The sequence below is a fragment of the Amblyraja radiata genome, chromosome 5 (genome assembly GCF_010909765.2).
Source record: "Amblyraja radiata isolate CabotCenter1 chromosome 5, sAmbRad1.1.pri, whole genome shotgun sequence".
NCBI classification, from domain to species: Eukaryota; Metazoa; Chordata; class Chondrichthyes; order Rajiformes; family Rajidae; genus Amblyraja; species Amblyraja radiata.
Window position 1 is genome coordinate 75,750,066 of NC_045960.1, and position 72,089 is coordinate 75,822,154.

Genomic DNA, 72,089 nt, shown 5'->3' on the forward strand with positions numbered 1-72,089 from the left:
TATATACAATTACGGGAGGCATATTTACGGTAGACTCTCAGAACCTTTTTCCCAGGGTGGAAATATACAACATTGCAGGGCATAGCTATAAGGTGAGAGGGGAAACATTTAATGGAGATGTGCAGGGCAAGTTTTTTTTGGAACCTGGAAAGCACTGCCAGGGGTGGTGGTGGAAGCAGATATGATGGTGGCTTTTAGGAGGCTTTTGGATAGGCACATGGACGTGCAGGGAATAGAGGGATATGGATCATATACAGGCAAATGAGATCAGTTTAACATGGCATCCTGTTTGGCACAAACATTGTGTGTCGAAGGGCCCACTCCTATGCTGTATTATGATACGATGCGATATAACTTAATTTATCCCAGGGGGGAAATTGGTCTGCCAACAGTCATAAAACACAACAAGATACATGAAGCATGAAATTGAAATGACGAGTGGAAAGACCAGGATTTGGGATGAGCAAAGTTTGGGGATGTGGATATTGTTCTATATGTTTAAGAAAAAACTGCAGATGCTGGAAAAATCAAAGGTAGACAAAAATGCTGGAGAAACTCAGCGGGTGAAGCAGCATCTATGGAGAGAGGGAATAGGTGACGTTTCAGGTCGAGACCCTTCTTCAGACTGATGTGGGGGTGGGGGGGGGGGGGCGGAAAGAAGAAAGGAAGAGGCGGAGACAATGGGAGAGCTGGGAAGGGGAGGGGAAGGAGGGAGAAAGCAAGGATTACCTAAAATTGGAGAAGTCAATGTTCATACCGCTGGGGTGTAAATTACCCAAGCGAAATATGAGGTGCTGCTCCTTTAATTTGTGGTGGGACATAGAGGAGGCCCAGGACAGAAAGGTCGGATTCGGAATGGGAGGGGGAGTTGAAGTGCTGAGCCACCGGGAGATCAGGTTGGTGAATGCGAATTGTGCGGAGGTGTTGGGAGAAGCGATCGCCAAGCCTGCGCTTGTTCTCACCGACGTAGAGCAATTGACACCTAGAACAGCGGATGCAATAGATGAGGTTGGAGGAGGTGCAGGTGAACCTCTGTCTCACCTGGAAAGATTGCTCAGGTCCTTGGATGTAGTCAAGGGGGGAGGTAAAGCGACAAGTGTAGCATTTCCTGCGGTTGCAAGGGGAAGTACCAGGGGAGGGGGGTGGCTTTAGGTTGTTTTATTGTACAGTACTTCAAATGTTAACAATTCCTAGATATTTATTATAGGCTGACATTGATCTGATATACAATCAGACTTCAGACATTGGACACAAGATCGATACTCTAGATCGATCTGCCATGTCATTCACTACAATGAAGAAAGGATGTGTGTTGAAGCAAAAGTATTTCAAGTCCATCCTTCCCACCACTAAAACTACAGCTAAAACTTTCAAGAAAAAAATATGCTATATCTTATGTTGGAATGGAAGCATACAGTTTAAGATAATCAGCATATTGAGAATTCACATTAGTGGAGTTATTAAAAAGGCCGATAAAGCAGTTCTTGAATTCAAAATTGACAATTAGTTCTTGCTTTCTTCCATAAATGTAATTTAGACATTTTAATCAATCATTTTACACTTGAAACTGGTGAATAATTTCATGCATTCTTGAATCGTTTGTTATTGAAAGCAATTAACATATTAAACTTCTTTTTTTTTTTAAACCAGTTATATGAAGCAATCTAAGGTTTATGAGAATTAAAGAAGTACAGAACCCAAAGAGATGAATGAATGAAGCAAGTGAGAGGGGAGTTTTGTTTTTGGAGACATAGAAATTTGGCAATTGTGTCAGAGGTGAGTTGAAGGGAATGGGTAGTGCAGCTAAAAGAAATGGTTTACATTAGAGAAAAGAGAGTCAGTTTTATATTAATATGCAGTATGGATAGGGGGCAGATGCTCTCACTGCTGTTTGTATTGGAGTGATACTTCAGGCATTTGGAGACTCAATTGTCAGTAGCACTTGGTCCTGGTACCTATTTGCAGCTTAACTGTTCAGCGAAACAGCACTTTAGACAACTCCCATGCAGGACTTTTTTTTGAAGGGCTGCCAAGGATTCTTTTAAAGGCTGCTGACAAGAGTACTAAATGCCTGCTGCAAAATGATTGGATAAGAAGGGTCTCGACCCGAAACGCTGCCCATTCCTTTTCTCCAGAGATGCTGCCTCACCCGTTGAGTTACTTCAGCATTTTGTGTCTACCTGCAAAATGATTGGAGACTGCACTGCTCAATTGCATCTGTTAAATAGCAATCAGAGTCCTAAATCAGCATGGGATTATTATTTGTATTTGTAAGTAGTTTTCTACCTGGTTCTGGGCATCCGATTAGTATATATATGATGCAGAGTTTAAAAGCAATAAGCTAAAAATAATGAGTTTAAATGCTGGAAAAAATTTGTGATATAACTGAAAGTGATCATTGTACCTTGCGATTTGACGTTTCGTGGCCTGCCTCTTTTATCCTCCTTCATCTTTTGGAATGATGTTATTCTTTATATTAATCAAATTTCTGTAAAAGACCCAAGGATGTTTTGTTTTATGCTCATATTATATGCAAATGGAATTTGTAGTTAAAAAAGTAGAGTAGCTGTGGAAAAAAAATAGATTGTGGACATTTCAGAGCAAGAGTTCAGGTGAAGAGTCTTGACCTGCCACATCCACTGTCCATTTCCCTCCACAGTTGCTGTCTGACACGCTGAGTTCCTCCACTTTTTGGCTACAGATTCCAGCATCTGCAATCTCATGTACCTCCATTGTGAAGTCACTTCAAGTTTCATCTTCAAATAAGCTCTTCTTCTCTTTTCAATGGGAGTTCAACAAAGCTCTGATTTCCACTGCTCTCCAACCCTTTGACCATGTTCTCACCCAGCCTTTGCAATTTAGATAAAGGATTTTGACTCAAAACATTAACTATCCATTTCCCTCATTGGATGTTGTCTGACCTACTGAGTTCTTCCAACTGCTCTCCATTGTTTTTGTTCCTGATTCCAGCATCTGCAGTCTCTTGTGCCTCCTGGAATTTTTAAATTCTTGTTTATGAGTGAACAGTTAATAAATACCCAAACGGTTCACCAACAATCTATTCGGGAGGAAATCTGTCATCATTGTGGCTCTAATCCCACACAAACTTGTTTAACTCTTAACTGCTCACAGTTGCTACTGTTGATGACCTGCTATCCAAATGTGGTAAATGTAGGGAATAATTTGCACATCCTGGGAATGAATGCAATATTATTTAAATAAAACAATTGCAGAGGTATTCTATTAATGTGCATATTCCATATCTCCCTGTAAAATTATAAGCAAGATCTTAAAACTACCACAGGAGAAACATTTGCACATTTAATCAGTCTTTCATCAACTCTGTCATTGACTTCAATGAAAATTAAAAAAAGTGAGAGATGTACAAATGTGCTGCCAATATACCTTTACCCAATCTGCACTATCTCACAAATATCAAACATGCTTGCTCTGTGACAACTAATTAGTAAATTCCCTTGCCGTTTTTCATTTGCAGCTGATGTATTTATGTGGAACATTTTGCTGCAAATAAATATTTAACCAAATGTTCAAATTACTTTCCTGTTACCCATTTGTTTCAGTTTGGAAAGAGCATGTACCAAATGGTCTACTGTAATAAAAACTAATTCCAGATCCACAAAGTCCATCATAGTCATAGCCTTCCCCACCATTGGAAGCACCCATATGAGGCACTACTTCAAGAAGGAGGCATCTGACATCAAGTATCCTCACCATCAAGGCCATGTTCTCATCTCATTGCTACTGTTGGGCAGAAGCATTTATTTCAAGGGGGCTTGTATACAAAAACAGGGATAGAATGTTGAGGCTCTATAAGGCGCTGGTAAGGCTGCATTTGGAATATTGTGAGCAATTATGGGCACAATATCTGAGGAAGGATGTGTTGGCACTGGAGAGGGTCCAGAGGAGGTTACTGGAAGATCCCAGGAATGAGTAGGTTAACCTATGATGAGCATTTGTCAGCACTGGGCCTGTACTCACTGGAGTTTAGAAGAATGAGGGATGACCTCATTGAAACATACAGAATAGTGAAAGGCTTGGATTGAATAGATATGGAGAGGTTGTTTCCACTAGTGGGAGAGTCTAGGTCGTAGGTTCAGAATTGGAGGACGTTCTTTTAGGAAGGACATGAGGAGAAATTTCTTTAGGTACACAAAAATGCTGGAGAAACTCAGCGGGTGCAGCAGCATCTATGGAGCGAAGGAATTTCTTTAGTCAGACGGTGGTAAATCTGTGGAATTCTTTGCCACAGAAGGCTGTGGAGGCCTTCAGTGGATATTTTTAAGACAGAGAAAGATTGGTTTTTGATTAGTACAGTTGTCAGAGGTAATGTGAAGGCAGGAGAATGGGGTTAGGAGGGAGCGATAAATCAGCCATGATTGAATGGCAGAGTAGACATGATGATCCGAATGGCCTCATTCTACTATTCCTTATGCGTGAACAGTTAACAAATGGTTCAATTAGACTGAAGAGTCTGAAGAAGGGTCTTGACTCGAAATGTAACCGTTTCCTTATGTCCAGAGATACTGCCTGTCCCGCTGCGTTACTCTAGCATTCTATCTTTGGTATTGGTATTGGGTACATATCTTGCTGGAGTACGCAAGGCTTGGTGCTGGGACCGCAGCTATTTATAATATACATCAATGATTTAGAAGAAAGGATTTAAAGTAACATTAGCAAATTTGCAGATGACAAAAAGCTGGGTGGCAGTGTGAACTGTGAGGAGGATGCTCTGAGAATGCAAGGTGACTTGGACAGGTTGGGTGAGTGGGCAGATGCATGGCAGATGGAGTTTAATGTGGATAAATGTGAGATTATCTACTTTGATAGCAAAAACAGGAAGGGAGATTATTATCCAAATGGTGTCAAGTTGGGAAAAGGAGAAGTACAACGGGATCTGGGGGTCCTTGTTCATCAGTCAATGAAAGTAAGCATGCAGGTACAACAGACAGTGAAGAAAGCAAATTACATGCTGGTCTTCATAACAAGAGGAGTTGAGTATAGGGGCAAAGAGGTCCTTCTGCAGTTGTATAGGGCCCTAATGAGACCACACCTGGAGTATTGTGTGCAGTTTTGGTCCCCTAATTTGAGGAAGGACATTCTTGCTATTGAGGGAGTGCAGCATAGTCTTACAAGGTTAAGCGGCCTTTTCACGGGGCGACTTGACGCAAGAGTTAACCGGAGTTTAACATCGTGGGAACCTCGTGCGATAACAGTACGGCATTCGTGGACCACCGTGGACCACCGTAGCGCTAACGGCAGGTCATCGTGTAACTTGGTCACTCGGGAGAAAATTCAAGAAAGTTTGAATTTCTCCAAGATTGACTTGTACACTTGTGGTTGAGTATTGCAACATTATATAGACGTAGTGGCCAGTGCGATATCCGTAATAACTCTTGCGGGTACCGTGGGAACTCCTGCGAACGGTGAACCCGGAAGCTGGACAGAGGGAACGGTGAGTAAAAATTATCTTATGTGGGATTGAATTTAAAAAATAAATAAAAATAAAGATTTGCATCCGCATATGGACATCAACTTATTCATGAGTTATGTTAATGAGATTCAAGAAAATAACTATAATCTTTAAAAGGGACTTTAAAAGGGACTTTACTGAAAGGTTACGCATTTTTATGGTCCGTGAGAAATTTTTCACATGTACTTCTTTGAGAGATACAGGTCGGAGTCCTCGGGTCCAGGGGTCCGGAACGCTACCAATCAATGTTGTACAGAGACCCGTGTAAGGAGTGAACTGCACATGCTGGTTTAAACCGAAGACAGACACAAAAAGCTGGAGTAACTCAGCGAGTCAAGCAGCATCTCTGGAGAAAAAAAGCTGATGTTTCGGGACGAGACACATCTTCAGACTCAATTCCGATTAGGCTGTCTGAAGAAGGGTTCCGGTGTTGGGGGAGTCCAGAACCAGGGTCCCAGTTTTACAGTCTACCGTGGGAACTCTTTAACTCAGTAAAGTAAAGTAGCCTTTATTGTCATATCAGCGCACAGGCAGCAGTTGACTGTTGCTCTATTCAGTTTTCCAGGGGGTCGGGACGGGACTGGAGTTGGGAGAGAAAGGTGGGGGAGTCGAGGGAGAGGAGGGGGAGACAGATGGGGGTGTCTTCATTTACTGACGGCGGGTGTCTGTCACTGAAACAGGCAGGTGAGATTTCACATCCACCTTGTGTGTGCCTCTCTCTCTCTCTCCCTCCCTCTTACACAGGCTGAGAGACTCTGCCTCTGTGAGTGTACGTCTCTTTCTCCCCCTCTCCCACACACAGTAAGACCGAGGTACTGTGCTCAGTCCATCTGTGTCTCCCACATACACAGTAAAATATGTCTCCAAATGAGCCAATTCAACCAAGGGAGGATATATATAGTGTGTGAAAAAAAAAGTTACATCATTTGTGTCACGTGTAGTTCACGATGTTCATTCAAGATTTAACGGGAAAGCTCGGGAAACGGACAAGTTCACTCGCACAAATAGCAGAAATGCCGAGTACCGTGGGAACTCTTTATCTACACCCGTTATATCATGCGAGACTCGTGCTGGACCACGACCTCTTCACTCTGGTGACATCTTGCGTCAACTCGCCCCGTGAAAAAGCCCCTTTAATTCCTGGGATGGCGGGACTGGCATATGCTGAGAGAATGGAGTGGCTGGGCTTGTATACTCTGGAGTTTAGAAGGATGAGAGGGACCCTTATTGAAACATATAAGATTATTAAGGGTTTGGACATGCTAGAGGCAGGAAAGATGTTCCCAATGTTGGGGGAGTCCAGAACTAAGAGCCACAGTTTAAGAATAAGGGGTAAGCCATTTAGAACGGAGATGAGGAAACGCTTTTTCACACAGTTATGAGTCTGTGAAATTCGCTGCCTCAGAGGGTGGTGGAGGCCGGTTCTCTGAATACTTTCAAGATAGCTAGATAGGGCTCTTAAAGATAGCGGAGTCGGGGGATATGGGGGGAAGGCAGGAACGGGGTACTGATTGGGGATGATCAGGCATGATCACATTGAATGGCGGTGCTGGCTCGAAGGGCCGAATGGCCTACTCCTGCACCTATTGTCTATTGTCTAAATTGTCATTGAATTTACTCTGACTCTGAAGAAGGTTACCAAGCAGAAGCATTACCTATCCATGTTCTCCAGGGATGTTGCCCGACCCACTGAGTTACTCCGGCATTTTGTTTTGTACTCTGATCTTCCCATGTTCCATGTCACCTCCTTAATGTAAGGTGTCACTACACAAAGTGCATTGCCAACGCTGGGCCCTTTTCATTCAAGAACCTTAAGCATCAGCCCAGGGAAATCACAGGTGAGCTTTGCATGAGTTTTAATTTGTGTTGGGGTGAGCAACAACTACTTCCCACTCCCCCAAAACCCCCGGTTCCATAATATAAGATAACTGTATGTAACAGTATTTTAAAAACTGAATTGCAGACCAGTGAGTGCAGCGCCATGTGGAACTTCTGTGTTCCCGATAAAACTCACCTCATGACATCAAGAGTACCCTCTCATTTGGAACCACAACTGAGAAAGGGAAGTTGTGGAAGGAAAGGAGAATCCAGAATCGAGACATTTCTGCAGAAAGCTCTTGAATTTAGGTCAATTTAAAAATGATGCAGTGAAATGTAATAGATGTGTAGCTTATCCATAAGCTATCTGAACGAATGAACAGCCTAAATGGCTGAATAGTTTCTGCCTGCCCCTGTTTTGAAGAGGAGTATGAGAGGCATCTCTTAAACCCTTGTAAGTGAGATTACGATTTAGCAGGGGACACGGACAGTGAATGGATAAGAACATGGCGTGTGCGATATCATGCGGAATAATGTGAAGTTATTCATTGAACAGTGGCACACAGAACAGAAAATCAGCGTGTGTCTTTTTAAAAGAGATTGGGTAAAATTGATGTTCAACTGAAGTCAAGTGCCCCTGCAAACAATTCACTGAAAACCAACATGCAGCTGCAACAAGTAGTTAAGAAGGCTACGTTGACTTTGATTGCTAGAAGATTTAAATCCAGGAGTAAAGATCTCTTATTCCAATTATATTTGGTCTTGGTGGAGGGTATTAACTTATAGACAATAGACAATAGACAATAGGTGCATAAGTAGGCCATTCGGCCCTTCGAGCCAGCCCCGCCATTCAACGTGATCATGGCTGATCATCCCCAATCAGTACCCCGTTCCTGCCTTCTCCCCATATCCCCTGACTCCGCTATTTTTAAGAGCCCTATCTTGCTCTCTAGCACTTCATAATGAGTTGAGAGGATGATAGGGTTATAGTTCTAAAAACCATGGATATGCTGGTGAAATTCACTCCACAGGGAAGTGAAGTGATTTTGATAAGAAAAGCGAGGTTAAGCAATATGAACTAAAGAATATAATTCCAAAGGTTGGCAGGAACAGAGAGACCTGAGGGTGTAGCTGTATACAAACCCATGACGTGGCTGGATATGTTGAGAACACTGCTAAAAAAATATCACAGGATCTTTAGGTTTATAAACAGAGACAAGGTGGCTGATTTTGATTTTGTTTATCAAGAATTGATAGTCTATTTCTTCTTGAGGCTGGAATTTGAGGATATCTTACTTTGAATCCAGTTATGTTGTGTCTGAGGAGTTCTGTGCAGCATCCACAATCTCTGCTACTGGTGCAGCAGCTGGTACTCGATGGGAGGAGTGGGTGGGCTATTTGAAATTTTGCCCAATCGTTCTACTGTTTGTATTTGGCTTCCAAGGGCTCTCATCGAGACTTGAGAAAGCAAGCACCTTCTTGAACCTCCTTCTCTATTTTGAATGGTTATGATCGAGAGATTCCTATTTGCCAGTGAGGATGTTATATTTCTCCAGGAGACTTGATAACATCAAAGATGGGACTCTGAGCAGAGTCCTTGCTTCAGAAATCTGTTATTGAGGATGGGCATAACGTGACTCTTACCGGAGATGGCTGAGATGTAACAGAGTCTTGATGCTGGGGATGGTGGCTTGGAGAGGACAGTGGCATTGGTCCATCTATTTCTACCAATCAATTTGTTGGATTTGGCAGAAACGGTATCGGTGGTAAATTTCCAGTGGGAAGAAGTGCCTGTTCTTGAGAGTCTATATTGGGATAGCTTTGTGTGATGGGAGCATGTTGGTAAAGGACCTTTACCTTTCAACCTTTTGGTGTGAGGTCCATCCTTAGTCATAGAGTCATACAGCATGGAAACAGGCCCATCAGGCCAACTTGCCCACTCTGATCATCACATCCCATCTACACTAGTCCCACTTGCCTACATTTGGTCCATATTCCTCTACATCTATACTATCCATGCACCTGTCTCAATGTTTCTTAAACATTGCGATAGTACTTGCCTCAACTTCCTCTCCTGGCAGTTTGTTCCATACACCTATCACCCTTTGTTTAAAAAAGTTACCTCTCAAGTTCCTATTAAAACTCCCCCCCCCTCACCTTAAACCTATGCCCTCTAGTTCTCGACTCCCCTACTCCGGGCAAGGGACTCTGTACGTTTACCCAATCTATTCCTCTCATGATCTTACGATACTATACGATAGACCTTTATTTATTCCAGGAGGAAAATTGATCTGCCAACAGTCATAGAACACAAGATACATGAAACATGAAGTTAAAGTGACAAATGGAAAGGATTAGGGATGTGCAGAGATTTGGGAAGTGGGGGGAGGAGGGTGGGGGGGAGGAGTCAGTCTAAAGGAGCCAGCTTTATTCCAGATAGAAGCTTGTTGAAAGTGATGTACAAGATTACAATACAGAAGAATGTGAATGGGGATTGATGTCACAAGATATTGGAGTAACCCAGCGAGTCAGGCAGCATCTCTAGAGAAAAGGAATAGGGGATGTATTGGGTCTAGGGGATTGATGTGACAAGCGGATAGCTTTGTCTGTCCTCAGTCTGCACCGCGATTGGTTTACGGATGGACCTCCTGGTTATGATCACGGCTTGTTTCCCATTGCTTATCAAAAGCTGATATTTCAATACAGAAAGCGGACACAGGAGGTTTCAGACAACATTATAGGTCACAGTTTGCTACTTAGTTACACAGGAACAATCACCAGCCCCGTTGCTTCTGCTCGTTTTATCGTGTAACTGACACACTTATACCTCCCGACTAGAATATATTGGTAATTTGATTTGGATGAAACTATCTCTTAATCTTCCCCCAAATAATGGCTGGGAAAACCCCCCCACAGTCTGTGATAGATTGCCAGAAAACCTTATTGACACTTGCTGAACAATGTACACTCATGCACAACCTTGGGCTCTCTTACATATATTGCTTTCTCAATGTTCCTTTCATGGAAACAGCAAATAAGCTAATTTAACAAATGTGCTGATTTTTGTCACATGTGGACATTGAGTACGGGTTGAAACTCTCGCTAATCCGACACACTTGGGGCAGGACTGCAGCAGACAAAAGAAATTGGCCTCTGATCCTCTTCCTCTGAGCAGGAGAACTGCTCTTTATAGGTTTAGGTACTTCCTGGGTCAGGGCTCCATGAACATAATCCATAATCCAAATGTCTCTAAATCGGTAACGGTGTTGTCTGAGATCACAAAGGTAGCACTGGCAGATTAATCACCTGTAGATTAAAATTCATCATTTTTCAATCTTCGGTAGATCTTAGTTAGAATTAATTAATTGATACAAATCTCTACAAAAGATTCTAAACATGGGAGACCACAGGAGTTGCCACAAAATAACAAACAAGAGAGTTTCAAGCTATATGTTTTTTAATCTCAACAATCATCTGAAAGTATTAAAAATCTCAAATCCAATCTCTTTAAACCTGAATAATCCCAGATTTAATTGAGTCAAATAAGGCATTAATTTCTCATTTGAATATCATAATATATCTGCATTAATTAATAATGCAATGATCAATCTGAGAGGACATGTGAGGATAATGTCCTATTAAACTAAAGACTGCAGCAACCTCATATTCAATAAACCTTTCTCTCATAACCCTCCCAATGGAACTCTTCAGGCCTTGGAACATCAGGCAGGTAAGAAAAGATGAGGACTCTGATGAGGAAGAAATGGATGCTTTTACAGCACTGCATGGACCCAAAAGAGCAGGAATATGAATTTCAGAATGACAAGTTGTGGCGTCCATTATTGAGATTGTACCTCTCCCCACAAATTAAAACAAGACCAGGGTCAGAACCACCCTGAGGAACATTGGAAATCCAATCAACATCCCTATCTCCACCCATGACAATTGGGCACCTCCCACTCTAGGATTTGTAATCACTCATTCCCAAGATAAAAACCATTATGCACTATCCCAGTTGCAGGCTCTCTAACTAGTTCCATACTGAAGCCTCTTCACAACATTTCCTCACCAAAAAGGAGGAAAGGCTATCTGGCCTCCTAGTAGAGAACTGACAGGCATACAGCATGGAAACAGCCCGAGTCTGATTTGGCACGCTGTCATCATTGGGAAAGGTATTGAATACAAAGGATAGGATAACGTGATGCAGCTGGAGTCAAAAGTAAGTTGGAGTACTGTGTGCAGTTCTGGTCACCCAGCTATAGGAAGGATGTCATTAAGTTGAAAAGCATGCTGAGAAGATTCACCAGGATCTTAGCTGGACTTGTGGGCTTGAGTTATAGGAAGAGGTTGGATCGGATGGAACTTTCTTTCTTCGGAGCACAGAAAGCTGAAGGACGAACTGATTGAAGTGTACAAGACCACGAGGCGCATAGATAAAGTGAACGCTCACAGTCTTTATCTTAGGGTTGAAGATTCTGAAACTGGAAAGCATGGGCTAATGGTGAGAGGGCAGAGATTTAAGACGGACCTCAGGGACAACTTTTCACTCAGAGGCTAATCTGTATCTGGAACAAGCTGCCAGAGGAAAGAAGAGAAGTGGATACCAATTACGATTTTCAAAAGACATTTGGACAGATCTATGGATAGGATACATTTGTAGTGAAATGGATCAAATCCCGCCAAATGCAACTAGTCTCTAATGCCAACTTGGTCAGCATGGACAGGTAAAAAAAGCTGTATCGTATCGTATCCATATCGTTTGCCTGAAGGCCTGTTTTCAGGTGGTATTGCTCTATGACTTTATCACTCTAGGAGTCCATGTTGACCATCAAGCACCCAACTATATTAATCCTACACTTATCCCATTTCGTTCTCTACACATTTCCTGTCAATTTCCCCCAGATCTTACCACTTATCTGCATAAGAAAAAATTTACAATGGCCAATCAACCTGCTAACCTGCTTGAATTAGATGTGGGAGGAAACTGGAGCATTTGGAGAAAGCTCATGTGGTCACAGGGGGAGCTGACAAATTCCACAGTGACCACATCAAATGTTAGGATGACCTGCGATACTGGAGATGGAAGACTGCCGCTCTACTAGCTGCACCATTGCACTAGCTGACGTGAAAGATAGCATACATCTATATCTATATACTTATAATGCTCTCATCTTGTCCTCTTGTGTTTTTTTTAAATTTGAGCGAAAACAGTACCCGATAGCGCTACGATTTTTTGCCACCTTATTCGCCATTCTCCTATGCTACAATTGCACCAAGTTTTGTTCCGATCGGTGGAATAGTACAAAAGTGATGAAGGTTTAAAAATCAGAAAAACCGCCCCTTCCAGCACCCGCTGTCAATCACCAGCGGCGCGGAGAATAAAGCTGAAAGAGCGGAGTGAGCAGAGTGTGTTGAGCGAGTGTGGGGAGAGAACAGCGTGTGGGAGAGAGCAGCATACGGGGAGAGAGCAGTGTGCAGGCTGCTTCTGCGGAGACCAGTGCGACGAGCCGGGAACCGCTGAGTGGAACCGGGAGCCGTTGAGTGAAGCAGGAGCCAGATGGGGAGCCGCTGAGGAAGAATGAAAGTTGAAGGTGCGGGGTGAGAAGAGTGCGGGGTGAGTAGAGTGCGAGCTGCGTCTGCGGCAACCACCCCTCCCCACAACACCCTCCTCCCCCACACACCCCTTCCCCCACACACCCCTCCCCCACACACCCCCTCCCCCACCCTCCCTCCCCCACACACACCCCTTCCCCATACTCCCCCTCCCCATCCACTTTCCCCACACCCCCCTTCCCCCACAACCCCCTCCCCCACACACACCCTCCCCCACACCCTCCCCCACAACCCCTCCTCCTCCTCCCCCACACCCCCTCCCCCATGGAGAGAGTTTCGGGTGGGGGGAGTATCCTGCAGCTGGGGATGGGACAACTCCGGATGGGGGCCAGTGGGGGAGGAGTGTCCTGCAGCGGGGGAGTCAAAGGCTTCAGGAGGGGGCTGTCAGGGGCCGGGGGGGAGGGTCTTATAGTGGTAGGCCATGGCAGCGCTGTCCCCACCCGCTCCTGACAGGTCCTGCCCGAAACCGTCCCCCTCCCCTGGGTGCAGGATGCTCCTCCCTTCCCAACCGGACCCCGACAGCCCCCGCCTGAAGAACGCAACACATACATACATCCCCCCCCACCTCCACATCCCTGCCCACACGCACCCCCATTACCCTCCATCCCTCCCAACACACATCCGCCTCTCCTCCTCTCCTCCCACACATGAAGAGGAGGGGGGGGGGAGGGGTGGGGGGAGTGCTGGGGGATGAGCGGAAATGAGCTGTGTCTGCGCAGTTTGGGGCAATGGGTGAGTGGTGGAATATTGCTTTGGGGGAACGGGTTGAATTGGGGGAATAGGTGAGTGGTGGAATATTGCGTTGGGGAATGGGTTGCGTGGGGAATGGGTTGCGTTGGGTCCCACTCTAGTAACAAGGTTAAAAGTGTGTGAAGATAGACACAAAATTCTGGAGTAACTCAGCAGGACAGGCAGTATCTCTGGAGAGAAGGAATGGGTGATGTTTTGCATCGAGACCCTTTTTCAGGCTGAAGTTAAGTGTCTGGTTGTACTAACCAAAATCTTAACCAAAACCTCTCCCCTCCCAGTAACTAATGCCAACAAAATCAGTTCCACAAATTATCAGGATCATTTTGTTGGTTTGGCATTTGCTTAAGACAGGCTTCATTTAATTAAAAACTGAATGGAAATTTTAACTTCTCATACTTGACATGATTTTCAGCTAATGTATTTTTAGTGCAAAATAATTTCCATCCCCTTTTCACAGCAAATAAGCAGAGCATCAATTTTCCTTTGCTTTGAAATGCTATTTCATAATCCAGTCTTATGCATGGAGTTTTAATACTTGCATCTTAAGGGAACAGATTATCTTTCACAATTTCACAATGGCAGCCACAAGAAAATCTTATCCCATTGATGAAGAAACATTTTTCTAAAGATAGCACCACATTTGTACAGATAATCATTACAGATAACTACAGACTTCCATAAAACTAACCACATTTGCAATAACCTTGACAGGTTTGGATATCAACACACAAATCATTCATTTTACAAAATAAACAACAGATATATTTGTGAAGACATTTTAATTTAAACAAAGACACTATTAGAAAGACAAAGACATTATTAGATTATTACTGAAGATAAATATTCTTGTAAAGAATTGGAGCTAAACATTAGTGTTGCAAGAAACTTCTTGATAAATATTTGTGAATGACCTTGTCTGTTTGTCTGTTGCTGCAGCAAATTCTTTTAAACTGTTAACCTTCATCCATTTGTCAAAGTTTTTTATTTATTGTGCCCTTCAAATATCAGAATAGCAGCCAAGCTTTGACAAAATTAACATTCCTAATTGTAATAAATAATTCTTAGGCCCCCTTCTGTCATGGCTGACCATGGGTGTCTCCAGGGTTGGAGGACGCCAGTGTGTGACTTTGTTTAACGTGGGGAGACTGGTGCACAGACAGCCACCACACGGTATTTGACAGATCTGGGTCAGGATCCAGTAGCATGGAGTCCAAGACGACCGGAGACCCTTTTCTGCTGCAGCCTTCATCCGCCTTCCCAGCCGTTGTGATGCTCCACTAAGATCAGCCATCATCCATTGGTTGGAATGCTCTTTGTCAGAGTCCTCCCCCTCGACCTGGATGGCCCTACCAGGAGCATAGCTCCAGACGGCATCACTCTCAGGATCTCAGGACCACACAAGCTTCTCCACCACGACAAGGTGACAATCCACGGAGAAGAATAATAACGCTGAATGATTAATCAAAACAATGAAATTATATCCAAGTAGCAATTAATTTTGTCTGATATTATTCTCCAACTATATCAACATTTATTTAAAGATAATGTTCTTCAACATAATCCCCTCTACAAGTTTATACCATAATGTTATCTCCCAATTTAATGTCATTAAGTACTCAAGGCTAGTCCATTTACCAGCTCAGGGGGAAATATTACTGTTTATATTAATGTACCTATTAGCATTTAAAAATAGCTATCTAACAGAGTCACAGGAGGTAATGTCATTACTGTGCATGTATAGAAGTGAATGCCATTTTCCTTCTAATGTACATTCTTTTCAACATTCACTTCAGAAATGTTATTTAAATTAAATTACGTCGGAAATTATTTGATGCGGTTTGGTGACATTGGAGCATGCGGCTAGTAAGAATGGTCACGCATTTATAACATAAAACACAGAATAGTACAGCACTGGAATAGGCTTTGGCCCACAATATTTGTACCGAACATGATGCATAACTGAACTGATCTCATCTGCCTGCAAGTGATTCATATTCCTCCATTCCCAGCAAATCCATGTGCCTATCTAAAAGCTTCTTAAACACCAGTATCATATCTGCCCCCACCACCATAGTGGCGTTTAGGAAGCTTTTATTTGGTTTGAGGGCTCTTTAGCTTTGGGAGAGAGAAGTCAGCCAACATCACACTGGTGCCATAACAATACGATAAAAAAATATAATATATCTGCGGATGAATAGACTCAAGAAAAAAGTAACCCAAGTGTTTATTTACTAGACTTATAGTGCTCTGCTTTGCGTTGACAACATGCTGTAAAAGGAAGATTGAAAACTTTAAACATATTGTCTTGAAGAGAAATTGTGAAGTGGTTGGAATTTCATCAAATAAAAAGTAATGCCATGAAGTGAACCTAGCTTACCAGATAAATAGTACCATAAACCAGACAGTACACCTGAATATAATACTCAGTTAGGTTTAAATACACAAGCCATTTTTCATTCAGCATTTTTCAGCTCTTGCCTGAACGTATCATTTTTCATTAACTGCCCTGTGGATGGGGACTGGAATCTAATGATAGGAGCTTGCAGGAAATGGTTTATCAGAGCCCATTCTGTATTTTCTGCCTGAACGTGGCTTGTTCACTAACTGAAGCGATTCGGTCAATAAAACGACATGTCTGTAATTGAAAGGATAAGCTGCTGCCCTCATTTAACTGCCTCCTCACTCAAATGTGATAGAACCCATTTCTACACTAAATTCCATTTAGGTATGTGAAATCCCATTATTGTCATTTAACCTCTTCAGTAATAATTAAAGTTTCTGTGAAACATTTAAAAATGTGCAATGTTTTGATATATCTTAGTTGTAGGCATTGTCAGTAAGCAACAAGATTTAATTGAAACGTTCTCGATTCCTGATCACCAGCGTGAACTTTAACCATTGTGCCACAAAGACGAGTATCATTGAAGTAGAACAAAATATAAACACCTTCATCATTTCTGATGTGTAACTAAACTGAAAATCTCTACATATAATCCATGGACTCTTATGTATTGTTGTTTCCTGCCAAGTCACAAGAACAGAGACACCAAATAAATATTCTTTATTTAAGGCAGTTAACATCCGACTAACAACAGTGCATTGTACAAATGGATATCAAAAGTCACATTAAATGATACAAATAGCTCTTGAAGGTATGTATAATTCAATATACACTGCACCAATTGTACTTTAAAAAAATGAATAAATCACCAACAACTAGCTTCATATTTCATTTTTTACTGAATATCTACTTACATAGATATGAAATTATAATACAATCCATTAATGACAAAATTCCACGTACATTAATCTAAAATTTAAATAAACATCAATCCACTTGGCTTCTGATCTTTCCAATTACAAACTTAACGCAATAAACTAAAGTCTTTCTGGTGCATCTCCACATATCATTATTCACATATCCGATGGTATTATTCTTATCTCGACTATATATGATCATAAATATTATATAATTTTCTAAATATCAATTTTATACCACATTCCAATGTATCCATTAACTGTTATGTTCATTATGATTACACATTATTTATGATAAATCTCAGGTACCATAAACTCAGTAATTACGAATTAATTACAATTTTGATACTTCTTCAGAGTCTTCCTCTTTGTGCCTTTGTACACATGTTGGCTTGCACCTTGACTTCCATGCTCGCTTTCATGGATGTTGGGCTGTTCGCCCTCTCTCATGTCCCTTTTAATATTGGAAACTTTCCATTTCTGACTTTCCCTCACTGGATTGTCTCCAATGCTTAAACTTTGTGGCCAAAATTATTTTTAGCTTCATTTGGCACACTCCTCCTCCAAGGCTTCCAGAGTAATCTATGATTAAAATCTTAGTAATCAAAGTTTAAACTTTCTGAGCATGTAAGGATTTACTGTTTTTCGATATCTTAGCATAAAAGGAAGTCAGGTTGTAACAGAACCATTTTGAGAGGGGCTTGTTTAAGAGTCAAGAGAGTCAAGAGTGTATTATTGTCATATGTCCATATAGAACAATGAAATTCTTATTTGCTGCAGCACAACAGAATATGTAAACATAGTACACTGTAAACAATGTGATAAACGAGGGAAAAAAAAGTTCAGTATGTATATATACACATATTCACAAGTACACACACACATATATATATATATATGTATATATATATTCGTTTCCATCTCTATAACTAAAAGTCTCATATTGACCACTTCCTGTCTGCGCTGTATATTGATTTTACAAAAAATGCTACCCTATATCGCTATGATTTTTGGCCATCTTACTCTTGGTCCTCCTCCGCTGAGGCAGCCCTGAATATTTTTCTGATTGATGAAAAATAAAAAAGTTATGTGTTTAAAAAAATCTTGAAACTGCTATGGAAATGGAAATTAAACAAAAATGCAATGAGTTGTTTAGCCTGTCCTGTGCTTGAAACTGCAGTAAACAGGAGGCAGAGATGGATATAGACAGCAGTTTCTGGGAGGTGGTCACACCAAAGGTTCAACCAGATAGATGGGTGACCGCGACAGGAGGCAAGCAGTTAGTGCAAGATTTTCCTGAGGCTATCTCCATCTCAAATAAGTATGTCATTTCGGATACATTTGGGGAGATGGCTTCTCAGGGGCAAATGGTAGTAGCAGTCAGGACAATGGCACTATGTCTGCCTCTGTTGAGCTCTGTTGAGCAGCAGGGTTGGGCTAATTCTAGGCTTGCCATAGTGAAAGGGAAATCTGTATTCAAGGGAGGTGTTTCTGTGGCTGCAAGCAAGACTCAAAGACGATCTATTGCCTCCCCAGTGCTATGGTCAAGGTTGGCTCGGAGGGAGGACATGACATTCTGTGAGGGTGAGTGAGCAGTCAGAGATCCTGGTCCAAATTGGTGCCATTGACACACACCTCCACCCCATTGAGGAGACTGGACTTTATCAATGGGAGCGATGTACTACAATGCGCCAAACTATATTCTGCACTCTGTATCTTCCCCTTTGGTCTGCCTTTTGTCTTTGAGTTTGACTCAATTATATTTATGTATAGTATATCTGACTTGTTTGAATAACATGCAAAACAGAGCTTTTCACTGTACCTTTGTACACATGATGATGATAAACCTGAGTCTAAACTCTAAGCTATGAAGGGAAATTAGGTCCTGCAAAGGAAATTAAGGAAATTCGATATTGGTTCAAAAGGTGTTAGATTTAGATTTATTATTGTCATGTGTACCAAGATGCAGTGAAAAAGCTTTGTTTCCATGGTTGTGATCTCAGGGTTATCATTTGTGCCAGATGCCAGTGAGGCAACAAAAATAAAGATAGCACAGTTGAACACGTGGCTAAAGTGCTGGTGCATAAGTGAGGGCTTCAGATACATAGATCATTGGGTTCTCTTCCAGGGCAGAGGTGACCTGTACCAGAGAAACTGGTTGCATTTGGACTGGAGGGTAACCAATACCCTCACATAAAGGTTTGCTAGTGCAAGTCAGGTGGATTTGTCAAGCAGGGGTATGAGAACCAGAGCAATAGGTCAGCAAATGGAAGCACAGATAGAAAGCTGGAGGTTATTACCAGTAAGTCTCAAAGAGAAGATAGACAGGGAGAAGTTAATGAACATGGTGGTCTCCTTCACCACAAAAGGCCAACACAAATGCTTCTCACTGGCTCTCCACTCTCCTCTGGACCATCTGAATAACGGAAACACACTTACCAGGTTTTGTCCTGCCCCCACCTCTATTCCGACATTCTCCCTCCTACTTCTGTTAATCTGAAGAAGGATCCCGACCTGAACATTGTGCCTATCTTTTCCCTACACAGACACTGCCTGACCAGTGGAGTTATTCCAGCACTTTGGTTTTTGCAGCAGTTTAGAAGTTGTATGAAACAAATGTTCCTGCACACCGTGAATTAGTCTAGATTGAAGAATGCAGAGGTTTATTGTAGTTTTTATCAATATTTGTTCCTTCCTCAGGGTTTGTTATAATTGATCATTAGATAAAATATCGGAGGATAATGGTTTATATTGTATAATGGCTGATAATCTGAGAGGGAAATGAATTTACAACTCATTATCGTACATGCTCATTCTCCATTCTGTTGAGTCTCTCTTGTTGGACATGGCAGAGCCTTCAAGTTAAAATGCCGAACCTTTCATCAAATGGTGCATTGTGCTGGGCCAAATCATCACTCTCTGCAGAGCAAATGGCGTGATTAACTAAAGCGGATTTTCCCTTTCCACACTTTGATATGCTCAGCCAATGTTTATTTTTTTGTAAAGCAAGAATTCTTCTTTTGCAGGATTTTGTTTCCAATTTATTTTTAATTGAATTATCCTGGTTCCTTTGCTTTGCAGCATTAAAACTTTGATAAGAGGGTTTTCAGAAAGTATTCTTATTTTGGTTCATGATGTCAAGCTAGAGAGACCTCAATTTCGCAGTGTTAAAGGTCTACACAAAATCAGTGTTTTCTAAGAAATTGCTTGGTACCGTGCGACAGACTTGCCAGTTGAAGTCAGGAGACCAATGCAAATCATAACACAGATGAATTGGATGGAATTCTGCCTGGAATAGCCAGGAGGGAAATAATAGGATGTGCATCGGCCTCACAAAAATATATAAAAATTATATATTTCGGTAAGTTCATGAATGCTGAGGTTTACATTCTTCGAATAGTTCTAGCGAAGGAAATGACTCCATTAAATAGAGCTGAGTTCCTTTCATCTGATCTGTCATGGTGACAGATATAATCCCTCTGTGCCAATAAATTAGCAGATCAGCATGAACAATAGGTTTTACTTCGACTGTAAGTGGAACCTCAAGGCCAAGGGGCTAAAATGTAAACCCGTTTTCTTTCTTTGGAATTTAAAGTTAGACAGGATATTGGTTGAGAATAAGAAATGTGTTGGTTAGGGCGGTATTTATGATGGAACATCCAACCAACCATTTTTCTGCTTTCTATTGATGGGCACATGACCAATGGTAAGCTCATGAAACCTTTCAAATAGAATAATTCAGACCTCAAATGGTGGCATGGTGGCGCAGTGATAGAGTTGCCAGAGACCAGTGTTCGATCCTGACTATGGGTGCTGTATGTACGGAACTTGTACGTTCCCCCTGTGACTCATGTGAGGTTTCTCCGGGAGCTCCGGTTTCCTCCCACACACCAAAGACGTACAGGTTTATAGGTTAATTGGCTTGGTAAAAATATAAATTGTCCCAAGTGTGTGTAGGATAGAGTTAATATGCGGGGATCGCTGGTTGGTGCGGACTTGGTGGGCCGAAGGATGTGCTGTGTCTCAAAACTAAACTAAACTGTGTTGAGAGGAGTTCGCTTATCCTCTTTCCTCAAATCACAATCCCAGCAGCAAATGAGGCTCAGATCAGGCAGAGTCATATGTTGCCTCATTGATGCCTAAATTATCGATAGGAAGATCAAAATTTTGGCAATAGAATCACAAAAATAAATGCCTGCTGCTAAGATTTTTTAATCATTAATGGCCAGTGACGCATCGGCAAGCGCAAAGAAAAAAATCCTTCCATGTGCTGCCAAAAGTATAGGATTCTCAGCCTTGGCAAGATAGTTTTACAAAATGAGTTGGAACTTGCTGTGGAATGTAACCATTGATTGGAATCTGCTGAAAACAGAAATAGTTGTCAAGATAAGTCAATGCAGTTGTCCTGCATAATCAGGCATTATTATCATCTCCATAAACCTAAATAATTTCCTGGTTCTCTCTGACCTCTCAGCTTATTACTTATAGATAATAAGCAGCTTGCTGTGGGTGTAGGATTTCATCACTGTGGCCCAATGACACTCCTGGTGGCTGTTACGCCTTGTTTGAGAAGTAACTTTTGCAAATAGCTCTAAGACTGCATAATCATGTTTATGTTGTGACCTGTGGAGAATAATATATGAAGAACTTTGCTAACTCTAGTTGGAAGAAAAGAGTGAGCATTTTTGCACAGTCAGTCCTATCTGAAGCTTGGTGAAAGACTGCTCTCACATCTACATTTTCCAACTTACTGACATATTTCTGAACCTTCCTCATCGATCCTCTGTGGGATCCAGCCCACAGCTGAATTACAATGTGCCTGTGTGAAAATATACAGGATAGCTTGATTCCTACTGCCTGCCATCAATGTACTTGTACTTCTGGGCTGTATAAAATCATTAACAATTGCCACTGTCTATAGGGGGTGTATTTTCCATTTACAGTAAATTGTTGTCATGTTGATCTACTGCTCAGTTATCTCTCATACACACTGAGGGCCATGTTTTATAATGGAAGCTTTCATTTCCGATACGCCAAATAATCTTCTAGCCAGTCAGCATCAGTGCTCCAATCTCCTTCTCATGTATTGGTCAAGGGCTAACTACTCATCCCGATAATTGCAGCCGTTCGGGGGTGCATTCATAGAAACATAGAAAGTACGTGCAGGAGATGACCATTCGGCCCTTCGAACCAGCACCGCCATTCAATATGATCATGGATGATCATTCAGAATTAGTACTCTGTTCCTGCTTTTTTCCCCCCATATCCCATGATTCCGTTAGCCTGAAGAGCTATCTCTAACTCTCTCTTGAATACATCCAGTGAATTGGTCTCCACTGCCTTCTTTCGCGGAGAATTCCATAAATTCACAACACTGGCTGACATTTATTTCCCTCATCTCAGTCCTAAATGGCCTACCCCTTATTCTTAAACTGTGACCCCTGGTTCTGGACTCCCCCAACATCGGGAACATTTTTCCTGCATTTAGCCTGTCCAATCCCTTAAGAAATTTATATGTTTGCATACGATTTCCTCTCATCCTTCTAAATTCTAGTGAATATAAGGCCAGTCGATCCATCATATGTTAGTTCCGCCATCCCGGGAATTAAACCGGTGAACCTATGCTGCATTCCCTCAATAGCAAGAATGTATTTCCTCAAATTAGGAGACCAAAACTGCACACAATACTCCAGGTGTGGCCTCACTAGGACCCGTACAACTGCACAGTAAATTACAATACATTCCAGCTTCAAGTATAATCTGTGATGAAATATGAATGTCTTTTTGTGTGAGGTGCTGCCAATATATTAAAACATCAATTAAAACAGCCAGGCTTACTTGCTTGATGAACAGAGTGAAGATTCTAGAGACTGCTGCCTCTCAATGACCTTCGGTATAGTATGAATTACCACCTTCAGGAACCTGAAAGAAGCAAATCGTGAATAAAGATTTAAAACTGCACTTTAAAAATAGATAAATCTAGATAACATTATAAGTAAATGATCATAGGACACTAAGTTTTTTTTAATTTCTCCTGATATTTAAAGGAATATATTATAACAGGATGATGTATTCTTTATTTGATGTTACAGATTTGTGAGGGGTAATATATGGATAAATCCTTTCTTGTCAAGGTGACATCAGTTGAGAAATAAGGTGAGGAATATCAATTTTTGTTCCCTAATTGGAACTCAATATGCAATCATCCAAAGAGTTTGTTTTCCAACTAACACTGACAATGTACAAATCAAGGAGACCATCCTTGCCTCAGAGAGCAATTACCATCCTGCGTAAACACCAATAAAGCAACTTGATATTTCCCCTGACTCGGGCCCAGTGGATGGAATACCATATGGTTGTTTTGCTTCCAAGTTACACAGTTTAAGCTAAATCTATCCACAGAATCTGATTAGCATGAATTGTTTTATTCTTTCTGCCTATTTGACATTGGTGGAAGTGTGAGAGACCAATTTATTTGACATTATTTCAGTGTCATTAAATCTAAACAATCTTTCAATTCCCTTTGCAGGGCCAGCTATTAACATGTTGTTAGCTGCTAGCCTTGGTCTACTCCTCTTGCTTAACTGACTTTCAGCTACACAATCCATAACTCAACATCACCTTCTACTCAGGGTTACTCCAGCTTTTTGTGTCTATCTTCAGGTTAAACCAGCATCTGCAGTGCCTTCTTATACATGACCTTCTATTTGTTAGCTAAAGACATGCAGAACAATCTCATTTCCCCTTGTCCCCTACTTTGTCCATAAATTCTATGACCACTTAACCAGTAAAACAGTCCTCTGACTAAACACTGTAGAGGTTAAAACAGTTATTTGGTTCCCAGCACAAACCCGTGTTGTAATTCTTCTTTTAAATCGCACATGAATCCTTTTGCAATCCTTTGAAAAAGGAATTGATTGTCCTTTTCATTCTGTGATCATTTGCTTGCAGCAATGTTGTTTGCATTTATTTATCTTTAGAGTACATTCGTCTTTTATTTTTATTCTCAATTTGCTTCCTTCCTGTTTCTGAAGGTGGTAATTCGTGTAATGGTGCAGGTCATTGTGGAGTGCAGCTGGGACCCTGATGTGGTCACCTCACTCTCAACTGTTTGAAATGTAACGAGATTGTTCATGACTTTGACATCACATCTGATCACAAAATATGCTTTGAATCATGTATTTTACCATCATGCTGACTGCCTATTTTTTACCCCCATTTCATTGCCTAATAGAAACATAGAAACATAGAAATTAGGTGCAGGAGTAGGCCATTCGGCCCTTCGAGCCTGCACCGCCATTCAATATGATCATGGCTGATCATCCAACTCAGTATCCCGTACCTGCCTTCTCTCCATACCCTCTGATCCCCTTAGCCACAAGGGCCACATCTAACTCCCTCTTAAATATAGCCAATGAACTGGCCTCGACTACCCTCTGTGGCAGGGAGTTCCAGAGATTCACCACTCTCTGTGTGAAAAAAGTTCTTCTCATCTCGGTTTTAAAGGATTTCCCCCTTATCCTTAAGCTGTGACCCCTTGTCCTGGACTTCCCCAACACCGGGAGCAATCTTCCTGCATCTAGCCTGTCCAACCCCTTAAGAATGCTGCTCCTGCCTCAAAACATCTTTCCTCTCTCATATTATTCTTATGTTAAAGACTTTGGGGTGGCACGGTGGCGCAGCGGTAGAGTTGCTGCCTTACAACGCCAGAGACCCTGGTTCGATCCTGACTACGGGTGCTATCTGTATGGAGTTCGTACCTTCTCCCCATAACTGCGTGAATTTTCCCCGGGTGATCCGGTTTCCGCCTACATTCCAAAGATGTACAGGTTTATAGGTTATTTGGCTACAGCAAAGGTTGTAAAGTGTCCCTAGTGTGTGTGGGATGTTTCTAGTCTATGGGTATTGCTGGTTGGCACAGTCTCATGGGCTGTGTGTCTCTCAACTAAACTAAACTAAACTAAACTAAACTTAACTATTCAAAGGCATTCCTGGCTAACCTTCTTCATTGTACCAACCGAAAACAGGTTGCCCAATACAATGTTGCCTTTGTCCTAACGAGCTCAAATGGAATGGATGGATCGACTGGGCTTATAATCACTGGAATTTAGAAGGATGAGAGGGTATCGTATACAAACATATAAAATTCTTAAGGGATTGGACAGGCTAGATGCAGGAAAAATGTTCCCGATGTTGGGGGAGTCGAGAACTAGGGGTCACAGTTTAAGAATAAGGGCTAGGCCATTTAGGACTGAGATGAGGAAAACCGTTTTCACCCAGAGTTGTGAATCTGTGGAATTCTCTGCCACAGAAGGCAGTGGAGGCCAATTCACTGGACATATTCAAGAGAGTTAGATATAGCTCCTAGTGCTAACGGAATCAAGGGATATGCGGAGAAAGCAGGAATGGGGTACTGATTTTGGATGATCAACCATAACCATATTGAATGGCGCTGCTGGCTCGAAGGGCCGAATGACCTACTCCTGCACCTATTTTCTATGTTTCTATGTTTCAAGTGCCACTCACCCATCGCCTCTTTGTGTTGTCCCTCCACAAGTTCCTGATTAAACAATAGCCTACTATTAAACAGCATTCTTATTTTAAAGTCACTGAATGAAAACATCCCTCTATAATCTCGTGACTGTCATTTTATCCTCACAGGTTTAAACTATTCTTCATTCCTTGTCACTTAGACATTCCACCAATAAAAGTTCTAGCCTCAGCTGACAAGGTCCTCCCTCTGGAATTCCCTCCTTGAACTTCTCTACATTTTTAACCTTTTTTCCCATCCTTTGAGTACTTCCTAGAAACTACATCACTTATTGAGTTTTTGTTTATCTGCCCAAGTATAAGAACATATCAAACAGGAACAGAAGTAGACCATTTATCCCATCATTCATCCTTTTCCAATCTATGAATTCCTGGCCAATCTTTAACCTCTGTACCATTTTCTAACACTAATCACATACTCCTTTAGGGATAGACACCAAATGCTGGAGTAACTCAGCGGGATATTCAGCATCTCTGGATAGAAGGAATTCCTTCTCTCCAGAAATGCTGCCTGTCTTGCTGACTTACTCCAGCATTTTGTGTCTATCTTCGATTTAAACCTGCATCTACGGTTCTTTTCTTCTCATTTGGAGAGCTGGAATCCAATTTTGACTGACCATGCTGCTGTAAATCTCTTGAAATGTTTTACTCCATTACGTTCCCCAGATAATTAAACGTTCTGTTATTCTTGACTAATTAACCTACTGGCAGAATGATTAGAATGAAAAACAGACAAGAATAATGAAATTCCCATGTTACTATTTTTATTGTGTATCCTTCCCAGACTTTTATATTTTTAGTCTTTTATTGATTGGGGTATTTTTATCAGGCAGTCCACACAAGAAGTTAAATCTTCAGTAAATATTTCCACATCAATCAGTCCATAAGAGGATTAATTATTGGCGAATTTAAATCGCAAGTTTTAAATATCTATTATGTTTATTTTATGCTGGTTTTCCATATGAAAACAGACCTGAATGCCATGGGATGATAAGCCCCGAGGCATAAGGATGTGCTAGAATTAGGTGGAGAAGTAGAGAAAGATGAAGGCTTGTCGACTCAATGTTAATCTGAGAGATTGGAATGGAAGGATCAATGGTTTGGGATACACAGACTAGGACTGGGTTCCATCCTTGAGAGCTGTTCACGATATGAACATTCTGCAAGTCAGAAATGTGGCGGTGAAACCGAATTCCCACAGGGCAGAAGATGCCAACGTTCCGACAGCAGCCGGCGAAACTGTCTCTCCATTCTCCCATATGTATGGGCTGTACAGAAGTCAGGTGTTTTGTAAGCTGGAGAGATCCTGTACTGGGGTGCAAGATGGTGTTCAGAATGGTGATCGTGTATAATTCTGAGCATGGGGGAGGGAGACTTATGGATCACGTAGTCCAAGGATAAGACAAAGCATGGTGAAAGAAACTGAGAAGATCGTTGGGCCTGGAGGAAACAATCCTGGCCTTTCTGGGCACCACGCGATCTGTAACAACACTTACTTTTTTGGATTCGGACCAAATAGCCTCCATACAACTGGGCAGTTCCCTAATATTAAAAATAACAGCTTGCAATAATGGAGTCAGTCTAAATATTTATACCATTCAACTAATGAGTTAAGAATTGATCTTGCCCACAAACTCCTGTTCATGCCAATTAAAATCAGAAGATGAGTTAGTCTGAGAGGGCTAGGTTTGCACAGTTTATTTCATGGGGCAGATGAATGTCTGGTACATCAATTCCTCTCTGTTTAGCTCTTCTTTACAATGATTAGGTACTGCCCCATTCTTCTGGAGACCAGAAAAGTGTTAGTCGGTATCGAACAATGTTTTAGGTGATTTTGTTGTCACAGTGGAATAGCTAAGAGATGTACATGTACATGCTAGGTGGGCAAGGATGTTGGGAAGCATATAAGCACTAAGGTAAGTCCCAGCAGATAGGAGGTGTTGGTAGGCTCGGTTTAGATATAATAAGGTGTAAGTACAAAATTGATATGTTGCTTATATTGCAACCAACTTGCTTGGGTTAATCCTGTTTCAAAAACCTCTAATCCATTTTCTAAAGCTGTCAAAGCTTGACTACAAGGTTCTCTTTATATGGAAGATAGACACAAAAGGCTGGAGTAACTCAGTGGGAAAGGCAGCATCTCTGGAGAGAAGGAATGGGTGATGTTTCGGGTCGAGACCTTTCTTATGACTTTCCCAAATCCTGCTTTCTGTAACGCAGGATGGCATGTGCTAAGCAAATTTTATGGTCCATTGAAATAATGACAACATCTATTAAATTGTTTCAGATCTCGGCATCTGTACTTTTTCCACATTTTCACTTGCAGCGCAGATGTTATCCATTGCTTGGGGGAACTAATCAGCTTGGCAACTGTAAAGACAAATTCACTGGTGTACAGGAATATCTTCAGTCCCTCTCCACAGATGTCAATGTTGGTTACATTCGGATAACTTTTAATTGCCTTTACACTACATTCATTTGATGTTGTCAGGGAACCTCTGTGGTATATAACAGTGCGTAATGTGATGCAGCAGCTAAATTTAAGTGTCTGCATTCCAGCTGTCACAACAGCCATCCAAAGGAGATTGTTATTCTGCTACGTGATTATCCAGGTAACCTCTAGCTTGACTGTTCCGTACAATATTTAGAAGGACTACCTTGACCAGGAACAAGCAGATGCTGGTTTACAAAAAATATACAACGTTTTGGAGTAACTCAGTGGGTCAGACAGCATCTCTGGAGAATATGGATAGGTGATCGTTTGGGTGGGAACCCATCTTCAGACTCCGACTCTGAAGAACTCGGACTCTCAGTACCCTCAGACTCCGAAGAAGGGTCAGAGTCTGAAGAAGGGTTCTTCAGAGATGCTGCCTGACCTGTTGACTTACTCCAGCACTTTGTGGCTTTTTTTCCTTACATAGAAACACAAGAAATAGGTGAAGGAGTAGTCCATTCGGCCCTTCAAGCCTGCACCGCCATTCAATATGATCATGGCTGATCATCCAACTCAGTATCCTTACAATATTTAGTTGCTCTTAGCAAGACATGGTCCTGGTTCAGATCAAAATGTTTGTCTCCATTAAAGATAAACTTCTGTAAACACACCCCCAAGCCAGTTTCTGGATGAATTTTGCCCAGCAGCTAAATCCTACCCTCAAGCTTCCTCTGCTTGGCTGATGTATCACTGCTGACTGGACGATGGCCTGTGCAAGCAAACAGAAAAATCAATTTCCCTCAGTGGGGAATACTCACAAAATTAAAAGCAGGAGAAGAGAAGGAGGATGGCATGACTGAGAAGACATTTCATCAACAATTCTACAAGTGTGAGCAGGAAGTCTATGAATCAATCATATGGTTATTTTTTGGCCAATATTTGAACGTTCAGTGTAGATTTGATAGTGAAATAAAAATGGCAACGCATAATGTGGGGAGTTATGGGGAGAAGGCAGGAGAATGGGGTTAGGAGGGACCAATAGATCAGCCATGATTGAATGGTGGCGTAGACTTGATGGGCCGAATGGCCTAATTCTCCTATCACTTATGACCTTATTAGTTGTCCTTGCAACCTGATGGGACATAAACTGTTTTAGTGCTGCCACAGCCTCAAGCAGTGGAATCCAGGCATTCGCACAAGGTTGAATCCAAGATGATCCTGAGTGGCATCAGCCTGAACGTGCAGTCTCCTGAGGTGAGTAACCTCTGCCTGCGTTCAGTAGAGGCAGATGGTTCTGCATCATCTCTGCAGCGTTGGAGAGGATTCCAGGGTTGTCGCAATGACCTGTGGAAGGCTGGAGCTGGACTTCCCGGTGCCCTGCAACATCTCTCATCTGTCTTTCCAGTAAGCTAGACAACTCAGTGTGAGTCTGCATCAGCATTCATCTGAAAACCTTTCCAGCAAAGTTATCACGTCATCCTTGAGCAGAATAGCTGTGCTACCTCAGTCATCAGGGATCTGGCAGGTGGACTACCCTATTTTTTCTGACCAAGCAAAGGCCACTTGTCCTCGTGTCTCCAAGTCTAAGGCCCCAAGTCTAAATTACTATCTGTTTCTGAGTCGTACATCTGGGACTCTCAACCTTTTCGACAAGGACGTCAAGGTTAACACTGGTGAATTCTGGTGTACACTCCCACCCCTGTTACAGCTGCACATAGCCGTTACCATAGGCAATGCCTGTCAGCACTAACTGACTTCAGTGATTAAATGGCCTTTGACAACTGCATGCCTGGGGCATGTCAATACTGGCTGATTTCAGCAAATGCACAAGTTTCTCATGAAATCATTCACACGATGGGCAGTAATGTAAAATTGTCCAGGATGTGCAAATGCAACACATATACGCACTTGCATGAAATGCTGCCATGAAAATCAGAAAAACAAGTGTAGGTGATTTAGGGTACACCTACAAATCAATACAATACAATTCCCCCCAAAACAATAATATTTTTGCGGTTGATCCCAGAGATCCTACTGTTTCTAGTCACTGACTTCATTAGTCAAGAGTCAAGAGAGTTTATTGTCATGTGTCCCAGATAGGACAATGAAATTCTAGCAGAAAGTGGAGTATTTTAAGTTGAAGCTTTTTTGAAAATGTGCAATTGCCAGTAGGACTGCAATGTGATTAGGTAATTTGATTATATACGTTCAGTCCCATGATTAGTGAAGGATAATAATGTTTTTATTAATAATTTTTATTAAGAATAAATCATTCCAAGGATATCTTCCTCATCCAACAGCCACCTATTCAGCACCATTCCCAGAAGCCTTCATAATTTATCTTTAATAGGAGTCTGTTATTTTGGAGATATGCCTGACAAGTGTATATATATATTAGGAATTCAAACGTGAAGGTCAATGGGCCCTGCAGGATTTTCTGTTTGAATTTCTGAAACTGTGCAGCAGGAAAGAAGAATTGTCAATATGCAGTCAGACCACAGTCACAATCTTCCTACTTACATGGTATTTCACATAATTGACCTATAAGGGAATTTTGCCTGAATTCAAGCAATTCTTTTTTTTAAATACACAAATTGGAGCCAGCGTCGTTAGCTGAGAAGCTGAGAACAGAACAAGGTTACTCTGCCTCTGAAGCCTTGAACTCCATTCTGAAGCATGATTCCTGGGACAGGACACATTCATTTAGCCTCGGTCTTTCCAGTGATTTATGAAGTTGCGGCACTTGCTTTCTTGAGTATTCCATGCCTCTTTTTTATTAATGCTGCCTTCACTCACTTCACTACTTTCAAACATGTTCATAGCTGCCCTGAGGTCTAATTGTCCTGAAACCACTTTTAAAATTGCTCTTTTTAACTTATATCGCTTCTCTTCATCCTTCCTTCCATTTCTCTATGTTGGAGTATTATCTATCCTAAATCAGTCCATTTTGCAATTCTGCTGAAGTTATTTTCAAGTTAGTTTTTAATCCTCTCACCTTTTTCCAAAATAATGCAGCCCTACAAATTCTACCACACAGCAGTAAGTGTTATGATGTACTCAATACAATGGCATGGTGGCACAACGGTAGAGTTGCTGCCTTGCAGCGCTTGCAGCGCCGGAGACCCGTGTTCGATCCCAACTCTAGGTGCTGTCTGTCTGGAGTTTGTACGTTCTCCCCGTGACTTGCATGGGTTTTCTTCGAGATCTTCGGTTTCCTCCCACACTCCAAAGACGTGTGTAGGTTAATTTGCTTGGGTTTGTATACTTGGTATAAGTGTAAATTGTCCCTGGTGTGTGTAGGCTTGTGTTAATGTGCGGGGATCACTGGTCGGCGCGCACTCGGTGGGTCAAAGGGCCTGTTTTCTGCGCTGTATCTCTAAACTAAACTAATAGATTTTATCTCAAAATAGGAAATCTGAGAAATATTGAAAGGAGTAATGAGGTCCAGTGACAGTTTGGTTTACTTGTTGGAGTTACATCAAACAGCTTGCAATGACCAATCTTGTGCAGATATATGGTCTGGAAATAGAGTGGGTTCCGAATTCAGGAAAACGCTTCAGTGGATAATGAAGACCCACTGAAACATTATCTAAAGAGCTTGCTTCCACCCGACAGTCTACTGGAGGAGTGTAACTGTTGTATGATGCCTTGAATCTTGAAGGATGCTCAAAATGTCCTGACGGAAGAATATACGATTATGAGAGGAATAGGTCGCCATAACCTTTTTCCCTAGGGTGGAAATGCTAAACTTGAGGGCACAGGTTTTAGTTGAAAGGGGCAAATTTTAAAGGAGACTAGACCAAGTTGGACCCGTTGGGCCCCGTTCCCTCAACGCAATATTCCACCATTCACCCATAGCCCCCAACTGTGCAGGCGCGGCTTATTTCCCCTCATCCCCCAGCACTCCCTCCCCCTCCTATTCACCCTCCCTCTTCTTTCCCCTCTCCTCCTCCCCTCCTCCACTCCCTCCCTCACCTCTCCCTCCCTCTCCTTTCCCCTAACCTCAGTCACTCCCTCCCTCCATAACCTCTCTCCCCTCCCTACCCCCCTTGTAGTCATTGTGAGGTGGAAGCTGCTGTGTTTTTTATTTTTATGTAAATGAGATCCCATTGTGAAGTCTTGTTGGAACGCTGCTGTGTTTTTGAAAACAGAGGGTTTTTTTTATGTAAATGAGATCCCATTGTGATGTCATTGTGGGGTGGAACACTGCTGATGGCAGTTTATGTAAATGAGATCCCATTGTGACGTCATACCCTGCTAACTGATTTTTGTCAAACTGGATTTTGTAAAGTTTAAAATGTGAATAACGTAAAATATACCATCAATCTGAATGAAACTTGACAAAAAGACACCACAGGACAATGGTGAGTATGGTGGGCCAAACAGTGTAGCGCTATTGTGTACCATTTTGGCGTAGTTCCGGGAGTACATGGGCAGACAGAATAATAAAACAAGATGAGAATTTTAGTAATATACTAGACCAAGGGCAGACCCGTTGGGTCTGCTCCCCCAATGCAGCCGTTCCCTACCCATAGCCCCCACGGGAGACGTGGTCCTCCAACTCAAGCGGCTCAGGAATGAGCAGTGCGGCTGGTTTTAAATGGCGTATTTGAGGCTAGATGCGGGCGCCAGCAGCCGTTATGGTCGCTGGCCAGCAGGAGGCGACAAAATGAGTGAGTGGGGGGGGGGGGGGGGGAGAAGGATTTGATTAAAAACGTGTACTTAAACACGACGAAATGTAATGAGGAGCGGATACTTAGAAAGAAAAGTGAAATCTCTACCGAAATGGAAAAGATCTCGACGATTGAGCGTCTGGATTCGGCGTGGCAATGAATCAAAGGCAGAAAGGCAGTGGACAGCAGGCGGCAGCCGGACGGCAGGCGGCAGCCACAGAGTTTTAATAGTATATAGATAGATAGATAGATAGATAGATGTGCGGGGCAAGCTTTTTGTTACACAGGTGATGGTGGGTGCCTGAAGTGTATTGCCAGAAGTGCTGGTAGAGGCAGATAAGATAGTGGCAGCTAAGAGGCTTTAAGATTGGCACGTGGATATGCAGGAAATGGAGGGATATAGATTACATGCTGACAAAAGAGATTTGTTTAACGGCATCATGCTCGGCACGGACATTATGAGCCAAAGGGCCTGTTCCTGTGCTGTTTTGTTCTATGTTCTATTTTCCATGTCATCCATGTCTAAAGCAAACCCTTCCTTATTTTGGTGTGGTGGGTTGGGTTTCACAAACCTTACCTCTGCTCCAGGTATCCACATCTCATGCCATTTGCTAGAACTAGACAATCAGCCCAAATGTCCCCCCTGGGAATCTTTATTTCACACCTCCTGTCATTATAGGACATAGCCTTTCAACATTCATGCTTTCCATGTGATTTTGTAAATTTTGTGCCCCAAGGCCCAATATTTGAAATTCTAAACTGCAGGACAAACTGCTCGTTTGGACAACTACAGAACAAACTATTCATATAGCTCATCTGAAATATGGCCGGTGGGGACGCTGCAAGCCGGCAGCCCTGCCAGCAGCGTGTATGTTTTTTTCTACATTTAGTGTGTTTAAAAGTATGTTTTTAATGTTACTCTGAGTGTCTTGTGTGGGGGGGTGGTGTGGGGGGGGTAAGAGGGAAACTCTTCCACAGAGAGGCGATTTTTTCCATGTCGCCTCCCCTGTGGCCTAACATCGAGGATCGTGCCGCCTTTCCCGGAGACGTGCCCGGGGCTTCAGCAGCGGGCGCAGCGTGGACACTCGTCGCGTAGCGGTCGAGCCCTTGCCGGGGCTTGCAAGAGGGGAGCACTCTGTTTGCTGGTGTGGCGTCTGCAGCCTGGGATCCTTTTTTTGGGGACCCGGGAGAAGAAGAAGCACCAACCGCCAGCCCTCGGCCTCCTTCTACCGTTGCGCGGCGGGGACTTATCATCAGGAGCAGGGTCCCTCGCCGGGGATCCCTGGAGGGGAGTTTGGACCGCCGGCCCTGCGGTCTGCGGTGCTTCTGGCTGCGGTGCGGCGGGAATTTTAAATCTTCGACCGCCGGCCTGCGCCCCAACCTGAAGCCCCGGTCTCCGATAGGGAAGCGCCAATTCAGGACTTACCTGGACTTTTACCTGTCTACTCATCTGGTTGCCCACAGCGGCAGCTGCGGAGGGTTGAGGTCCCCGACAACGGGGGAAAATGGAGGAGGACTGGCCAATTTTTGTGCCTTCCACCACAGTGATGAATGCTGTGGTGGATGTTTGTGTTCAATTTTTATTGTGTTTTTGTGTGTTCTTTTTCATTGTACCGCTGCTGGCAAATTCATTTCACTTGCACTTTATTTGCAAGTGACGAATAAAACTGATTGATTGATTGAAACATATTGGTCAGATGAATGATTTGGGTCAAAGAGCCTATTTCTATGCTGTATAACTTAATGATTAGTTTAGATAGTATTTACAGTGCTTACTGGTTCACCAGTGGAAAACATTTTTGCTTTTGTTTTACCTTCCTCTCAAACACAAATAGTGGTTGTGTTGATGATGCAGTACAAGATCACAGCTTCACCAAAGGAAGGAACTTAAATGTCTTTATTATTATAATACACATGACACTTTCAACGCCTTGTAACTGTATCTTTTGACTGGTGGCATACCAATTTCCCTCCAGGATAAATAAAGTTGTAATTATCGTATCGTATCATTATCGTATCGTACAGGATCGTCTACCTACAAGGTGGCGCCTGCCTGCGGCGACTTTTGCGGAGCACCAGAACATAAAAGGCTTAAATACAACTTCCATCAACTCACCTGGATCAGGAAAATGGCAGAAATCGGTGCCGTTTCGGACAAGCTGCTTGTGCCCCTCAAGGCTCTTGCAATTTCATGATCTCCCGCAGCTGCAGGAGTCCCGAACTTTAAACTTTCCCACGCTTGCTGGAAATCACCCGACCCGATGGAGGAACGCAGGTACTGTACCTGGAAACTCCAGTATGACCTCATCAGCCGACGGGTTGGATCTTACAGGAACAACGGAGCTGGAGCTACCGACTTTGAAGGAACCCCCGTTCATTACGGAGCTGGAGCTGCCGTCTGTGAAGGAATCCCTGTTCCAGCGCAGGTTCGCAGAAACAGCAGGTACAGTAAACTCAGTACCTGGAAACAAAGGGGAGGCCCCCATTGTGTCCGGAAACATGGCCGACGGGCAGGACTTCAGGTCAGACTGAAGCGCTGGGGACTTCGGCCCCCTCTCCCTACTATCCTACTGGCAAATATACAGTCCCTTGAAAACAAAGTGGAGGACTTAAGGGCAAGGCTGCTTTATCAAAGGGAGCTGAGGGAATGCTCTGTGTTCTGATTCACAGAGACATGGCTCACCCCCAGCTCCCCAGATGCAGCGGTCCAGCCTGAAGGGTTCTCCATCCACCGTATGGACCGGACACTGGCATATGGGAAAGGGAGAGGAGGGGGCGTCTGCCTCATGGTCAACTCTGCGTGGTGCTCAGACGTGGCCGTCCTGTCCAACTACTGCTCTCCACACCTCGAACATTTGGCGGTGAAGTGCCATTCCTTCTACCTCCCAAGGGAATTCACCACCATCATCCTGACCGCGGTCTACATCCCACCCCAGGCAGATGTCCGTCTGACACTGGAGGAGCGGCACGCCATGGTCAACAAACACCAGACGTCTTACCCCGAGGCATTTACCACCATTGCTGAGGACGTCAATAAGGCAAACCTAAAGAAATCACTCCCTAACTTCCACCAACATGTCTCCTGCTGCACCAGAGGACCAAACACCCTAAACCACTGCTACACCACCATCAGAATGCCTATCGTTCTATCCCTCGCCCTCACTTCGGTAAATCCGACCATACCGCGGTGCTGCTTCTTCCTGCCTACAGGCAGCAATTAAAGACCACACCCCCAGAGGAGTCTGTAGACTGGGAAATGTTCAAGGACTCGGCAACGGACTTGAACGAATACACTACAGTTGTTACAGAATTCATAAATAAATGTATAGAGGACTGCATCCCTACAAAAACCTTGCGAGCGTTTCCCAATCAGAAACCTTGGATGAACTTTGAGATCCTCATTCTTCTGAAGACCAAACAGGGCATTATTGTCTGATGATACAGTGGTCTACAAGAAGTCCAGATACGACCTTGGTAAGGCCATCAAAAAGGCCAAAAGGGACTTCTGCTCCAAACTAGAGGATGAGACAGATGTTCGGCAGCTGTGGCGGGGCCTGAATGCAATCACCTCCTACAAGTCAAAACCAGGAGGCAGCTCGAATGTCAGCGAAACATCACTCCCTGATGAGCTCAATGCGTTTTACGCACGCCTTGATAGGGAGAACAATGATGTGCCTTCACGAGCCCCTATTCGCTGTGATGGCATTTCAGTCTCAGTCACAGAGGCCGACGTCAGGAAATCCTTCAGAGGGGTGAACCCTCGAAAAGCGCCTGGACCTGATGGTATACCCGGCCGTGTTCTAAAAACCTGTGTGGACCAACTGGCTGGATTTTTACGGACATTTTCAACCTTCACTTCTGAGGTCTGAGGTTCCCACCTGCTTCAAAAGGGCATCAATTATACCAGTGCCCAAGAAGAGTAGGATGACGTGCCTCAATGACTATCGACCAGTGGCAGTAATGCCTGTGGTGATGAAGTGCTTTGAGAGGTTGATCATGGCGCAAATCAACTCCTACCTCGACAAAAACCTGGACCCACTGCAGTATGCTTACCGCCACAACAGATCAACGGTGGGTGCGATCTCGCTGGCCATCCACTCCGCTCTGGACCACTTGGACAACAAAAACTCATATGTCAGGCTGTTATTCATTGATTACAGCTCGGCATTTAATACAATCATCCCCTCCAAGCTGGTTACCAAACTCGCAGAACTGGGTCTCTGCGCATCCCTCTGCAATTGGATCCTCGACTTCCTCATTCACAGACCACAGTCTGTTCGTATTGGTGGAAATGTGTCAGCCTCGATAACAATCAGCACGGGAGCACCTCAAGGCTGCGTGCTCAGCCCCCTGCTGTCCTCATGACTGCGCAGCCGGTCATAGTGCGAACTCCATCATCAAGTTCGCTGATGACACCACTGTATCACTGATGGGGATGAGTCAGAATATAGAAGAGAGATCGAGCGACTGTCCATATGGTGCCAGCACAATAACATGGCTCTCAACACCAGCAAAACCAAGGAACTGATTGTGGACTTTGGAAGGAGTAGGATGGGGACCCACAGTCCTGTTTATATCAACGGGTCGATGGTTGAAAGGGTCAAGAGCTTCAAATTCCTGGGCGTGATGCAATTATTAAGAAAGCTCATCAGCGCCTCTACTTCCTGAGAAGATTATGGAGAGTTGGTTTGTCAAGGAGGACTCTCTCTAACTTCTACAGGTGCACAGTAGAGAGCATGCTGACCGGTTGCATCGTGGCTTGGTTCGGCAACTTGAGAGCCCAGGAGCGGAAAAGACTACAAAAAGTAGTAAACACTGCCCAGTCCATCATCCGCTCTGACCTCCCTTCCATCGAGGGGATCTATCGCAGTCGCTGCCTCAAAAAGGCTGCCAGTATCATCAAGGACCCACACCATCCTGGCCACTCACTCATCTCCCTGCTACTTTCAGGTAGAAGGTACAGGAGCCTGAAGATTGCAACGACCAGGTTCAGGAATAGCTACTTCCCCACAGCCATCAGGCTATTAAACTTGGCTTGGACAAAACTCTGAACATTAATAGCCCATTATTTGTTTTTTGCACATTATCAGTTTATTTATTCATGTGTGTATATATTTATATAATGGTATATGGACACACTGATCTGTTTTGTAGTCAATGCCTACTATGTTCTGTTGTGCTGAAGCAAAGCAAGAATTTTATTGTCCTATCAGGGACACATGACAATAGAAACATAGACATAGAAACATAGAAATTAGGTGCAGGAGTAGGCCATTCGGCCCTTCGAGCCTGCACCGCCATTCAATATGATCATGGCTGATCATCCAACTCAATAAACTCTCTTGAATCTTGAATCTTGTATTATAAGGTCATGGCTATTTTCAATTATTCTGCCATCTCTCAAGAGGTGTTTTTCTTTTGGTAATAATACCACCAGGATCATATAAGACGAAGGAACTTCTGCATATCTCAAATGACACTTATCTATTTCTATAAATGCACCATAGAAAGCATCCCGTTGCGATGCATCAAAGCTTGGTCTTGCAACTGCTCTGCCCAACACCCCAGAATCTGCAGCGTGTTGTGGAAGCAGCCCGTTACATCACACAAGCCAGCCTACCTCTACCGGCAATCCCACTCCTCACCCCCTGTTCGGCCCATCTATTCTTCATGCCTACATGGAAAATAACCAACTTAAGCAGAGACCACTTTGGAGTTTGTATGTTCTCCCCGTGACCTGCGTGTTTTTTCTCTGGGATCTCCAGTTTTCTCCCACACTCCAAAGATGTACAGGTTTGTAGGTTAATTGGCATGGTATAATTGTAAATTGTCCCTAATGTGTATACGATAGTGTTAATGTGCAGGGATCGCTGGTCGGCATGGACTAGGTGGGCGGGAGGGCCTGTTTCTGTGCTGTGTCTCTAAACTAAACTAAACCCACCCCTGTCACTCCCTATTCTCCCCTTTCCCATCAAGCAAGTCACAAAAGCTTGAAAGCACACACCACCAGATTCAAGGACAGCTTCTTCCCTGCTATTATCAGACCTCTCACAAGCTAATAATGTATTCCCGACCTCCCCACCCAATCTATCTAAAAATGTGGACCCTACACATTTTTTATCTGCACTTTCTCTGTGGGTTTAACACTATATTCTACACTCTGTTTATTTTGTCTTTGCACTGTCTGTTGTATTAGTGTATGGTTTACTTGTACTCGTGCATGGAAGTTTTTACCTGAATAGCAGATAAAACAAAATGCTCACTGCATCTTGGTACACGTGACAATAATAATAAACCGATAAAAACCAAACCAATAAACCAACAAAGTATATTGAACTTCACCTACTGCATTGTTACTTGTCTAGTAATTTACAGGATTGCTTACCCTTCATGCGACCTTTGGATTCCTTAGGCTCCTGCCCATTCAAAATAATTCCCTCGGGGGGTGTACCTAAAAGTACTGTGGAGACTATATATTAGTGTTTATCCATCTGAGAGCATAAGGTCACTGTTATGATGGTCAATTGCATTGGAGTGCAAAGGTGAAATATTTCCAATGAGGCCACAGCAAAGGATTCACAAGAGACCAGGCAGAGTAACCCAGGAAAGCTGACTACATAGTATTTAGCAGTGGTTGATGCCAGGGTCAAACCATGACTAGACTCTTAATCATTTTACCAGTGAAATGGTTAAAGCATAATGCAGAATGTTCCTCTGTACTGAAGCAAATTTGAGACAGCAAACTGAATTATTTATGAGCTCAGGTCATCTACTTTGTGATGCAAATTCAGCAGTTCAGACACAGGCTCTGTATGACTCTTTATGGTTTTAAATATTATTTTGCAAATTTACTACATGGAACTTATAATGAGTGCAGACACGAGACTGCAAACGCTGGAATCTTTGTTCATAATGGCAAAAAAGATCACGTATCACATGTGTCTCTTGATATTCTTAAGAATTCAACATGTATTATATTATTCTCCATATAATAGCGTGATAGAAATGTCAAAATGTTTATTGTCACTTTCAGACAATCATCATTTTACTCCAATGACTTCAATCAATTGGTGCTGGTAGGTGCATTCAGTCAGGTGATGGGCTTTATATCTTTTAAGCTGTGACAATTGGCAGCTTCCAGTTATTGAGAGGGTTGAGAGTGCATAGGGAATATCATAAGGGACTGGGGACGCAGTCTTGTGGGGGACTAGTGCAGAAAATTATCATGGAGAGGGTATTGGCCCCTATCCTTACTAAGTGTGAATTTCAGGTCAAGAGGTTGAGGATCCAGATACAGAGGGGTTGCTGAATCCCAGATCCAGGAATTTGGAGATGAGTTTTATTGGAATATGATGGAGATGTAGTCAATAAATAGGAGGTGTCCTTGATATCCAGTTGTTCCAGTGATGAATGTAAGGTCAGTGAGATGGTGTGTGCTGTAGGCCAGTTGCAGTGGTAGACAAAGTACAGTGGACCAAGGCTATCTGGAAGGCTGGAGTTGATGTACGACATGAACATACTTTCAAAGCATTTCATGATGGGCAATGTCAGAGCTACTGGATAATAGTCATTAGGTACACCTTGGTTTTTTTTGGCACAGGGATGATAGCAGTCTTCTTCAAGCAGATAGGTCCCTCAGGTTGGAGTAGGGAGAGGCTAAGGATGTCCACGGATAATCCCGCCTGCTGTCCATGCAGGCTCTAGGTACATGTATGTGGACTCCATCTGTGCCATCAGCTAACTGCGGGTTTAGTCTCAGGACAGCCGATCTGACATGTGTGACAGTGACCATGGGTACAAATTCACCCAGGGTTGTTAGGGCGTATAATGGCGTTTCACTAACCTGCTGTTCAAAACAAGCATACAATGCATTGAGCGCATCGGGGAGAGATGCGTGGTTGCCAGCAATACTGCCTGCCTTCCCTTTGCAACCCATGGTAGTATGCAAGACTCTGCCACCATTGACAGGTGTATGTGTGGTCAGTCTGGGAGTCTAGCTTGTCTGGTATTGTCTCTTAGCATCCCTGATGGCTTTACCAAGGTCATACTTGAATTTCCTGAGTAGGTCAGAGTTACCTGACATAATCATCTCAGACCTGAATTTCAACAGAGAGGGCTGGTCCATATAGTTAGCATGCATGGGATCCAGAGTGAGTGAGACATTTAGATACAAAATGGCTTGGTGGTAGTAGTGGGGGGTTGCATTTTCAGATTGGACACGTGCTCAGTATTTAGTTTAGTTTAGTTTAGTTTAGTTTAGTTTAAAGATACATCACGGAAACATGCCCTTTGGCCCACCTGGTTCGTGCCGACCAGTGATCCCCGCATATTAACTATCCTACACACACTAGGGATAATTCATTCATTTCCAAGCCAATTAATATACGTACCTGTATGTCTTTGGAGTGTGTGAGGAAACCGAAGTTCTCGGAGAAAACCCACGCAGATCATGGGGAGAATGTATAAACTCCAGACAGCACCCGTAGTCGGGATCGAACCCGGGTCTCTGGCGCTGCATTCTCTGTAAGGCAGCAACTCTACTGCTGCGCTACCGTGCTGCACACCCTATCATGCCGTAGGAATCAGTGTTGGGGTCACTGTTGTTTGTCATACACATTAATAATTTGGATGAGAATGTAGGTGGTATGATTAGTAAGTTTGCAGATGATACCAGAATTTGCGGCATAGCATACAATGAAGAAGGTTGCCTAATGTTACAACAGGATCTAGATCAACTGGGAAAGATGGTATGGGAGTGGCAGATTAAATTTAACTCGGATAAGTACGAGGTGATATATTTTGAGAACCTAAACCATTCCAAACTGTACATAATAAATGACAAAGGTCCTGGGGAGTGTTGTAGAATAAAGAGACCTCAGAGAATAGGTACATAGTTCCCTGAAAATGGGAACACAACATAGCAAGGATGACACTGGTATGTTTGCCTTCATCCACTGAGTACAAGAATGTCACATTACACTTATATAAAAATTAGTTAGGCTGCACTTGAAGTATGCAATTCAGGCCACCATGTTTTAGGAAGGGTATGGTTGAGCTGGAGAAAATCAAAGGTTTCAAAGGTGTCAAAGGTCTTTTATTGTCACATGTACCAATTAAGGTACAGTGATATGTGAATTACCATACAGCCATACTAAAAAAAAGCACCAAGTCACACAACTACATAAAAGTTAACATAAACATCCACCACAGCGGTTTCCACACATTTCTCACCGTCATGGAAGGCAATAAAGTCCAATCTTCTTCCTCTTTCTTCTCCCGGGCGATTGAAGCTCCCGTGTCGGGGCGGTCGAAGCTCCCGTGTCGGGGCGGTCGAAGCTCCCGTGTCGGGGCGGTGGAAAGAAGTTACTAAGATTTGAAAGCTTGAGCTATCAGGAGAGATTAGAAAGGCTTGGTCTCTTTTTCCTGGAGTGAAAGAAACTGAAAGATAACATGAGTTTGAGTTTGAGTTTGAGTTTAGTTTATTGTCACATATATTGAGGTACAGTGAAAAGTTTTGTTGCATGCTAACCAGTCAGTGGAAAGACAATACGTAATTTAAGGGTGGCACAATGGCGTCGAGGTGGAGCTATTGCCTTGCAGGGCCAGAGTCCCTGGTTCGATCCTGATTATGGGTGCTTGTCTGTACGGAGTTTGTAAATTCTCCCCGTGACATGCTTAGGTTTTCTCCAAGATCTTCGGATTCCACCCACACTCCAAAGACATACAGGTTTGTAGTAATACACGATATAAATTTGGTATAAATGTATGAATGTAAAATTGTCCCCAGTGTGTGCAGGGTAGTTAATGTGCGGGGATTGCTGGTCGGTGCAGACTTGATGGGCCGCAGGGCCTGTTTCCGTGATGTACCTTCTTAAAAAAATACAATTGAGCCATACACAATGTACAAAGAGCATAAAGTAAGAAATGCTGCTGTTGGAATGGAGATTTAAAAGAATGAAGCGATTGTAATGCGTGATTGCAGATTCACTTCTGTGACCAGTACACAAAGAATCGCCTGGCTTGGGCATGATGGATGCAAGATTCAAGATTCAAGAGAGTTTATTGTCATGTGTCCCTGATAGGACAATGAAATTCTTGCTTTGCTTCAGCACAACAGAACATAGTAGGCATGACTACAGAACAGATCAGTGTGTCCATATAACATTATATAAATACATACACACATGAATAGATAAACTGATAAAGTGCAAAGTGTATATGAAAATATGAGTGGCATAGATAAGGTAGATTAGATTAGATTAGATAGCCTTTATTGTCATTCAGACCGAAGTCTGAACGAAATTGAAGCAGTCATACATACAATACAATACAATAAAAAACAACAATAAACACATATTAACATCCACCACAGTGAGTCCACCCAACATCTCCTCACTGTGATGGAGGCAAAAGTCTTTGGTCTCCAGTCTCTTCCCTCCTCTTCTCCCTCTGCGCTGAGGCGATACCCCCCGGGCGATGTTACAACTGTCCCGCGGCTCAAACACCGCGGCCCGGGGTGGTCGAAGCTGCCGCCCACCAGTCCTGCTGACGCAGCCGCTGGCCCGCGGCCGAACTCCGGACTCAGGCCACCGCCGCCGGAGCACCGTTCCAGCCCCGAGCCGGATCGCCCTCACGTGAGTGCCATTACCGCTTCTCCCTCGGGCTGGGCCGCCCCGACTGGGCACCGCTTCTCCCTCGGGCTGGGCTGCCCCGGCATGGGCGCCGCTCCTCCCTAGGGCTGGTCCGCCCCGACTGGGCGCCGCTCCTCCCTCGGGCTGGGCCACCCCGACATGGGCACCGCTTCTCCCTCGGGCTAGGCCGCCCCGGCATGGGCGCCGCTCCTCCCTCGGGCTGGGCCGCCCCGACTGGGCGCCGCTCCTCCCTCGGGCTGGGAACGCCGTACCTCCCCGAGCTCGGCCACTCCGACGGGAGCACCGTTCTTTCCTCGGGCCGGCCGTCCTCACGGGAGCGTCACAGTCCCTCACGGAAGCCCTGTTCCAGCCCCGAGCCGGGCCGTCCTCACGGGAGCGAGCCCAGTGCGAGTCCTGGTGGGCTCTGCCTCCTGAGCCTCGAGGTCGCCAGCTCCGCCATTAGGCCTCAGCGCAGACGGAGGCAGAGAAGGGGAATACGACAAAAAAGTCGCATTCCCCCGCAGGGAGAGACAGCAAGCCCCGTTTCAACACCCCCCCCCCCAAAACACAAACTAAAAACCAAAACTAGACTAACCAAAACGAAAATAAACAACACAAAAAACACAAAACAAACAGGACTGCCGGAGAGCCGCTGCAGCCAGAGCCGCGCCGCCACTAGGAGTGTGTTTGTAGCCAGTGTTTGTAGCCAGTGTTTGTTTTCCATGGTTGTTTCCAATGGATGTTTACGACAAACTGGTTAATTTGATTGTTACCACAGCTTTATCCAGCTTTATCTTTAATTCCAAAAGGTGAAACCCCCACTTCCTGATCACCACAATCAGACTCTCATTTCCACTGGCTGTACCTAAACACCCACTGCACATCACCATGACCTTATCCAAGACAGCCCTCATCCACCAACACCTCCCAACCACAATGCCCAGTCCAGACCCCTTGTCCTTTATGAAGTATGCAAAGGAACGGCCTTTCACCATGTAAGGTTTTGTACAAGCACATCGAATGTAAGGCCTCCTGCTGAAGAAAGACTGGATAGACTCGGCTTGTACACGCTGGAATTCAGAAGATTGAGGGGGGATCTTATAGAAACTTACAAAATTCTTAAGGGGTTGGACAGGCTAGATGCAGGAAGATTATTCCCGATGTTGGGGAAGTCCAGGACTAGGGGTCACAGTTTAAGGATAAGAGGGAAGTCTTTTAGGACAGAGATGAGAAAATCATTTTTTACACAGAGAGTGGTGAATCTGTGGAATTCTCTGCCACAGAAGGTAGTTGAGGCCAGTTCATTGGCTATATTTAAGAGGGAGTTAGATGTGGCCCTTGTGGCTAAAGGGATCAGGGGGTATGGAGAGAAGGCAGGGATGGGATACTGAGTTGGATGATCAGCCATGATCATATCGAATGGCGGTGCAGGCTCGAAGGGCCGAATGGCCTACTCCTGCACCTATTTTCTATGTTTCTATGTTTCACAGTGCTTTGCAATGGCAGGTCCTGTAAAGACACTTTTTTTCACTCTCTACACGCCACACTGCCAGATTCACAGGCTTCTGAAGGCTCAGACCCAGATTATCAGATTACTCTCGATTTGTCAGCCACAGGAACTTTTGGGCACGATGCCTGCTGCAATTCTTACCTTTGACATTGACTTCACTTCAAAATGACAAGTCTCATTGCTGTAAATTTCTTTGAAGTAGTGGAAGAAGCTAATTTAGGAGATGATATGGAAAGCATTCCAGATTTCAATGTTGTGCTTGGACACGGCACAAGGAAAGTTACATGTAAGTAACCCGTCAGCATGATCTCCAGTTTACAATAGCTAATATCTGCCATCTGGAAACTGAGGAACATCGGTTCGAACAACTACAGCCTTTAACCCTTTTTTCCTTAATCTGCGAAGGCAATAGAGAACTTGCCTCGGCCTTCCTGATCTCCCGGTTGCCAAACACTTTAAATCCCCTTCCCATTCCCACACCGACTTTTCTCTCCTCGGCCTCCTCCATTGCCAGAGTGGGGTCAAACGCAAATTGGAGGAACAGCACCTCATATTTCGCTTGGGCTGCTTTAAACCCAGTGGTGCGAATATTAATTTATCTAATTTCAAGTCACTCTTGCATCCCCTCTCTCTCCGTCCCTCCCCACCCGTCATTTTTACTAGCTTCAAAGTCATCCTGTTGAGTCTCGTTGTCAATAACTTGTTTTCTGCTAGACAACAACTAACAATGGGCAATCTCCTTTATCGTCATTACATTTTTGCATATTTTTCAGTCATTAGTTCTATGTCACTCTATACCACTGTCTATATCTCTCATTACCCTTTCCCCTGACTCTCAGTCTGAAGAAGGGTCTCAACCCGAAACATCACCCATTCCTTTTCTCCAGGGATGCTGCCTGTCCCGCTGAGTTACTCCAGCTTAATGTGTCCAAATAAGACAGTTTGAATCCAGATGTCCGTGTCATTTAATATCACCTTGTGGAGAAGATTTATTTTACTCTCTGCCAATGTCTTGTCAGAAAATAGGTTTTAGCACAAGGTTAGGTTAGGCTTTGAAATGAAGGGCAGTCTCTCTCCTCAGGTTGGTGCAAAATTAATCTTATGGTCAGGTTCCTGAAACCAAGTGATTTTTCGCCTTTATTTTTCTTGCACTTGAGATTAGTCCTGGCTGCAAATTGGAAATCTATCCCAGTAAGTCTCCATAGGGAAAACTTCAGACAATTTTAAAAGTGTCAGCTTCTAACTGCCTGTGGGCCATGATTGGTTGTTGGTACAAAATCAAGAAAGAAAAGCCATAAACCATAGCTGTGGTGTGAGGGGAGGGGAGGGGAGGGGGGGGGGGGGGGGGGGGGGAGGGGAGGGGGGGGGGGTAGGGGGGTAGGTGGGTTAGTGGGTTAGTGGGTATTGCAGGGCATTGCTGGGCGTTGCTGGGAAAAGGCCCGAAATCTCAGCAAATACAATGAGCTTCTGCATCTCTAGGGGCGAACACTTCTCTCCATCAGACCCAACTCATCCCAAACCCTCCCTTCATAAAGAAAAACTAGGACAGTGGGGAGTGAAAAATCATGCTGCTTTGAAAAACAAATGCAATTGTTGGACAAGATGGAAAGTGAGATTTTCTTGCCTGGAGAGGATGTGCTGGTTGTTAATGAGCATAACTCTCAGTGGGAAGTTCACTCTGTGGGCAGCTAACCTTCAGTGTAAAACTCCCCGGGGAATGCCTCCTGTGAGCATGGTTCATTGCAAGGATTGGGAACATTGAAAAACAGCCCTTGAAATGCCTTTTTCCTCCGTGCAATGCTTTCTTAGAAAAAGGGGGACAAATTGAAAATGCATTTTTTCTATCATTTAATTAAAAAGATCCCAGGTTTTGCCGTGATTATCATTATTAAAGGTAGACAGGCTTTGTTTGTCTAATAGCATCAGGCTGATGGAGCAATGCTGCCTCTCACGTTAAGAACATTAAAAACATAAGGATATTTTATTGTGGAGGAAGGAACTGCAGATGCTGGTTTAAACCAAAGATAGTTACAAAAAGCTGAAGTAACTCAGTGGGACAGGCAGCATCTCTGGAGAGAAGGAATGGGTGACGTTTTGGGTCGAGACACTTCTTCAGATATTTTATTTATATATAAACAAATTTTCCATTTTTCATAACTTATGAATGAGTCAATTTACATAAGCAATTATTGAAGAAGTGAAAAGGATAAACATGCAGCTGAAGAGTAATTCAAGAACAAATAATTCAGAGCAAATGAGAGGTGTTGCACTTTGGGAGGTCAAATATAAGGGGAAAGTATACAGGTAATGGCTAAGACACTTAACAGCATTGATGTGCATAGGAATGTTGGGATCCAGGTCCATACCTTACTGAAAGTGGCAACGCAAGTAGATAGATTAGTAAAGGTGTTCTTTCTTTCATCGGTTGGGAAGAGTGAGGATCTCATGTGACATCTTGATGGGACTTTGGTTAGGCCACATTGGAGTACTGCATGCAGTTCTGGTCGCCCCATTACAGAAAGGATGTGAAGGCTTTGGACATGGTGCAGAAGAGGCTCACAAGAATGCTGCCTGGATTAGAGGGTTTTACCTTTCGGGATAAACTTGGATTGTTATCTCTGGAAGATCAGAGGTCGAGTGGATAATTGATAGAAGTTTATAGAATTATGAGTCATAGATTGGGTAAAGAGCCAGAACCTTTATCCCAGGATGGAAATATCAAGGACTAGAGGGCATAGGATTTAGGTGAGAGGATCTTCTTAAGTTTAAAGGAGATGTGTGGGGCAGGTTTTTTTTACACAATGTAAAAAATGCATTGCCAATGATAGTGAGGGAGGCAGATAATAGTACCATTTAAGAGGCTTCTAGATAGGCACATGGATATGCAGGGTATGTAGAGATGTGGATCACGCGTTGGCAGAAGAGATTCATTTAACTTGGCATTATGTTCGGCACAGACACAGTGGACCAAAGCTGTACTGTTCTATGTCTATGGAAACTAAATAAAGAAACAATTGAGTTTAGAGAATAAAAATGGCTTGCATCCTATTGAATACTCCCATAGTGTGAGTCAATCATTGTCAATCATGTTTTCAATTCCTTGCTTTTGTACTCCAATCTTTCTTGATTATGTCCATTTACTTAAATATACAAACTTTGTAAGTTAATAAGGTGTCAATTAATTGCTAATAGCAAATCAATTCCATCTTTACGTGCGCAGTGTTTCATCGAGGTCAAGTCGATAGGTATCCTGCAGCGCCAACATTTTAACTTTCCTTTTGGTTAGAGGACTATATATTCTGCACATGCCAAAGCTGATATATTTCTCATTCAGAGCCTTGTCTAAATGTGTTAAATCCATTAAATGTTTTGTTTCTGCACCAGTGCTGTCAGAAGCAGTGCCATGCTGAACATTTGTCTGTGGGATACATTTGCGACCAGTTGGCTTTACAAAACCTTCTTTTCAAGCTTTCTTGGGGTTAATTAAGCCAGAAAAATGCCACCAGTTAACTTTATAATGAAGGCATTGTAATTGTTTTTTTTTCCATTCTCTAAATTAATTAGTTGTCACAGCATGCCAGCAACTGTCCTCTCCTCTGGAATTATAACCTGAAAGACTATATGGCATTTTCCATTCACAAGTTGCATGTTGATCCAAAAGCAACCTGAAGATAATTTTGATTAGTGGAAGTAGTATGAAAACGTCAATTAAAGTCAATGGAATTGAAAGCCATGTATGTTGTAAGTGGCTGAAATGATGGTGTCCTTTTGTGAAACGGGTCCTTTTCACAATGGCAGGCAGTGACTAGTGGGGTACCGCAAGGCTCAGTGCTGGGACCCCAGCTATTTACAATATATATTAATGACCTGGATGAGGGAATTGAAGGCAATATCTCCAAGTTTGCGGATGACACTAAGCTGGGGGGCAGTGTTTGCTGTGGGGAGGATGCTAGGAGACTGCAAGGTGACTTGGATAGGCTGGGTGAGTGGGCAAATGTTTGGCAGATGCAGTATAATGTGGATAAATGTGAGGTTATCCATTTTGGTGGCAAAAACAGGAAAGCAGACTATTATCTAAATGGTGGCCGACTAGGAAAAGGGGAGATGCAGCGAGACCTGGGTGTCATGGTACACCAGTCATTGAAAGTGGGCATTCAGGTGCAGCAGGCAGTGAAGAAAGCGAATGGTATGTTAGCTTTCATAGCAAAAGGATTTGAGTATAGGAGCAGGGAGGTTCTACTGCAGTTGTACAGGGTCTTGGTGAGACCACACCTGGAGTATTGCGTACAGTTTTGGTCTCCAAATCTGAGGAAGGACATTATTGCCATAGAGGGAGTGCAGAGAAGGTTCACCAGACTGATTCCTGGGATGTCAGGACTGTCTTATGAAGAAAGACTGGATAGACTTGGTTTATACTCTCTAGAATTTAGGAGATTGAGAGGGGATCTTATAGAAACTTACAAAATTCTTAAGGGGTTGGACAGGCTAGATGCAGGAAGATTGCTCCCGATGTTGGGGAAGTCCAGGACAAGGGGTCACAGCTTAAGGATAAGGGGGAAATCCTTTAAAACCGAGATGAGAAGAACTTTTTTCACACAGAGAGTGGTGAATCTCTGGAACTCCCTGCCACAGAGGGTAGTCGAGGCCAGTTCATTGGCTATATTTAAGAGGGAGTTAGATGTGGCCCTTGTGGCTAAGGGGATCAGAGGGTATGGAGAGAAGGCAGGTACGGGATACTGAGTTGGATGATCAGCCATGATCATATTGAATGGCGGTGCAGGCTCGAAGGGCCGAATGGCCTACTCCTGCACCTAATTTCTATGTTTCTATGTTTCTATGTGTCTGTTTTAATTAGTTAAAATTAACTCCTCCCTGTATATTAATTATGTCATTTTATTTCAGAGTTTAGAAGCACATTTTATAAAAACTGAGAATATTCAGCAGCATCTGTTGAGAAAGAAAAAAATATATATTTTAGGTCAATGATTTATGGCCATAATCTTTACTTTCTAACTCCATGTTCATGGTTGATTTGTATGTTTCCAAGCCCTTGAAAGAATAACTAATTGCAATGTCTGTCGATACACTGTACCTGCTCCCCAGCTTTGTCCTAAAAATATAGATCAATGTCTTGAAACAGGTTTCAGAGAGACTATCCAGATAACTTTGAGCCTTGTTTTGACTGACATTTTCATCTAATTGTGTCAGTTTGACATGTAAGGGAAGCAGGCACATATAACTCAGGATGACACGCTTGCAATTCAATCTGCTTCTTGCTATATCACTATGCAGACAGAGGTTAATGAAGGATACTGTGAGAGTTCTCTGTCACATGGAACATCTCATTACAGATTCTCCATCTCAGCAACAAGGCCTTCTGCCAAAATTACTGAACATTTACGATATTTGATGTTTTAGATGCAGCATGGCAACCTAGCCCACCTAGCCATACCGACCATCGATCACCAATACACTAGTTATATGTTATCCCACCTTCGCATCCCACACACTAAGGCAGTTTGCAGGAGCCAATTATGAAAGAATGTTTGGAATTAATTTTCTGTAGGGAGCAGTGAAATCAGGCCAGTTGGGACTTGATTGAACATTGGTCTTATTCAGACTTTACTGAGATGGCCAATCAATGCCAATCAATTGCTTGTTAGTAAGGTGCTACTCGACTCAATTTCCCAAGTGCTACATGAATGAAAGTGACAACTATCTCCCTCATGAATTAAAGAGAGACTGCTTACAATTCCTTTGAACCAAAGCCAAAGCTTTGTCACAAGCAACTTTAGTTGTCAAATTACCACAGCGGTGGCATGGAAAGTTTTTCATGATCTGTGGAGAAGAAGGAAATGAAACATGACACAAAAGCAGCTAGTCCAACTGGTTACACCGACCATGATGCCAGTATTGACAAGTCATGAGTCAAGTGGGAGCTCGGGAGCTATATAATCTGCAGCAACAGGACTCACTGTTAATCTGCTCCTTGCCATTATCACTCTCAGTAAGACTTACAATCAACTTTTTATTGTTTATGTCTTTTCTCAGTCATATGTAAGGCTCAAAGCCCTGTCCCATGGTACGAATTCATTCCAAGAGCTCTCCCGAGTTTGCCCTGATTCAAACTCGGAGATTTACGGTAATGGCCACTCGTTGGTACTCGGGGCTCTCGTGGACATTTATCAACATGTTAAAAAATCTTCACGAGTCTTCCCGTGCTTACCTGCCATTAGCGAGTCTTCCCGATAACCTGCCGTTAGCGTTACGAGCCGCTAAGAGACGTCCCAGAGCTCCAACATACCCGCTACGTTCATTCTCCGTGCTTACCACGAGTTTGATTTTTTTTTAAACTCGGGAGAGCTCTTGGAATGAACTCGTACCGTGGGACAGGGCTTTAACCATTAATGTAAAACAATTAATGAATAGCATTTAAGCAATGTGATCAGTTTTCACCTTTACGTTGCTTGCATTAGATATGTGACCCAATGTCCAGTGTCATAATTGATCCATTTTCTAAAGAACAAATTATCATTTATCTCTCCTCTAATGCCACTTGCGTTTAGCTTTGTTCTGTCATTTAATTTAGTTTAGTTTAGAGATACAGCACGGAAACAGGTCCTTTGGCCAAACGGGTCCGCGCCGACCAGCGATCCCCGCACATTAAAGAGCCTGTCCTACTTTAGGAGACCTAAACAGCAACCTCTGGTGACCTTGCCCGCCACCCAAAAAAAAATCAAGGTCGAGGTGACCTGCTACTTCCTACCACCTCCCACGCATATGTTGAAAACGTTCCTTGACTATGAAGAAAACCTCCTTCGACCTCCCTTGACTACCTTCGACTAGCGTTGCAACCGGCTTCGACTAGACCTGCGCCTAGAAAACCTAGATGAAGCCTCGATCACGCGCAAACCACTTTCGACCATTAGGGAGAGTGACCAAAACCTCCTGTGACCTCATGGAAACATTGGGTAGCGGGCAAGGTCACCAGAGGTTGCTGTTTAGGTCTCCTAAGTGGGACAGGCCCTTAACACTATCCTACAACCACTAGGGACAATTTTTACATTTACCAAAAAAAATTAACCTACAAACCTGTACATCTTTGGAATGTGGGAGGAAACCGAAGATCTCGGGGAAAACCCAAGCAGGTCACAGGGTGAACGTACAAACTCCGTACAGACAGCACCCGTAGTCAGGATCGAACCCGGGTCTCCGGCGCTTCATTTGCTATAAGGCAGCAACTCTATTGCTGCGTCACCATGACTACCGTTCTTCAATGCTCCCTCCTCAAGCTCACTAATAGCACAAAAGAAAGTTTTGAGGATCTCAGCAGGCCAGGCATCAATATGGACAGAAGACCTTTCGGGTCGGGATACTTCTTCGGACTGATAAGGTGCTGTTGCTGCCTGGTACAAATGCTGCCTGGCTTGCTGAGTTCTTCCAGCACTTTGTTTTTTTACTTACGATTCCAGCATTTGAATAGAATTGAATATTTATTACATGTCATTTGAACCTCAGTGAGGCTCAAACGAAACTTAGTTTCCACAGCCATACAAACAGAGACAATTCCTACCCCACGGGTCATTCCAACCCCGCGACACGGGCTGGAGAAGTCGCGTTGCGGGAGCTCCGGAAAGCGGTCTTTCACCCGGACCCGCGAGCTCCCGATATCACAGTCCACCGAACCTGCGGCTGCAGCTGGAGCTTCCGAGTCTCTTGTGTCTATTTAAGTGCACACTGAATGCAAGCAAATTACTCCTTGCAAGGTTTGGTGAGTAAGTTCTCCGAGATGCTGTCTTGTCCTGGTCTATTTGTGGGTCTGTTGGACAGCTGTAGAAATGTGGATGTTACAGTCCATGGAAATGCATCAGTACTTAAACTATAGAGGCATGGATCTTCCTATTAGGAGTCTGCCTATCTATTTGGATATATTATTTAGAATATTGTGTTTAGAGTATTGGTCACCATGTTATAGGAATGATGTTGTCAAGCTGGAAAAGGTGCAGTAAAGATTTCCAATGATGTTGCCAGGACAAGATTGTAAGAGGAATAGATTGGGTAAATACACAGTCTTTTTTCCAGTGAAGGGGAATTGAGAATAAGAGGACATAGGTTTAAGGTGAGGGGGAAAATATTTAATAGGAAATTGAGGAGTAACCTTTTTACACAAACGGTGGTGGATATATGGAACGATCTGCGTTCGGAGGTAGTTGTGAGGCAGTTACTATCTAAAATGTTTAAGAGATAATTGGACAGGTACATTAATAGGATAGGTTTAGAGAGATATGAGCCAAATGCAAGCAGGTGGGACTAATGTAGATTAGGCATGTTGGACGGAATGGGCAAGTTGGGTTGAAGGGCCTGTTTCCATGCTGTATGACTTGATGACCCCATGACTATTTGCCTACTTAATTAAGTAGATATTTCTGATTCTTGAGCAAGAATGGATGTTCTGAACTTCCACCTGGCCTCTGCTGGTCTCAGGGCAACTGCCCTCCAGTCCTGGTTTATACATTCAGTAAGACATAGGAACAGAATTAGATCATTCAGCTCATCGAGTTGATTCTGCCATTCAATCATGGCTGATCTACATTTCCCTCTCAACTACATTCTCCTGCCTTTTCCCTGTACTCTTTGACACCCTTAATCACAATCTCCTCACAGACTGACCATGGGTGATGCATCCTGGTTTGCAGGTGATGTGTGGTCGAATGCAAGCCTCGGCGATGTCATATGGAGGACAGGCAGTGTTGCCCATGCAGCACGTCCCCCCTCTCCACTTGGCTGATCGATCCAAAGGAGCAGCAGGGCCGTTACAGTTTGGCACCAGCGCCGTCACAGGAGCTGCCAGAGGGAGGTTGTAGACAACGACAAACTGCCTTAGGGGCTCCGACTCCGGATTTTCTTGAGGTTTACTCCAGGAACCTTTTCCATGACTGGATATGGCCACAAGGCAGTGGAGGTTTTAAGTCAGAGTTTTCCATCTCCTATTGGACTGCCTTCCCAGGCTGACAAGCCCCATGTGCCCGAGATTCATGGGGGCGGAAGCGTCTAACTTCTCGTGCAGGTCTATAGCACCTGCCCACTGCCAGACTCCAGTGGGGGAGCACAAACTGTAGATTTCCTACCTGGGAATTCTGCCTGCTGAACCTTTGCCAGGGTAACCTGAAGTAAATCCAGTGGACCTATTGAAAGAAATACCTGCAGATAAAAGCACAGATTAAAATAAGCACATTTTTTTTAATGGGGTTAATTTAAATCCATTTCAATTGTTAACACAAGGAACTGCAGATGCTGTTTACAAAAAGAAAAACATACAAAATGCTGGCGTAACTCAATTTGTCAGGCAGCATCTTTGGAAGATATGGATAGGTGACGTTTTGGGTCAGGACTCTTCTTTAAACACTTAATTGTTTTAGGTCCATTTAAAAAATATTTTCTTGATATTTTAGATGTTTTTAATGATACATATGTTTTAATGATACATATGATTGGAGAACCCTATGTTGCCCTGGGTCTCTAAGATCAGCAAGGAGCAGGCTTCCCAAAAAAAAAAATCTCTGAGTATCTGTGCTGGATAAGAACTGTATTTTAGGGCAGGGAAATGGTTAATTAACAGAAACATAGAAAATAGGTGCAGGAGTAGGCCATTCGGCCCTTCAAGCCAGCACCACCATTCAATATGATCATGGCTGATCAATCAGAATCAGTACCCTGTTCCTGCTTTCTCCCCATATCCTTTGATTCCGTTAGCCCTAAGAGCTTAACTCTCTCTTGAATACACCCATTGAATTGGCCTCCACTGCCTTCCGTGGCAGAAAATTCCACAGATTCACAACTCTCTGGCTGAAAAAGTTTTTCCTTATCTCAGTCCTAAATAGCCTACCCTTTATTCTTAAACTGTGAGCCCCGGTTCTGGACTCCCCCAACATCAGGACCATTTTTCTAATGTTATATGTTTCTATAAGATTCCCTCTCATCCTTCTAAATTCCAGTGAATATAAGCTCAGTCGATCCATTCTTTCATCATATGTCAGTTCCGCCATCCCGCCCGCCTACGCTGCACTCCCTCAATAGGAAGAATGTTGTTCCTCAAATTATGAGACCAAAATTGCACACAATACTCCAGGTGCGGTCTCACCAGGGCCATGTACAACTGCAGTTGGACCTCCTTGTACCTGTACTCAAATCCTCTCGCTATGAAGGCCAACATGCCATCAGAAGATCTGAGAATCCGCATGTATTTCTGCCCGAAGGGTTTATCTAGTGTCAGGTGGCTCTAAATCATCTTCCATACCAGGTCAAAGTATCCTAAGTGACTGGAAACCTTCTGGGACCAAGATTTCCTTCATTGGTACATGCACATCATACTGGAGTGCATCATTGTATTGTCTTTGTCAACCCAATCAGAGTTTAAATGCATTTAAATGTATATTTTCTAGATTGTAAGAGGAAGAATACTTTGAAATGAATATGATCTTATTACCGCTGTAATGTGAACACTATATTTTGCATTCTGGTATTTATTTCTTTGTTCTGCTTGTTGTACTTGTGTACAGCTTGATTGTACTCACCTACAGTAATGCTTGACTGGATAGCATGCAAATAATGCTTTTCACTCATTATCATCTCATGATAATAATAAACCAATTGCATATAAGAGTCAGGAAGTCATGTTGCAACTTAACGACTTTGGTTAGGACACATTTGGAACACTGTGCGTTGTTTTGGTCACCACATTACAGTCAGGATGTGAAGGCTTTTGCGAGGGTGTAGAAGAGGTTTAGTGGAAAGCTGTCTGGATTGGAAGATGATAGATATGAAGAGGTTGGATAAACTTTGACTGTTGTTTCTCGAGTTTCGGAGACTGAGGGGAGATCCGATGGAGGTATGTCAAATTATGAGAGGCATAGATAGGGTAGAAAGTCAGAACATCTTCCAAGGGTGGTAATGCCAAAGACTGTAGGGAATAGCTTTAAGATGAGATGAGGAAAGTTTAAAGAATATGTGCGAATAATGCTTTTTTAACACAAAAATGGCCTGGAATGCACTGCCAGGAATAGTGGTGGAGACGTATCTGATTGAGGTGTTTTAAGAGGCTTCTAGAAAGGCACATGAACATGCAGGAAGTGGAAGAACATAGATCACGCACAGATTGAGAAGATTAGTTTAATTTGGCATGATGTTCAGCACAGAGAATGTGGGCCGAAGCTGTTCCTTTGCTGTTTTGTTCTATGTTCTATATTCTATGTCACGATTGCCTAAAGTAACCCCTTCCTTATTTTGGTGTGATGGGCCGGGGTACCACGACACTAATCTCTGCTCCAGGTGTCCACGTTCCATGGCATGAGATTAGGTGAACCTAACATCATGTTTGGCATGAAGGTAGACACAAAAAGCTGGAGTAACTCAGCGGGACAGGCAGAATCTCTGGAGAGAGGAATGGGTGACATTTCGGGCTGACACTCTTCTTCAGACTAGTCAGGAAAAAGGGAAACGAGAGATATGGATGATGATGTAGAGAGATAAATAACAATGAATGATGTTTGGCATGTACATTATAGGCTGAAGAACCTGTTCCTGTGCTGTACTTTTCTATGTTCAACACCAATGGTTATTAACCTACCCGTTTGGGTTGTGGGAGGAAACTCCTGCAGACGCACGAAGAATGCACTGGACAGGGAACATGTTAAATCAGGATTGAACCTGGGTTTTTAGCGTTGTGCGGAAGCAGGTCCACTGGCTGCACCTCTGTGGCATTCATTTTCTGGTTATTGCCAGTTCGAGAGAACTGTTCCCTTCGCTAGCAACCTGATTTGCAATTCATTTCTTTGACCAGTTGCATCAACTCTAACATAAGCTGTTTTCCCTGCAGCAGGTTTATTCTGACTTTAAGAACAAAAACAACATTTTGTTTGATGGATCAGCCTCTTGTGTGCTGTTTCCAGATGTCAGCCTAAGGAAAATTATTAATAACCATATGAAAGAACCTGCAGTGTTTACATAGATTGACTGTTCATTGTGTGCTGATGATGCTCACAACATTTCTGCAGCAATTTTAACATTATCGAATGGAGGAAGTATACCAGAGCAACTCAGTAAAAGCCAGCAATTATTTTTCCACATCATCTGCCAAAATGTATTTGTGCACTTAAGTATTAATTAGACATTAATTGCATAACCTATCAGACAAGTTATTTAGATGGCAAAATCATGAAGTGTTTGGGCCATTTTTTTTTTAGAGGCAAAGATAGACACAAAGTGCTGGAGTAACTCAACGGATCAGGCAGCATCTCTGGAGAAAATGGATAAGTGACATTTCGGTGAAGAAAGGTCCCAAACTGAAACCAGCATCTGCACTTCCTTTCCATTGCTTTTTGAAGGCAATTTATGTATGCACTAAAACTAAATTCATGTAATCAAACATCAAAGTTAATCGGACCAGAGTGGTATGATGCCGTGTTCTAGCAGTGCAGCCTGAGAAATATCAGCCTTTTTTAGCAGATTATACAACAGTACTCGCTATTCCATAGACATTACACTGATCCTTCCACAGAAGTAATCTGGTAAGTAACCACCTTGTATCATTTGAGAAAACTAATTGATCTCCACAGAACCAAGGCTGTTTATATCATTCGACAATCAAGCATAACCAGGGATGGGCAATTAAATGTTGGCTCAGCTGCAAAACCCACGTCCCTTGAATGAAGAAATAAGCAGCGAAGCTTTAAAATTTGCTGACATCACTAATGATTCGTAGGCTGTTGAATTAAATGCAAGAAATATTTTTTCACAGAGACAGAAGAGACAGCAAATGCTGGAACATGGAGCAAGAGGTTTCATCTGGGAAAGGAAGTGACCTGATGACGATTCAGGCCAGGACCTTTCATTCATTTGTTTACTTATAAAGTACCCCTGCACACAATGTCCAAGAAAGAGGCCATTCTGCCCATTATGTTCTTGCCAGTGCAGAGGAGAGAGCCCCATCAGTCCCTTTCCCCTTGTCTTGATTCCCCTGTAGCCCTTAAACCTTCTATCTGTCTTATATGGTAAGTAAAGGGCCTGTCCCACGAGCATGCGACTCCATGCGGCAAGCGCGACCTAAGCGACTGCATGCGGCAAGCGCGACCTAACGTGGTCGCTTGAGCCGTACGGCCTCGTGGGGTCGGTCCAACTTCGATCGCCGGTGCCGTATAGAGTTGTGCGGAGCTGGTCCCGACATCGCGCGGGGCTCCGAAAAACTGACCGTGTTCAAAGATTCCACGCGGCAACGCCCTGCCGGCCCGCAGCCACCTTAACACCGTACGTCACGCGCGAACTTCCCGCGGACTTTGCTCAAACTTCATGCCACTCACTCGACCTCCGCGTGGCCCTCATTTCTGGTTAGGTCGCGCTTGCCGCATCTTTTGCCACTTATCTACGTCAAGGGAAAAGTTACAATAGCCAATTAATTTACCAGCACATCTTTTGCATTGTGGGAGCTTTTTTTAAATGTGGCTTTAAAATTAGGAAGTAAACATCTCAGGGAAAACAATAATTTCAGTGAAAGTTGTAAATGACTGATATTGAAGTTCCTCAACCAGTGTGCCCAACCAACAGAATATGACAGAAATTAGTGTGTTCAACTTTGGTCACCCTGCTATAAGGCAGATGCCATTAAGCTGGAAAAACTGCAGAAATATGAGATGTTTCCAAGACCCAAGGGACTGAGTTATGGGGAGAGGTTGGGCAGGCTAAGGCTTTATTCCTTGGTGCAAAGGAGACTGAGATGTGATCGGAAAGAATTGTATAAAATCATGGGGCATAGATAGGGTCAAGTGTAGGAAGGAACTGCAGGTGCTGGTTTAAACTGAAGATAGACACAAAATGCTGGAGTAACTCAGCGGGACAGGCAGCATCTCTGGAGAGAACGAATGGGTGACGTTTCAGGTCTGAAGAAGGGTCTTGACCCGAAACGCCACCCAATCCTTCTCTCCAGAGATGCTGCCTGTCCCGCTGAGTTACTCTAATCTTTTGTGTCTATTATAGATAGGTTCAACACACACAGTCTTTTTATCGGGGCTGGGTAAATCAAGAACTGGAGAGCATGAGTTTAAAGTGAGAGGGGAAAGATTTAAAGGGAACCTGAGGGGCTACTTTTTCACACAAAGGTTTGGTCATACATGGATTGAGCTGCCAGAGAAAGTGGATGAAGTAATTACAATAACAACATTTAAGCCATTTGGACAGTTACATGGATAGGAATGGTTTAGAAGGATATGAGTCAATTTGGGCAAATGGGACTAGCGTGGATGAACAGGGCTGAGTTGGACCAAAGGACCTGTTTCCATGCTGTACGACTGTGACTGTATGACTTGATGTTTGCTGACATGTAGTTAGGTAATTACTGAATTTTACTATCATTTTTTTTGTACTTGTCCCTACATCATTGAATTTCACTGGTGCGTAAAACCCCACCGATCGCAGCTCTGAATATACTCAATGACGAGTCCGTCTTCTGGGTTGGCAGCCTCCTTGAAAGAGAAATGTCCCCACAGCTCAGACTTAGATGGGATACTCCTTATTCTGAGACTATAACTCTTTGTCCCACATTCTTCAGCAAGAGCAGCATCCTTCAAGCATTGATTCCTTCAAGCTCGATCTTTGCAGATATAACGCAGTGCTCTCTTCCCAATCAGACCTCGACACAATTGTTCTTTGTGACTTCCACTGAAGACAGGCACAAAGCAGTTGTTTAATACTGTCATTTCCATGTTCTGCTTCAACATTTCTTCTCTTTCTTTCTCTTTCTTCTAAAGAACCACCTTGCTAATCTTTTCCTTTGTAAAATGTTGCACAGACTCTCACAATTTTACGTTCCTTACTAGTTTACCCCACTCCCTCATTCTTAATTTCTCATTAATCCTTGCCCTTTAAAACTCTATTTTCTCCATCTTTTCACTCATATTAGCAACACGGCAATCCTCCATAAACCTATCCCTAATTTCCTAAATTGGCCCTGACTATTCCCCATTTCAAGTGGAGGTTCTATTCTTCAAAAAAATCTATGTTGGTTAACAATTATGAATTATTCAGTTAAGGGCCTGTCCCACTGACGTGACTTTACAGCGACTGTCTTCCATCTTCAAGCTCGAGGGCACTTGCCTGGAAATCCTCGAGCTGGATCGACCATCAGCAATGAAACCGCGAGCTGGATCGATCGATCGATCGACCGACCACACACACACACACACACACACACACACACACACACACACACACACACACACACACACACACACACACACACACACACACACACACACACACACACACACACACACACACACACACACACACACACACACACATACACATACACATACACACACACACACACACACACACACACTCACATCACATCACAAAGGCGGGGGCCAGGGAAAGCAGGGGACCGCTGTCTGAAATTCATACCCGCGATGAACAGGAAGGTAAAAGATGGCTACACAGTGTACGGTAAGTCCTTTAGAGAGCACGGAGGGGGGGGGGAGGGGGGAGATAAGGGGAAAGAAGGGGAGATAAATGGAGAGAAGGGGGGGAGAAGAGGGGGAGAAGGAGTGGGGACACTTTTAAGAAGCCAGACAACATAATAAAGTTTAGCGGGCATTTAAATTACCGGTCGGTTTTACTTGGTCCTGAAAACTCCAATGAGCCAATTAAAATGCCCGGTCAGCAAAGGAGATTGCCTACGGCTGCCCTCGACTGCCTGTAACTACATAATGACCCCACTCCACTGCACTACGAGTTAAAAAGAACCAGGCCGACCAATTTTTACTTGTGGAAAATGTTTCAACATGCTGAAAAATGGTCCTCAACCAAACTGAGGCCGCAAGTATGCGGGAACTTCCCTCGAGCATGAAGGAGAGTTCCAGTGATCTCATAGGACCTGCTAGGACCACGTGTCGACCATGCTACGAGTTTGAGTCGAGGGCAAACTCTTCTAAACTCGTAGATTAGGTCCCCGCAGTAGGACAGCCCCTTTACATGGTTATCGCTTTTCCTGCTTAATTGCTGTTAATCCAACCGTAATTACCTATAATAGGCTGTAAATAAGTCTTTGTTTGTAAATTTGAACACAATATTCTGGACTGTCCTGATCTTCAGCTGACAGCCGGTAGGAAGGCCTGGTTGTCAGTAGCCTCAACACTGAGCCTCAGTGTAGTTCTAAGCACAGTCATAATCACTACTATGGACACATAACTTTAATTCTGTGGGGTGGTGCAGCGGCACAGTAGAGAGTGGCTGCCTCAATCTGATCTCTCGTGCTGTCTGTGTGGAGTTTGCATTTTCTCCCCTGTGACCACATGGATTTCTTGCAGCTACTTGTGGCACGGTGGAGCAGCAGTAGAGTTGGTGCCTCACAGCGCCAGAGACCCGGGTTCGATCCTGACTACAGGTGCTCTCTTTACGGAGTTTATACGTTCTCCCCGTGACCTGCATGGGTTTTCTCCGGGTGCTCTGGATTCCTCCCACACTCCAAAGACGTACAAGTTTGTAGGCTGATTGGCTTTAAAATTGTAATTTTCCCTTAGTGTGTGTAGAATAGTGTGTGTGTGCGGGGTTCGCTGGTCGGCGCAGACTCAGTGAGCCGAAGGGCTTGATTCTGTGCTGTACCTCTCTGTGACTTTATATGGAATGAGCTGCCAGAGGTAGTGGTAGAAGTGGGTTTAATTTTTAACATTTAATAGTCACTTGGACAGGTACGTTGGTAGGACAGATTTGGAGGGACATGAGCCAAGTACAGAAATGTGGTGCTAGCTCAACATGGTTGATGTGGACGAGTTAGGCCAAAGGACCTGTTTCCATGCTGCTCAGCTCTGTGACCATGATTATGATTCTATGATCCTATTGATTTAATTACTAGAACATTAATTCAATTCCCTGGGTAACTTCTAAGCAATTATAGAGCATGTGACTACCCACAAGAAAAGAGAATAGACCAAAGGATTTTAAACAATAGTCTCCACAAGAAAATGTACTTATCCCGACATTACCTACTGAGGCAATCTGCCATCTGAAGGTAATTCACACATGCTAATGACCTGGCACTGACCACAGTAAAAAGAATATTCAGAGATTGAGTACAGGCTGACGTTAGACCTGCCAATAGTGACGGAATATCCCTGCAACTGGAGGCTGCTGCCTTGTCCATTGTCTCAACCATTCACCTCAACGACCACAAAGCCCAAGTTCATCTCATTGTCACTTTCTGCAACAAGAACGCACAGTGTGATCCAAGGCTAACCTCGCTTTAGTTTGACTATTGTAATTTTTGTTTTCGTCTTTAAAGAACTGCTAAGAAGATCGGAGGTGGGATGAAAAGAGTGCAAAGATACGTGAGATTTGCCGTTGATCAGGTTAACAGGTGAGTATTTTGCACTTGTCAGGGCTGCAAACAATCCTTAAAATGTCATGGCTATACAGTTAAATTCTCCATTTTTTGAATGTTAATCTATTGAGTGGTGACCAGTTTTGACCAACGTTGGTCTTCTGGCTAAAAACCACTATGTGGTTGTGTACAGCGAGACTGCTTGCATGAATGCAACACAGACCTCACTGCACATACAAAATTAACAAACCTCACAGCACAATATTTGATCTCATGTAAACTTTGTGCTCAAGGACACAGGTAAAGTGTGGAATGAATCTGCCATCTGAAATTAACATTAATTCCCTGACTCAACAGTGAAGCCTCCTGGTTTAGACCTGCAAATAAATATGGCAAGGTTTTAAATCAGTTCTGAAAATGCTGAAAACCCTAATCACTTGATGCACAAATATGCTGCGGTAAACCTAATCAAACTATATATCACGTAGCAATCAAGTTTACACAGATACACTCCCTCTACTCAAGAGCATTGGACGTTAGCAATCCTAGACTAGCCTTACAATTACAGCTCCAAATGTGCCACACAAAAGTAGAAAGTCAAATATAAATTCCTCAGCTTTCAATCTAGGGTTCAAACTCATGTCATCAGACATATTTATGCCCTTTGTTCAGCTACTTTATCCTTTTGTTAAGAGATACTTTAAAATAGATTTTAAATACTCTCTCTACTTTTGTTCTTTAACACCCTCGTGCAAAGAACGGTTTCAAATGCAATCTATCAGTTCATACACGGAGCTATTTTTGATTATTTTTCTTTCCATAGACTTCAATGAAAAAGTAAAGCAGTCTCCACTAATCTGTGCATCTGATTTAATTATCCAGTAGCCAAAATTAATTATCCAGCAGCCAAAATTACATTCCTCACCACTTGAACGGCAGTTCTTACTGAGAACTTTTGCTTCAGGAGGTTCAGCCATGGTGGAAGGATGCACTTTTAAGTTTTCACTGCTCATATACTATTATATAATTGCCATATGTTGAGAGGACAGACTTGTGATGCATAAATGCACACTTATGCATGCAAAAACAATTATTTCCCATAGACTGAGAAGAATCTGGTGTGGAGCAGTTCTGCAGAACTATTTTGCAGGCACTTCCTATGTACATTAACATTTGTAAGCATCATTATTTTCATGTTTATGATAAAACTAAGGTGGCACAGTGGTGCAGCTGGTAGAGCAGCTTTCTCACTGCGCCAGAGACCATGGTTCAATCCTGATCACGGGTGCTGTCTGAGTGGAGTTTCCATGCTCTCTCTACGTCTGCATTGGTTTCTTCTTGGTTCTCTAGTTTCCTGCCACATCCCAAAGACATGGAGGGATTTTAGGTTAAGTGGCCTCTCTAAATTGCCCCCATGTGTAGGGGATAGATGCAAAAGTGGAATTAGTGCGTATGGGTGATCAATGGTCTGTGTGGACTGAGTGGGTGGAAGGGCCCGTTTGCATTCTGTATTTTTCACTCAATTTAAAAGTATCTCATATTAAGTAGCCAGACTGACAGACATACAATTACATGCAGACCTGCACACTTTTAGCTTCAATATTGCCCGAGCATTACAATTTTTCACTGTTGCAAATGTCAATGGATCAACAATTTCTGGTGACAGTTTTCAATGTTTATTTTTCTCCTACTTTCAAACTGACTTCTTTCCCTGACATTTACATCTAGCTTTTTAATTATCTAAATTTCATAAGAACACTCCACGGTGAGATGATGTTTACATGAGTGGATCCAAGGCCATATTTTATGAGCAATGCAATTACCAGTGACCTCTTCCACACAATGATGAATGAATAATGACTACATTAAACCATCATAGTTTATGCTATTCACAAAGTGTTTGGGAAATTATACAGTTTTCCTTCTACAAAATATTAGATTTTTATTCCGAAGAATATTTCATATTTCACATATTAATTTTGGGGATGATGGTCAATTCTACAGTTTCTAACATAAACCTTCAACCTGTCTCTTTATTTCTTTTAATGGCCACAATTGTAAGATGGTGATAATATAGTACTTTGAATGAGTACATAAATACAGGTTGCTGACAGCTATATGAACAGCAAATTGACTATTTTTGCTAATATTATCTTGTGGCATTGAATCAGAGAGCCATTCTCTTCTCATCAAAAAGCTTGGCACAAGCAGTCACATATTTGTGTTTGGCTTCAATTCCAAATATGAATGGTGAAGCAGGTCAGTAACTATGAAGGATAACTTGTTGAAGGATACCTGCCCCCAACCCCACATTCATGCCCCTATCAGGTTTTCATGCTGTATTCTGATCTGCATTGGGAAGTATGTAATCGGTCCATCTATCCCCCTTGTACCTATGCAGGTTGATGCTGTCTTTTTGCTGTCGCTACTGAACCACCATATTACTGTCATGGGTTTTAATATTGCTTGTATAAAGCTTCGCAACTTATCCGACTTAAATAATTTCACTTGCAATGATGGAGGACACAAGGGTAAACTTTCTTCCTGCAAGGCTTGGTCAGTTTGCTTCACACCCAGGGCTCCTCCATCCACCGCTGCCTCCTCCTCATCTCCTTCTCCCCCGCAGTTGCCTACCTTCTTCCAATGTGGATTGTGTCAGTGTCTCCGCGGGGTGAAGGAGTATGAGGTGGTGATGATGAAGTGGGAGAGTGGCTGAGTTGACAAAGTGATGGGAGAAGTAGGAGAAGGCTGCGGTAGTGTGAGGGAGAGGCCAAATGGACAAATTGATGGCCAACAGGATGAAGCAGCAGCTGGTGAGAGGGGACAGAGCACATCCTTTCGGTGGCGGTGGCCTGAAGGAAGCTTTGTCGGCCAGGGGCTACAGTGTAAGCCTCAGCAACAGTGATGTCAACTGGACGGTGTGGCAGCTGGTGAAGAGGAGCTCACTGGTGTACCTTGTGATTCAGGGGTTGCGTCGGCAACTGTGGCTGTAAGCAGCCGGGGAGCTGGTCCGCACTGGGGTGGCTTCGGCAGGTCCGTCTGCAATAACTGAAATCTGTTATAGAAGGGTCCGTTAAAGCGAGGGTTTACTATATATAAAATTATGAGAGGCATAGATAGTGTAGACAGTAGAGAGGCACAACAAGCTGGAGTAACTCAGCAGGACAGGCAGGATCTCTGGAGAGAAAGAAAGCTGTGATGTTTCATGTCGAGATCCTTCTTCAGACTTCACAGGATGGAAATATCAAGCACTAGTTCAGTTCAGTTCAGCTTAGTTCAGTTTATTGTCACGTGTACTGAGGTACAGTGAAAAGCTTTTGTGGCATACTAACTAGTCAGCGGAAAGACAATACATCAAACCATTTTCAGTGTACAGATACACGATAGGGAATAACATTTAGTGAAAGGTAAGAAATGCTACTATAGGGGTAGAGATTATAATATGTGATTGTAGATCTGCTTCTGTGGCTAGCATGCAAATAGTCGCCTGGGTTGGGCGCCATTTTGGAAGATATATTTCTACTCGACTAGAGGCATAGCTTTAAGGTGAGAAAAGTTTGAAGGAGATGTGCAGTGCAAGTTTTTTACACAAAGGGCGATGACTGCCTGGAATACACTGCTGGGGATAGTGCTGGAGGAAAGCACGATAGGATAGGCACATAAATATGCAGTGAGTGATGGGATATTGATTATGTGCAGGTAGATAAGAGTTGGTCTCAGCATTACGTGTGGCACAGGCATTGGTGACCTTAACTGGAGGGTCCATCAAAGATTTATCCTGCCATCACCAAAGAAAAGTGTAGCAGTAGGTATGTTACAATACTTTCCTTCAGCGGTGCTGCAGTTCTGCCACTGGCCGTGTGCGCGACTTTGGCGCCTTTGAGAGGGGGGCGGGATTAAAATGCCATTTTCTCCTGCCGGTCAGAGTCGATCTTTCTCAGCCTGTTCTGCTGCTGCTGAAAAATCGCTCCGAGATCCATTCACTGAAGTTTTTTAAAAACATCGCTGGACAATTTAATTGCTGGAGTAAAATAAACTTCTAACGCCGTCAACGCCGACAACGGGACGGACTTCCCGTACGGGACAAGTAAAGGTAAGCCGTTTATTTTACATATAAACTTGCTTCTTAGGATTACTTTAATCCAAATTTTACATTGCGAAATGGTGATTTAGGTCCCATACGAACCGGCAGTGTTTTTCCCGCTGATATGGGGTTTAAATTCACCACAACCGCAACGTTCCAAATGATTGCGTTCCACAAAATCCCACTTGCAAGATGATTTAAATGGCCATTAATTTACGGGAATTAAACATAAAATTCCTTCCATTTGGCCTATAAATTCATGACAATGAGATTTAAAAATCATGTTATATTGTGAATTCTTGTGTGAATGTTATTTGGACACTTAGGCTATTTAAAAATGTTAACCTTTTCTTAAAAAATGGATAGATGTTTAGACCTAGTAATTGAATTTTGTAATTAGCTACAATTAGGTAACTAACTAATTATATGCTTTAATTTCAGGTCATCCAAGTAAGATTGTTTCATATTTGTTTCAAAATGCTACAATCTATAATAACTGAAAATTTCATTCAGTTCTCTTAATTTTTAAGAAAGTTATGGGCTTTTGACTGTCCTCGATCACAGCTTTTGAGTTAAGTCAATGGAAAAGCAATAGGGAACAAGATGCTAATTTCAGTATGAAAATGGTGATAACTTTTTTAATACTGAAGATATGAATTAGGTGTCAAATTAAGCTTCTTTTATGCTTTATCTGATGGGATAAATTACAGACTTGATTTTTTAAATCTCAAAATTTTGTAACATTGCTAGTAACAGTCTGTTCGACAACTCTCAATGTGTTTTTTTAAAATAATTTCTTGTTGTGGATAAGGATTGATTGTTTGAATTCATTGACATATTCCATGAGAGTGTCATTGGCATCTAATCTATCAGCTATTGTCCATTCTTGCTTTCTGTATCTTACAAATGCTTTGCTGAAATAGGCTAACGTTGTGCCATGACCAATAATGTCGAGAACAACTTTTATTTACCTGCACATAATCCATATCCCTCAATTCACTGCCTATATCCATGTGCCTATCCAAAAGTCTCTTGATTGTCACTGTTGTGTCTACTTCCACCACCTTATTCGACAGCGAGTTCTAGGCATTCACTGCCCAGTGTGAAAAGCTTGCCCTGCACATCTCTTTCAAAGCTTTGCCCCTCTCACCTAAAAGCTATGCATTCTAGTACTTGATATATTTTACTGTATGTATGGTATAATTAAGATAACTATTTATTGTTCGTATTAAACCGTCTGTAATGGTTGAGAGAGAGAGAGAGAGAGAGAGAGAGAGAGAGAAAGCGAATGAGTACATTGGAGACCGCTTCTCTGTAAACTGCCTCCTTAGATTGTCAGATGGCTTAATGAGTTTTCAACTGAAGTTGATCTCCTGAAGGGAAGCTTATCCTTTTGATAAACGAGCAGTGGGACTAACATCAGTAACGCTGGAATCTATTATGAAGGAAGTGGTAACAGCAAAGCACTTGGAAAATAATAATAATAATAGATTTTAGCAGAGTCAGCAAGAACATATGAAAGGAAATCATGTTTGACAATTCTGTTGGAATGTTTTGAAGAAAGGAAAAAGGAGGAGCAGGAGCCCAAGGGCTGAGGAACGGGAGGAGACAGCAAGGGCTAACAAAATTGGGAGAATTCAATGTTCATGCCCCCAGGATGCAGACTCACCAAGAGGAATATGAGGTGCTGTTCCTCCAATTTCCGGTGTTGCTCGCTCTGGCCATGGAGGAGACCCAGGACAGAGAGGTCGGATACGGAATGGGAGGGGGAGTTGAAGTGCTGAGCCACCGGGAGGTCAGGTTGGTTATTGCGGACCGAGCGGAGGTGCTGAAGAAGGGTTTCGGCCCGAAATGTTGCCTATTTCCTTCGCTCCATAGATGCTACTGCACCCGCTGAGTTTCTCCAGCATTTTTGTGTACCTTCAATTTTCCAGCATCTGCAGTTCCTTCTTAAACAAAGGTTTTAGGGGATATGGACAGAATGTTAATGGGAGTGGGCATGCAAATAATATACGTGTGGGAAAATATGGAATTAATTTATTTGATGGACAAAATAGAAAGGTGAAATCATTATTAAATAATGAAAGATAGCAAGGTTCAGAAGGACTAAGGTATTCTTACACATTGATTACTGAAAGGTAAGACACAGGTTCAGCAAACACCCTGAAAGTTAGGAGACATATTGTCCGTTGCTTCAGAACATTTAAGTATGAATAGAGATGTCTTGCCCCAATTACACACAACTTCAGTGAAACTAATTCTGGAATATTGCATGCAATTCTAGTCCCTATATTTAAAGATGAAGATGTGAAAGAAGCACTACAGCTAAAGTTTATTGAATTGATGCTGAGTGGTGTTTTGTCATAGGAAAAAATGTTAAGCATAATCTGCCTGCACTCATTTGAGTTTAAATGGCCCGATAGGGTTGATGTAGAGTTGATGTTTCTCCTGGTTGTCTCAAACTAACGGGTCAGGCATTCAGGTCATTCCGGACTCGGATCTAAAAAAAAATCATGACCTTGAGGGTGGTGACTGTAGTGATATTTAATACCCAAAAGGGCATGGAGACTAGTGCTACATATTCAAAAAAATTGTCAATGGATATCAAGGGCTTTGAGGTTAGTGCAGGAAAGTGACATTGAGGTAAATTATCATTTATTATCTTATTGAAAGGCAGTCACGCATGAGGGGGTGGATGGTATATTCCTGATGTCCTCATATTCTCATGTTCTTTCACTCTAATCTGTCCATTCTGATATGAATCATCTGTATTAAAAGATGTTGCAGGGAGACATATTTTTATAACCGCAGGCAAAATTATGTTTTTTGCCTTAGTGACTCTTCATTAACTTTCTAAATTACTATAGTTGAGACGTTTCTGGCTTAATGCTGAATAGAATTTGCTGCCTACATTTGCTTTATTAAAGCACAATTATGTCAATAGAATCAACTCAGGCCACCTAAGCAAACATTCAATTTGCCAGATTTCTCTATTGTCTCTATATCTAACATTCATAAAAGTCATTCCTAATGTGGTTACTGGCAAACCAGTTCATAAAGTTCAATGGAAAATAGAAGTCACCTTTTAGTAGATATTTATGAGCATATTTCTCTGTGTAACAAGATCATACACATGATTTATTGAAATTATGTTGGACTAATTTCTAAATCAGCATGTTAAGGAATCCACTGGAGATAATGGAATAGTGTCCTTAGTTTTAATGAATGAAGTGGGAATACTAAAAAGCTAGTTGCAAAGGGACAATTGGGGTCTATTGGCCATAATGTTTTGACATCAGAGCAGAATGAAAGGGAATATTTAAAAAAAAAAATATGATGTTAGGGGTCACTAAGAGCAGAAATCCAATATATATGTTGTGCCTGTATGCTCAGGGTATGCTGAAGCCTATCAGATCATCTTCACCATTATTTCTGCTCAGCCCAAATCATTCATCACAGACCAGTGTGCAGATCTGGGACATTCATGGTTCAGTTCCAAGACAGTGCATTCTTCTTCGGATAAATTGAGGCAAAGAATTACTTCAAGTGCTGCTTTTTAAACAGCTGCTTTCAAACATGTACCAGTGAAGCCAGGGTGAATCTCACACCCAGTAGCCCGCCTCATTGTCCCATGGTGGCTATATAGCTCATATCAATTCAAGGATTTAAATGCGAATAGCAAAAACCCAACATTGCTCTGTGGCTGAGTACACTGTGCCCCACAATGCTGCGTCAGTGAGCTCTCATTGCCTTACATGATATAAGATATATTGAAAAGGTTTTACAGAGTAGGCTGCTTTGGATGGTTACAACGCATGGGATGTAAGGGAGAGCTAGTTAACAGAATACAAAATTGTCTTAGTGTTAGAGAGAGAGAGAATTGTGGTGGTGGGAGGTTATTTTTTGGACTGGAGGTCATAGAAACATAGAAACATAGAAACATAGAAAATAGTTGCAGGAGGAGGCCATTTGGCCCTTCGAGCCTGAACCACCAATCATTGTGATCATGGCTGATCATCCACAATCAGTAACCCGTGCCTGCCTTCTCCCCATTAACCCCTAGAGCTCTATCTAACTCTTTTTTAAATTCATCCAGTGAATTGGCCTCTACTGCCTTCTGTGGCAGAGAATTCCAAAAATTCACAACTCTGGTGAAAACTTTTTTTTTCATCTTAGTTTTAAATGGCCTTCCTTTTATTCTTAGAGTGTGGCCACTGGTTCTGGATCCCCCATTATTGGAAACATTTTTCCTGCATCTAGCTTGTCCAGTCCTTTTATAATTGTATTAGTTTCTATAAGATCCCCTTTCATCATTCGAAATTCCAGTGAATACAAGCCCAGTCTTTCCAATCTTTCCTCCATGGCAGTCCTACCATCCCGGGATTAACCTCATGAACCTACGCTGCACTGCCTCAATAGCAAGGAATAGGAGATCCTTCCTCAAATTAGGAGACCAAAACTGTACACAATACTCCAGATGGGGTATCACTAGGGCCCTGTACAACTGCAGAAGGACCTCTTCACTCCCATACTCACATCCTCTTGTTATGAAGGCCAACATGCCATTAGCTTTCTTCACTGCCTGCTGTACCTGGATGTTTACTTTCAGTGACTGGTGTACATAGACACCCTGGCCTCATTGCACTTCCCTTTTTCCTAATCTAACACCATTGAATAATCTGCCTCCTTTTCATGCCGCCAAAGTGGATAACCTCACATTTTTCTACATTATACTGCATCTGCCATGCATCTGCCCACTCACTCAACCTGTCCAAGTTACCCTGCAACCTCCTAGCATCCTTTTCGCAGTTCACTCTGCCACCCAGCTTTGTGCCATCTGCAAATTTGCTAATGTTACTTTTAATCCCATCATCTAAATCATTAATCTATATTACTAAAAGTCTGATCTTGACCACTTCCTGTTTTCTGTTACATGATTTTAGAAACATCGCTGCCACTTATGGCTGTGATTTTTGGCCATTTTACTCAGTCCCCCTCCGCTGCGCAGGACAAGATGATTTTTCCCATCGATGAAAAATAATAGAGTTATTAATGATTAAAAAATGTTGAGATTCTCTCTGCTGCTCCTGCTGTTGGGAGGGGGAGGGACTATAAAACCCAGAAGTGTTGTGCCTCAGTCAGTCTCTGCAAGATGGGGGAAGTGAGGAGGTCACGTCTCTCAGTCTGAGCTGTGAATAACACTGAACACATGTTAACTAAACTGTGAGTGTGGTTTTACTGACCTTGAGTGCCCTTAATGTGGTTTGAAAATAAAAATGTGGTTGGTTTGAAGTAAAAGCACTGCAAATGGTTGGTGGGGGTTGGGTTGAAGTGAAAGCACTGCAAATGGTTGGTGGGGGTTTGGGTTGAAGTGAAAGCACTGCAAATGGTTGGTGGGGTTTATTTGACCAGTCCACCACCTGGTTAGGGACCTGATTCATCTATCTCAGGGTACTGGTCAGTCATTTGCTTTTCTATCTCTTGATCAGGAGAAGGCTTTTGACAGGGTAGAGCATGACTACCTCTTCGGGATGCTGCATGCGTTCGGATTTGGACCGCATTTTGTGGCCCGGGTCCAGCTTTTGTACTCTGCAGCAGAGTGTATCGTGAAGGTTAATGGTGCGTTGTTGGCTCCCATTCACTTTGGGAGGGGGGTACGCTAGGGGTGTTCCATGTCTGGTCAGTTGTACTCTATGTGGGGCCGTTCCTGTGTCTCCTGGAGGTGATTGACAGGCCTGACTCTACCAGGACCGGTGGTGGAGGTGGTTCTTTCAGCTTATGCTGATGTACTCCTTATATTCACTGACCCTGGTGACCTGCGGAGGATGCGTGATTGCCAGCAGGTTTTCTCGGCTACCTTGTCCGCCAGGATTAACTGGAGTAAGTGTTCTGGACTTTTAGTGGGTCAG